Raw genomic sequence first — 72,089 nt, 5'->3', positions numbered from 1 at the left:
CTATTTTAAAATGAAGTTACAGGGTGAGCCCAAGTTCAGCAGCCTCTTCTCCCACCCAGTACCTTTGTAGAATAGCTTAATACAGTGGGAAGCTCACTTGTTTTTGGTGTCAGAGAAGCTGGGTTTCAATCTAGCATTGTCACTAATAGCATGCCTTTGGGAATCACATAATCTGACTGATCCTCAATTTCTCAATCTGAACAATGAGACATTTGAAGTATATGTCCCTTTTTAGCTCCTGATCCTATGATCAATAGTTCAATATTTTATGAATATGTAATTACCTCTATTTCAGGAAACCTTCATGACTTGAGATCAAAGGAAACGATGAGGATGAATTAAAGAAAATAAAGCAATGAAGGTTTATTTGTGATAATTCCATTTAACAAATGATATTGCAAAATGAAAATATAGGAAGAACATATAATTATCACATCATTTTATCACATCACATCACATCACTTTAAGCAATGCTGGCCTTGGCTTATTCAGCTACTGTATTGTTTATGAGTAAATAATACTTCTAAAATGCTTGGAGGGAGAAAAAAAAATCTTACCTAATCAAACTTAGTGCTTTAAGCAATTTTGTCATTTTAATGACAATTCTAGATTAGATGAGGGTGAATTATTTATATTTGTTTCCCCTTCTTCAACCTTCTTTCTGTATTTGAAGCTGTATGAATCAAGAACAAAGTAAGAAACAAAATAATTCACCAAAAATAGTCAATAACAATTTATTAAATACCTCTGAATTGTCAGGCATTGTGCTACTGACTAATAAAACTAGCACATTTTTATTAGAAGACTATAGTCTTCTATATTTTTTATATAATAGTCTTTCAATACTTTTTCTGTTGTAGTTATAATGGAGAGCTGATGAGCAAGCTTTAGCATGTCTACCTAAGCCCATTTAATAAGAGAAGAGATTGAGGAGTCTGCTTCCAGAGAATCATAATGGAGTTTGGAACATGGGCAGACATTCAATTAGTAGGTCTCATCTGGCAATGGCACAAAGAACTGTTTTGTTTTAGTTTGGTTTGAGATTTTCTATTTGCTTTAGTTTATTTGTTTTGTTGTTCTTTTGCTTCATAACTGGAACTGGGGTAATTCAAGACACTTGTTGATCCAGAATTCTCTGACTTCTTCCTGGAAGGTTTTTTCCACCTGGTGGTGTTGCAGAAAAAAGAAGAGAAAAAATCTTGTGAAAGTAGAGTTTTTAGAATATCTTGAACTATCCCTAGAAGAGTTTGACATATGGCCCATGGACACTAATTTGCATTCTTTGCTTTTCACATGTGTTCCTTTGTTATAAGTGAAAAGTGATTGGATTGGAGGCTATGAGCTTATGAATTTCAAAAAATCACAAGAACACAACCAGAGGTAGAGTCCATGCTAGAGTTTGTAACCAGTTACCCTAGCTTTGAGGTCACAAGGAATCAGACATTACCAATGAAAGTCATTCTATTAGTAACTGAGATGGGGACCCATCTAAGCAATGGTGTCACAGAAAGCCATGAAATGCTGTAGTGTCTTTACTGGATCTGTATCTCAAAGAGATCATAAAAAAGGGAAAAGGACCCATATGTGCAAAAAAGTTTGTAGCAGCTCTTTTTGTACTAGCAAGGAACTGGAAACCAACTGGATACCCATCATTGGAGAATGGCTGAATAAGTTATGGTATATGAATGTTATGGAATGTTTATTATTCTATAAGAAATGACCAGCAGGATGATTTCAGATAGACTTGGAGAGATTTGCATGCTGATGTTGAGTGAATGAATAGAACCAGGAAAACAGTACACAGCAACAAGATTATGTGATGATCAATTGTGAATGATGTGACTGTTTTCAATAGCAAGGTGATTCAGGCCAGTTCCAAAGAACTGATGGAGAGGGCCATCTGCACCCAGAGAGAGGACTGTGGAAATTGAATATGGATCACAACATAATATTTTCATTTTTTTTATAAGGTTTGCTTGCTTTTTGTTTTCTTTCTCTTTTTTTCCTTTTTGATCTGATTTTTCTTGTGCAGTATAATAATTGTGAATAGATATAGAAAAACTGCAAATTCTTAACATATATTGGATGACTTGTCATCTAAGGGAGTGGATGGGGAGAAGAGAGGGAGAAAAAATCTGGAACACAAGGTTTATGGAGGTGAATGTTGAAAACTATGCATATATTTTGAAAATAAAAAACTTTTTCAAAAATTAAAAAAGAAACGAACTGCTGGAATGAGTTCAAACTGGCTCATGAAAATGAATTGTTAAGTTTTTGTGTCAGTACTTATGCCTCAGAAACTGGTAAATATGAGTATAATGTGTATGCTGTTTTTTTTTTTTTTTTTTTTTTTCTTTTTTCTGTAGAGGCGGTAGTTAAATATTCACCAGCCTACTGCCACACAGAGGTCATTTTGTGCTATGGTGTTGTGTGTGTGTATATATATATATGTACAGTGTTAGTTTTTTTTTTTTTTTTTTTTTTTTTTTTAGGGGGGAGCACTTTTACATTTGTTATTACCGTATCTTCAAATGTTATAGTTGCAGAATATTTGTACTTGCTCTAAATCTCTTCAAGGACCTACCGTGACATGTCATCATAACTCTTCAGACGCAGGGTCTCTTGCCTCCTATAAATGGGAGATTCCCTTAGCCAAGTATTCTGATGCCTGCTCACCACTATGCTTCCTCTCCATTATATAGCCATTGCATAATAAAATGTCTTTTTAAACATTTGAATTTGTGCTATCCACTTTAGGCTACATTTTTTTTTAATGAACTTTCAGGAATTTTTTTTTTCTCCTCTCAGTTACTCCAAAATATTTGGTAAAGCAAGTAGAATCATGTCCACTACACAAATTGACTAATTACTAAATATTAATTTTATAACATGTTTCCTATCAATCCATATTATAGAAAGATTAGAAGTATCTATGATTTTGTTGATAAAGGATTCTCTGTATGAGTCCTCCCTTTATTAGTGAATGCAGGAGACAACTCAACAATGATTTGGTAGAGAGACTCCTGAAATTGGCCAAAGTTAAATGACTTGCTCAGAGGCACAAAGTTAATAAAAAGATATGATTTAGAATGCAGGCCTAAAATTTAACTAAGTCTATATAAATGTAATTTGTATATAAGTGTGGTCTTAATTTGGGACATTTCAGTTCCATAAATCTTTAGTTCCATAAAACCTACTTTGTGTAGGTATGGTTAAGCAAAGGCAAAATTAGCAAATCTTTCCACTAAATTATTTTTCTTAAAATTAACATATAAAACATTTAAGGTAAATATCAATGAATAAAGTGGACTCTTAAAAATCAAATTGTCTTTAAAGTATATATTTTATAAATTTCTTCATTAATCCTTAGCAGACATGACTTAATCTAAGTCTGCTTTTCTTTTTTAAGTTTATTGATGCTTTTTTTTTAACAACAAAGATAGCTCCCAATAATACCCTTCCTATTCCATTATGTTCTCAGAAATCTGCCTTTATCAAAAAAGGATATGCTAATAAACGTTCTCTCTCTCTCTCTCTTTCACACACACAAACACACACACACACATTTACACACAATTACACACATCCCAACCATTCATACCCAAGTTTCACCCCAACCGTTCATACCCAAGCTTCAGTATAATACTTATTTTTTTCAATTTATCTTGAAACATGAAACTGAAAATCAAAATCTTCCTGGGCCATTTACTTAATTAGGAGATAGAGTAATATGATTTTAAAACCCTGTTGGGTAACTTTTATACATTTTTAATTAAAGACCTCCATAAATAGTCTAGAATTCTCTAAAAATACTATTATATCTAAATAAGTGCTGTCTTTCCATTTTTCAATTTTCTTTGTTCCTGTTTTGCCTACACAAATATTTAAATATAACAGCAAGGATTTTGAACAGAAGTAGTATTTCCAACATAATTCATGATCATGATACTTGTAATAGTCAAAGAATTGATATAATCCATTTCATGTAATTCTATCAAATGCTTTCTCTTCTTTTTCCTAGGAATCTATTGTTTGGTGTATAAAGTACAAATGGATTTTAAAGAAACAATGGCTAAGGAGTAATTTTCCTATTTTTTTGACCTATGAACATGTCCCTAGGTTGTTAATGATATTATAATACCAGAGCATCTTCAAACGACATGTGTAGGAATAATAATGATTTCAGGGAAGCATCAAAATGTCTAAGAAGAAAAGAGTTAAATTAAAATGTTAGTCACTTATGAGAATCTGAGTGTCAGAAAGTACTTCAGTGATTACATACTTCAACCTTTATCAGACTATGAATTTCCTCTTCAACAGGTCTGATAGTTGATTTGCCACCCTTTATTTGAAGACTTCCAATTAGAGGAAACCTACCACCACCCACAGTAGACCATTCTATTCCTGGACAGATCTAAGCACCAATTCTCCACCCCACTCCCATTCCCTCTCAATCAAACTAAGACGTTTCTTTCTCTGCAACTATTACATATTGTTCTTGATTCTGCCTTTTGGCTCCAAGTACAAAAAGTCTAATTAATTCCTTTCCTATGTCATATGCTTTAGAGTGCTTGAATGTTTCCAGGTTTCAAATTTATATTATTATTTCAATTTATAGCTTTTTAAGACTAATATTTATTTGAGGAACACTATCATCATACAATGGAACAATTTAGTATCTAGGTAAACATAGCATTATTAAACACAATAAGATGGCAATTAATTGCAAAGTGTGAAATATCACATATTGGTCCGAAGCCGATTTGTACATGCAGCCATTGAACCAGATCATAATGTATGTTATTCTGTAGTAACTAGGAACTCATTTCTATTTATCCCTTGAAGAACAATGGTAATGAGCCTGGAAACTTGACAAATCCTCTACTCTCTTGAAGAAATAAGAGGATATTGATCTCTTTGGATTTTTTTATCTGAACTACACCAAAAAATGTGAGAAAGAAATTAGAAATTGTTAAACATCTACTATGCCCCAGACATATTCTAACTATCAAAGACAAAAAATAAATAGTATTTTTTATTAAATTGCTAATGAGACTAGATAGATTTTATCTTTGTATGTGTATATATATATATATATATATATATATATATATATATATATATATAAAACATTTAGGGATTAGGTTTAGAGATTGTTTGGGGCCTGTAATTTCATTGATTTGGGGTGCTTCTAATGCCATACTGTTTCTCTTGTGTAAAATTTGTATGCAAAATAAACACAAAAATGCAAGAAAATATGAGGGGAACAAGTGCTGTTTTCTGGAAGATCAGAAAAAGCTTCATTAAGAACATGATGCTTGAACCAAGCTTTTAGGAGAGTAGAGATTCTGAAAGGTGGATGTAAGAAGGGAAAGTATTTGAGGAATGGGGGGCCACTTGCACAAAATCATGAAGGCAAGAAATATGAATGCTGGTTGTGAGGAACAGCAAGAAGACCAACCTGGAAGGACCATAATAGATTATGTGAAGGGGAATTGGGTGCAATAAACCTAGAAAGGTAAAGTAGAGCCAGATTGTTAAAGTTTTTGGTTTTTTTTTAACCCCAAAAAAAGATTTTGTGTTTGAATCTACAAGTAACATCCGCAGTTAGGTGCTACTGTGGATAGTGCATATTTTCTTCAGTTCCTCAATTGATAGGGACATGCTAAAGAAGGAAATGGCAAACCACTTCATTATCTTTTTTTGTGATTTTTTTTTCTTTTTTTGCAAGGTAGTTGGGATTAAGTAACTTGCCCAGAGTTACTCAGCTAGTAAATATTAAGTGTTTAAGGCTGTATTTGAACTCAGATCCTCCTGACTTGAGCACTGGTACTCTGTCCACTGGGTTATCTAGCTGCCCCGCACTCTGGTGTCTTTGTCAAGAAAACTCTATGGACAAGTCCACTTGGTCTTGAAGAGTGGCACACTACTGAATGATTGACTGAACAATAATATAAACCTATACATTCATGCATATTTAAACATACATGACTATATAAAGAAACATTTAGCAGTCATATAATACAAATATTCAATGAGCAAAAACACAATATCCATAAAACACAATACAAATAAACAATACACATATACTATATATGGCATTATTGTGATACAAAGGGTTCATGACCTTGGATGATGAGAAAAATATATATATATATTTTCACTAACTTCTGATATTCATCATTTCCTTCAGCTGTATATTTTTAAAAATTTATTTATTTTTAATATATATTACTTTAGGAATCATGGTGGAAGAGAAAAATCAGAGTAAAGAGAAAAATTATGGGAGAGATTTAAAAAAACCAACAGGAAAAAGAAGTGAACATAACATATGTTGATTTACATTCAATCTCCATAGTATTTTTTTTTCTAGATACAGATGGCATTTTCTGTCTAAAGTCTATTGGGTTTGTTTTGAGAAGAAGCAAGTCTTTCATAGTTGATCATCAAACATTCTTGTTGTTATTGTGTACAATGTATTCCTGGTTCTGCTTGTTTCATTCAGCATCTGCTTGTGTAAATCTTTCCAGGTCTTTCTAAAATAAGTTTGCTCATAAATTTTTTTTTATAGAACAACAATATTCCATTGTCTTTGTATACCACAACTTGTTCAGCCATTCCCCAATTGATGCACATCAACTCATTTTCCAATTGTTTGCTATCACAAAAAAAGCTGTTACAAACATTTTTGCATATGTGGATTCTTTTCCCTCTTTTATGATATTTTTGGAATATAAATCTGGTAATGGCACTGCTAGGTTAAAGAGTGTGTATGGCTTGATAGTCCTTTTACAAATTGCTCTACAGAATAGTTGGATCATTTCACAACTCTATCAGTAATGCATTAATATTCCAGATTTCCTATAATCCCTCCAAAATTTATCATTATCTTTTCCTGTAATCTTAGCCAATCTAAGAGGTATGAGGTGGTACAGAGTTGTTTTCTCCTTTTTTTTTTTTTTTTTTTTCCTGAGGCAATTGGAGTTAAATGACTTGCCCATGGTCACATGGCTAGGAAGTGTTAAGTATCTAAGACCAGATCTGAACTGACTTCAGGGCCGTTGCTCTATCCACTGTGCCACTTAGCTGCTCCCCTCAGAGTTGTTTTAATTTGCATTTCTCTAATCAAAAGTGATTTAGAGCATTTTTCATATGACTATAGATGGCTTTAATTTCATCATCTAAAATTGTCTGTTCATATCCTTTGACCATTTATCAGTCAGGGAATGACTTATATTCTTATAAATTTGACACTTCTTTATATATTTTAGAAATGAGAACTTTATCAAAAACACTGGCTGTAAAAATTTTTTACCCAGATTTGTACTTCGCTTTTAATCTTGATTCTGTTGGTTTTGTTTGTGCAAAAACTTTTTTTTTAATTTAATGTAATCAGATTTGTCCATTTTGTCTTTCATAATGTTCTCTGGTTTTTATTTGGTCATAGATTCCTCCCTTCTCCAAAGATTTGATAGGTAAATTATCCCTTGCTCTCCTAATTTTTTTATCGTATCATCCTTTATGCCCAAATTATGTACCCATTTTGATCTTATTTTTGGTATGGGAGATGAGATGTAGGTCTATACCAAGTTTCTAACATTATTTTCCAATATTCCCACCTATTTTTGTGAAATAGCGAGTCATTCCAGAAGCTGGAGTTTGGGGGTTTATAAAATATTAGATTACTATAAGCCTTGATTATTGTGTTGTGTATATCTAATCTATTCCACTTATCCACCACTCTATTTCTTATATAGCACCAAAAGGTTTTGATGACTGCTGCTTTACAATATAGTCTTAGGTTTGATATTGCTAAGCCACTATCCTTTGTTTTTTTTCCCATTAATTCTCTTGATATTCTTGACCTTTTATTATTCCAGATGAATTTTATTATTTTTTCTAGTTCTATAAAGTAATTTCAGCTGTTTATTTTTTTAAACAGCACTACATATAAAAGGCTTCCATAGGCTTCACCAGACCATGATAGGAGTCCATTATACGCTCAAATATTAATTAATTAGCAAATATTTGATTCTGGAACATTGTGGTGTGGTGACTAGAGACTCAGATCTTTAAGTCAGGAAAACTTGGACTCATGCTTTACTTTTATTAACACGAGTTATAAGTGCTAGTCACCAGAGCATCTATGTGTCTTATATATCTAGCTTATCTCTCTCTATCATCTACCTGTCCCATCTATCTCAATTATCTATCCATCTATGTATTCCTTTGTCTATCATCTATCTCATCTATATTTATCTATGTCATCTCCCTGTTACTATAATACATCTATCTCATCTACCTATCTCATCTATCATCTATTAGTTTATCAATCTACCTATCAATCTCTCAACACACATATATATGTATATCTGTATATATATCTATATTTGTATATTATGTATATATGCATATATTTGTTTCTGCATTATATAGATATACATATGTATATGTAATATACATACATGTATTTATATGTGTATTTGTACATATGCATATATTTATGTTTCTATATTATATTGAATTATGTATATAAATATATATGTGTGTGCATATGCATGTGTATAATTTGAACCAAAAGGCCCTATCATCTTCCATTTGATTTTCTACGGCATGAAGCTGACAATCTTCCCTTAGCACACTTTACTTCAGCTTGCAGCCCATGATTCTGATGACAGCTCTATAATATCTTTGAAATTGTGAAGTATTAAAAAGACTTGTGAGCAAATTAATGCTTCAAATGCAGTCCTCAGTGCTAGATAACTTTGTAGACTTTAAGCAAAAAGTTTCCATTAATATCTATTTTCTTTCTATTTTCCTCAAGCACTTTCTGTACAAGCTGCTTCTGCTCACCTATAAGTACCACCTTAATTTCTAACAATTTTCTTAACTACTTCCAGATTTTTAGGTATATCAGAAAAAATGCTCTAAGTTTGAAAGTGCTTCCTAATCACACTAAATTATTACTGTTGTTGCTATTGTTGTTGTTACCCTTATTATTAGGAATTCACACGCTCAATTTGTTCTCAGACTTTCTACCTCTGACATGTCTCTTTTTACTCACATGGACTTGTGCTTGCACTTGTCACCTTGTATCTGGACTGTTGCATTAGGTTCCTAAATGCTTTACCTACTATAAGTCTTCCCTTTTCCAAATTATAATTGTGCCTAGCTACCTAAGTGCTTTTTTCCACTTAAGAACAGGATCGAACACCCATTTTCACTATTCAGAAAACTCTAGTGTCTTCCCATTACCAGTTGGGTCAAGCAGAAAAGCCTTTCTTTGAGATATAAAAATGTTCACAACCTGGCTCTACCCTACCTTTCTAGATTTATTATACTCAGTTCCTTTCAAACAATCTATAATCCATCCAAACTGGTCTTCTTACACTCTCATCTCTTGCCTTTGTGACTTTAGGCTGGCTATTCCTCCATTCCTGGAGTGCTCTCCCTTCTTACTGCCACTTATCACAGTCCCTGTTGTTGTTTTGAAAAGCTCAAGTCAAGCATTACCATCTTAATGATTCTCCAAAAACTAGTGCCTGCTCCCCTCGTATTTTCTTGTATTTTTGTTCTTATTTTACATACTTTTTGTGCAAGAGAAACAGCATTACATTAAGAGTACCCCAAACCAATGGAGTCATAAGTCTCAAAACATTCTCTAAATCTAATCCTTAAATTTTGTACATATATACATATATTCGATGTTAATATATGCATGTGTATATATGTGTGCACATATATGTGTATGATATATATATACATATATATATATATATATATATGTATATATATAGCCTCCCACACTTAAAGTGTAAGCTCATTGAGAAAAAGGACTGGTTATTTTTTGTCTTTGTAATCCCTACATTTAGACTATCCCTGGCATGTTGTAGATGCTTAACAAGTACTTGGTAATTTGATCACCTATAATCTCATTCTCACAATTTTGGATGTAGTTCAAATAGAAATAGCCCAAGGATAGGTCAATAGCCTATTATTCCTTTATATTGAATGATCGGTGTGATTTTATAGATAAGCAAAAATCACGTTTTTTCTAATGAAAGTTGTTATTTAGTCACTATCAGTCATGTCTAACTCTTGTTGTCTGCTCATTTTCCTAGTCTATTACTCAGCTTTTAACTCTTTGTTAAAGTAGGGATTTGTTTTTAGGGTGGAGGGTACACTGTCCCAAGCTTCAGTGGTTTTGTGCATCTGTTTTCAGAGACCCTTCTAGCACTCTTCTGCCTTGGAGCTGTTGGAATTGTCCCTACTCCAACAGTAGATTAAGATCCAGTGTGCTAAAAAGCCAGAGTACTGCTTTGCTAAAGCTGGGGAAGCTGGGGCTGGGATTGTGCTGGAGCAGCCTGCTTAGCGATTGCACACCAGACCCTCACCTTACTGGCACAGACTGCTGAACTTTCAAGTCTTCCCTGGTGTCCCCAGGCTAAGAGGTCCAGAAGCCTCCAGCACTGCTACTGATTCAGAGATCTTACCTCATTGATGCTGGGGTCCGGGCTGGGGCTAGGGGTGGACCCGGGGCTGTGCTGGCCTAGCCTGCACTGAAATTGTGAGAGCACAGACCTTTTCTGCTGAGCTTCTAAGTTCCTTCATCTAGAAAATATTCTATTCTGTCTTTTTGGGTGTCCTGATGCTCTAAAATTTGCTTAGAGGCATTATTTTTTTTTTTTTAATTGGAGCAATTTGGAGGAGGGGTTGGACAAATTCCTACCTTTACTCTGACATTTGGCTCAGCTCATGTCTCTTTGTGATCATATTTGAGGTGTCTTGGCAAAAATACTAGAGAGATTTGCTATTTTCTTCTCCAATTCATTTTATAGATGAGGAAACTGAAGAAAACGGGGTTATATGACATTAGTAGACTATCATTAATTAGACTGTGAACTGCATGAAAGCAGGAATGACATCTCATTTTCCTTTATATATCAGAGTAGAAGAATAAGGAGAGGTTATGATTTGTGACAACTGAAAAAATACCCACATTGATGAAATTTTGATGCATCAAATTATTAGCATTTCTCAGCACCTTACACATAATAGATGTACATATTTACTGAATTTGATTTAATCAACTGTTTAGAGGAGGGAAAGAAGAAGAGAAGATGAAATATAAGGAGTGCTAAGAGGGGGAGACCTTTGCTCAGTTCAATTTCCCCCATCTATAGATGATAGCTTTAAAGCCCTAAGGACTTTTAGAAACAATTTGATCCAATTCCTCATTCTTCAGGTGAGAAAACCAAAGCCAAAATACTTAAGGGATCTTCCTCATGATGAAAAAGGTAGGTGTTGAATAGTGGAAGAAGGGGTATAGTCTCTGACCACAAATTCAATACTCTTTCCATTGAAGACATTGTCTAAAGTCTATTCTTTTTAAAATTAATAAACCAAAAAAAATTTTGGTTTTTGGTCATCATATAGTATTGTTGTTGAAGTACATAATGATCTCCTGGCCCTGCTCATTTCACTCAGCATCAGTTCGTGTAAGTCTCTCCAGGCCTTTCTGAAATCATCCTGTTGGTCATTTCTTTCTTTTTTTTTTTTAATTTAATAGCCTTTTATTTACAGATTATATGTATGGGTAACTTTACAGCATTGACAATTGCCAAACCTCTTGTTCCAATTTTTCCCCTCTTTCCCCTTCCCCTCTCCCCCAGATGTCTGAATGACCAGTAGATGTTAAATATATTAAAATATAAATTAGATACACAATAAGTATATATGACCAAACCGTTATTTTGCTGTACAAAAAGAATCAGACTCTGAAATGTTGTACAATTAGCCTGTGAAGAAAATCAAAAATGCAGGTGGACAAAAATATAGGGATTGGGAATTCAATGTAATGGTTCTTAGTCATCTCCCAGAGTTCTTTCGCTGGGTGTAGCTGGTTCAGTTCATTACTGCTCCATTGGAAATGATTTGGTTCATCTCATTGCTGAAGATGCCCAGGTCCATCAGAATTGATCATCATATAGTATTGTTGTTGAAGTATATAATGATCTCCTGGTTCTGCTCATTTCACTCAGCATCAGTTCGTGTAAGTCTCTCCAGACCTTTCTGAAATCATCCTGTTGGTCATTTCTTACAGAACAATAATATTCCATAATATTCATATACCACAATTTATTCAGCCATTCTCCAATTGATGGGCATCCACTCAGTTTCCAGTTTCTGGCCACTACAAAGAGGGCTGCCACAAATATTCGTGCACATACAGATCCCTTTCCCACAGCTGGATCAAAGGGTATGCACAGTTTGAAAACTTGTTGAGCATAGTTCCAAATTGCTCTCCAGAATGGTTGGATGTATTCATAATTCCATCAACAATGTATTAGTGTCCCTGTTTTCCCACATCCCCTCCAACATTCTGCATTATCTTTCCTTGTCATTCTAGCCAGTCTGACAGGTGTGTAGTGGTATCTCAGAGTTGTCTTAATTTGCATTTCTCTGATTAGTAATGACTTGGAGCATCTTTTCATATGGCTAGAAATAGTTTCAATTTCTTTGAGAATTGTCTGTTCATATCCTTCAAAGAGCTCTTTTCAAAGTAAGTAATATATTTCACACTAAATGCTTATTACAGGACTAAAATAGTCACATATATGCTCAATAACTGAGTCTTAACAAGGAAGGGAAGTAAAAATGGCATAAATTGGCTTTTTAAAATATCAAGTGATTAATTAGGTCTGCAGATGTTAGGAGTACAAGAGAGTAAGCTGTTTTTAAAAATGATCATTATAATCATTCAAATGGTAAATTTCTGTTAAAATACATAATATTTAAAATGAACTTTGAATCTACAAATCTGATTTCATTCAATCTCGTACTTAGGCTTTTATTTTAAAGAAATGGAAGTTCTTAAATGACTTATTTAAAATAATGAGGTATATAATTCTACCCTGAGATTTCTTATAAACTTGAGGAACAGACAGACCACTCTCTCCCTTTTAGTCTAGCAGTCTGTGTTGCAGATCTGGTTTCTCAACAGATCTGATGCTTAGTCTTGGTATTCTAACATAAAAAATATGGCAGAATCGATTCATATGAAGTTTTATGATTTCCCCTCTTTCACTCTTGGGAAGGGTGGGAGTGAGGAAACTCTAGAAAGCTGATCTCTACAAGGATAGCTAGGAATTATATGCCTTTTCTCCAAGTATAACATCTTCAGTTTCTTCAACAGATTGTAATATGGCATAAACTTAAGGGCCTTCACCATTCTGATAGCCTGTTACTGGCTACTTTGCAACTTGCCAAAGTCTTTCTGTATTTCTTAACTTTATAGCTTCAAAAAGCAATGAAGAAAACCATAAACACAAGCAGATAGATCATTACAAATGAGTAACAGAAAAGAAGTGGCCAAAAAAAATCAATTAGAAATATATACCATGAATAGATGGTATAGATGGTATAGATGAATAGATGACCAATCTACAATTGGTCAGATAGCAAGTGTGAAGAATAACAAGGAGTCACATCCATTGGATTTCTTGGAATGTTAAAAGTTCAAGGAAGATCTTTATCACATAATTTATATATCTCTATGGGCAGGCATATTTAGATTTACTTAGATGTATATATATTTGGAGAAAATGCCCACATCAATTAGATCATGGATCTATGGAAGTGTTTATATGTAAAGGCAGTGTGAAATACTAAATGGATTGTTGAACTTATAGACAGGAAGACCTTAAGTTTGGCTCCATCTCTGGCATTTATTAGGACTGTGACATTTAATTCATGTCTCTAAGTCTCAGTTTCCCCATAAACAAAAATGAAAGAGATGGACTGATTGCTTCCAAGTCTAAAGTTATGATCACAGAATAATATATATATATATATATATATATACATACACATAGAAACACACAAAGCTCTGAGGAGATCTTAAGAGTCATTGAGCATAATTCCCTCATACACATTCCCATTTTATAGATTGGAGTAAATTGAGATCCAAAATGTTACTTAGTACATAGCAAGCACATAATTAAGTGTGTGTTGATTAATTGATTACCTTGAGTCATCTGTGTAACTTTCCCAAAGGTACACTGGCAAAACTAGAATTTAAATACAGATTTTCTTACTCCACTACTCTATATACACCTCTTCTATAACTTGAAGACAAGGAAAAGTCATTCATTACCTGCAGGGATAGAAATTTTGAAAACTATATTGACTATCTTTTATATTGAATATGTTGAGAGAACTCAAGGCACTCATGTGCCTCACTTAATGGTTTCATTGTAAAGAATCTGCATCACAAAAATCTCTTGATCAACATCAATGTTTGGAACATTCAATAACAGAGGTAATAAGAGTTCATAATACGTGAAGATGTGATTTTAAAAAAAAGGAGTTTTTTTTTTCCTTTCATATGCAGAAAACTTACAAGTAGTTAAAAGTATTGAGATAAATTTAAAATAGCTTAGAGATATGAATACCTAATACATAGTTTTTTTTTTCATCAAAAGGGGAAAATGAAACATATCACCTTTATAAAAGATTGTTTTCCTCTTATTCTAAAACTCTTATTCATTACATTGCAATTGTCTTTTCCATTAAAGTTAATATAACCTCTTTGAAAGAAGGAATTTGACACTGCCCAGTTGCCTAAAACATAATAGTATTAACACATGTTTAGTAGTTGATTGAAATACAATGCTGATGATTGATTAAAAATATGGTCAAGGTAAATTCTTTGAAGATCATATAAAATTAAATTGATGGAGCTCTAAGAATCCTTGATTAAATATTTAAAGATTGAAGGGAATTTAGAGTTGTCTAATAAAATCTTTCTTTTAACAAATGAGGAAATAGAAGTCTAAAGCCATGGAATGGAATGCCCCAAATCAAACAGACAATAAATAGTAAGTTTTGAAACTAGATGACCAAACTAGATTCCCTACCAAATTTCTTATTTATTTTATTCTGTTAAAAAATTCAGATTACAGAGAAATGAAAGGTGAGCGATAGACTAAAAGAGAATATGAAAGCAAAGATAAAAAAGAAGGTACTCAATATTCAGCAACATGCATCACAATTTTGGGTACTCTTCATCTGAATTTCTTAACTCCAAAGCTTTTAAAGAATTCCAAATATTACAGTATTTCAGGATGCATCTAATTTTATTATTTTGAGTACTAAGTCTGGAGTTAAAATCAAATAATTAACAAATCAGTGTTTCTGTTCTGTTATTCTTGACTTATAAAATAAGTGATATGGGCCCTGATCTGAATTATATCCTATGATGAGTGAGTAGTAGTATCTAGAAAGCAACCAAACAAGTAGAAAAAGCAATTGTGCTGCATGTTGGTTCTTTTTTTAATCTCATGTAGTCAATACCAAAAGGAAACTCTCAACTAGTTCCTCCATGTTCCATTGCACCCCTTTCTTCAAGATAACAATTTCCTCGTGGCTGATCCGATACTGAGACAATTTGGGGTTCATATCTTCATTGTCATGTATGGCAAGATATAGAATCTAGTCACTTCACTTCTTATCCCTTCATTTCCCTATGATACTTCTCTGCATTTGGGGGATTAAGAACCACCAGAGGATAAATCAATTAAAAATAACTGATGTATTCAGTCCTTTAAATGAAAAAAAAGTACATTTCATATGCATTATTTGATATAACAAGCTTGTGAGCAGAGTTTTTATGACAAAAATCTGTGAACACATATATCATTCTCTTACAAATGAGTAAGGTGAGTCTCTGAGGTGTTAAGTTCATATACATACATACATATATATATATATATATATATATGCATATCAATTTATATATGGAGAAATAATTTAAAAATTTACAAAAATCTTAATATATGTTATCACATTTGATTCTCATAACAACCTTGTAAAGAGAATCTTATCACTCTGGCCTATGAAGACTCTGAGATTTTGAGAATTTAAGTAACTTGTCTATAGTCACATAGTCAGCAAGTGCTGAGGTAAGTTTTGAAGTTATTTGAATTAAAGTCTAGAATTTTTATGCCCTATGCTTCCTCTCTAAAATATACCATTGTATGAAAGTTTACCCATTTGTGGCAGAAATGATGTTCATGGAATACTTTCATTTAGATATTCAGCTGTTCTGTTAGGCTAACTGATCTGGGCTTTCTACTAGTTGCTCTCATTTTAAAAATTGGGTCTGTTTTTCATCCATTTCAATGTTAATATTGTATTCTATGGATCCCACTTTGAAGTCAATGGGAGCCCCAGCATGTGGACAAGATGCCCTTGGGGGATAAAAGAATTGAAGTCCTTTCTAAATTAAACATACACAATTGGACACAGTCCAGCAACATGAGACAATGCTGGCATTCTCTATTAAATAAAAAGGAAAGCTTTTTTCTGCTAAAATAAACAGTTTAACATCTCTGCTAAAACCTATGAAACAAGTATTGTACATTCATTGTTGGTCATTATTAAAAGCAAACTTTGCTAGACATTGTTATTCAAAGATGGTGATGGGTAAAGTAAAATAAGGTGTATCATACCAGGATTTGAAGGTCTCTCCAGCTGTCTTTCCAGCTTCCCAGCAATAATTATTAATAAGGCTAAAGATCTATATTACATTTTTATAATACAACAAACTTAATTGAATAATGCTGACAGCAAAAGACAAATCATTTTCAGTGTATAAATGACATCAAAGTGATCTAGATTAGCAAAATGGTTAAGCTTCAAGTGACCTAGAGACCAAAGCATCATGTTATGCCAGGGAAAGATTAATATGAAATGGATTTTTTTAAAGTAGTGATAAGTCAAGATGATTTGTTAGTCAGTCAATATAAATTCATTAGGAACCTATTAAATACCAAGATCTGTATTAAGGGCTAGAGATAAAAAGAGAGGCAAAAGTCCATCCTTGGTATCAAAAAGCTTGTAGTGTAATGGTAGAGACATAAAGGAAACAATCATGTGCAAATAAGCTATACAGGGTGTCCCAAAGGACTCAGTGATATTTGCTACACTAAGACTTTTGGGACACCATATATACAGGATAAATTAGAGATAATCAGCAGAGGAAAAGCACTGATCAATAAAACTAAATTCCTATTTAGAAACATACACATTTGTGTATATATATATATATATATATATATGCACATATATACATATATGTGTGTGTACTTGTGCATGTGTGTATATATATGTACATATATATAGATATTTGTATGTATATTTTTGAGGGAGAGATGTTTGATTAGTGATTTCATCAGTAAAGAGAATTCCTAGTATGTAAATCCACTCTACTGGATTAGCAATTTATAAATCAGTCTTAGAAAATGTCTTTGGGCACTCAGCTGGTTAGTGATTTTCCATGATGAATAACTAAACCTATATTTCTTAGAAGATATCTCTAGGTTAGTTATTATGCAAAGACGAAAAGAAAACTGTTCATTTCCTTCAAGGAACTTATATGGTATCATGAGGAGAAAAAGAAAAAAAAAAACATTGTGAAATACATCCAAAGTAAATATAAGGTATAATTTTAGGGTATAATATATAAGATATATATTATATACCTTATATTATATATATTCTTACATATACTATATATATATATATATATATATATATATATATATATATATATATATATATAAAGTATAATATAATCCCCTTAAAATTATAGGGGAATGTGAGGAGCATTCAGGGGTATCAAGAAAGGCCTCATTTAGTGCTGGAAGTTGAGCTGAGTTTTGAAAATATCTACATACTTCTTTGGCAGTTTGGTGATTCTTTATGGAGCTCTTTAAAAAAATTGAAAATAACAAAATTTCAATGAAACATTATTGAAAATTAAAATGTATCTTTTCCCCATACAAGTTCACAGAACCCCTTGAATCTATCCACGTGGCTCTTGGTTCAGAGAAAACAAGAAAACACTATATTTCAGTCATGAGGGACAGTTTTTATAACTTCCTTGCAATGGAAGATAAAAGAGCAAGACAGTTTAATTGGACCAGATTAAATAAAGGACCAGAATAAATAAAGGACCAGATTAAATAAATAAATAAACATAAAATAAGCCTGAAAAGGTATATTAGAAACATGTTGTAAAAGTTTCTAAATATTGAAAAAAAGATTGTGTCTTATTCTAGAGGCATTAGGGAGCCATTTAAGCTTTAGTTCCTATGTGGAACAAGGTTTAGAGGGAAGAGTAGAAGCAAGGGGAAAAAAAATAGGAGAGACTTGAAATAGATCAGATGAAAAAGGATGAGGGCCTGAACAAAGATGATGATTATGAGAATGGAGAGAGGGGAACAAATTTTAAAAAAATACAGAAGTAGACTGAATCAGAATTGACAATATATTGAATATGAGAATGAGGAATAAAGCATGACTCTAAGGAATCACATTTGTGGGGATAGTTCTGTACACAAGAATAATAACAAAGTTAAGAACACAGTTGGGATCAGAAAGGACTATGTGGGAAAAGAAAAAAAAGAAAAAGAAAGTACTATGTAATTGGCAGGACTTGAATCCCAGTCTCACTGTCTCTAATGAAAGCTTTCTATGTCTTCAGCTGTGTTTCATCTCATGACAATTTTTATTATAGATGAAATGAAATATTTACATATGTATACATATGTAGAGAGAGATTTTCATTTTATTACAAATTACAAATATGAAATTATAAATCAACTTTTATGATGATTTGCCATTGAAGTCTCATTTTTTCAGATCAATTTTGAATACTATTTCAATTTTTAAAAATCAGATCATTCCCTTCTCAAAGAAGCATAAAATATGAAGGAAATCTGGCATGCTTTAAACAGCAAGGATCTCTCTGTTAAGTGCTAAGTCTCCTTTAAGCACTTTTTCTGTGCCAAGCTCACCATCTGGGCCCAATTACTTCGTATTTTGTAATGTCAACATCTGCTTATAAGAGAATATATGCCTGCATACATTAAGGCCTTACTTTCCAAACAAGAATGGGAAAGTTTTTTAGATCACTCCATACAAGATTCATTCAACCCTTCTCTAGCTAAAAATCAGTGAGTATCTTGGATTTTTACTCAATGTGAAAAGTATTAAGATCTCAACATAAGAATGAAAAACAGACAGAGAGACTTGTTGGACACAATCTCTGAAATATAGAGAAAAAACAGTGCAATGTATGAAATGTTTATACATTTCAACGTGTGCAGATTTAAGGTGTAATAAGTAACTTGATCAGTTGAAAAGGCAGAATATGGACAAATGCACATTCTTTTGTGAGCCTCTCATAAGCTTTTCATGATCTATAGTCATTTGTCATTGAGGACAAGAAATAGTGACATGATTCAAGAGCCAAAGATGATGCTTAAAGAAAATAAGTAATTTTACCTCCATAGACCATGGCTAGGCCTGGGATTTGACACCTACTTGTGTATTCTGCTGACTTGGACTATAGCCAATGGACAAAAAGACTTTAAGACCATTGGATATAAGAACAATTGGAGATTATTTCAGGGATTATAAGAAAGAAATAGAAAAGAAAGTTTGATTTCCTCTGGAAGCCCTTGAATAGGAACTAAGAATCTGAAGTAATCATAGAATCATTGGATTTTATCATAATGTACCTGATTCATTTACAGAACAGAAGTCCATAACTGAGGTCACTGAATTCTCAATATTTTTATGGAAATATTTTAGAAATTTTGCAGATTTGGATGGGAAAAATATTTTCATTATCCTTTTGTTTTCCTTTGTAATGCTATGTATTTTATTTTCTTAATTTAAAAATGTTATTCTGAGAAGGCTTATCTTTTACCAGGTTGCCAAAGGAACCTATCACACACCCACACCCACATATTCCCCCCCACCTTTCCTTAGGATAATAAGAATCTCTTATATAACAACCCTGAAATCCTTTTGTGGTAGTGAATTCACTACTCCCTGAAGCAGCCTATTCTTATTCTAGTGAGATCTAATTTTTAGGATTCTTCTCCCTGAATCTTTGAATTTCAGGTCTCTGGGTTTAAACAAAATAGGTGTGATCTCTCTTCTAGCCTTTAAATACTTAACAATTATCATGTCCTTTGAGTCTTCACTTTTCCAAACTGAAAACCATGACCACCATTACCCAATTGCTTCAGCTAATCATCATATGGCAAGGCTTTTCTTTTCTTTTCTTTTCTTTTCAATGCTAACCATCTTGATATCCTTCTCAGAACATATTCCTGATTGTCATAGAATCACCAAATTTGAGAGTTAGATGAGATCACAGTGGTCTCAGTGGCTCTTGCCCAGCCAACCACTGTTACATGGCTAACAAGTAGTCATCTAACTTCTGATGGAAGAATTCCAGAAGGAGGTGATCCATTCATTAAAAATGCATGGATCACTCTCAAGGCAACCCATTTCTCTTTGGTTGGGCCTCTTATAATCCCTGAAATAATCTCCAATTGTTCCAATATCCAATGGTTTTAAATGGTTCTCTTAAATGGTTAGGAATGTTTAACTCTCTGACATTAAGTGTAAATTTTACTTTTTGTTCCTTTTCTCTTGGTTCTTCCCTTGGGAATCAAAAAAAGCACATCTACTCACTCCACTTATTTGCTGAGAATTAACTTGTCTGCTAAGTGTTCTCTTATAGGCAAAAATTCTCACTTCCTTTAATCAATTCTTGTAGGAAATGAATTCAAGACTTCAATATTCTACTTGTTCTTTATAAGATACTCTTGAGCTTACCAAATATTCATAAATTCTGGTGCGCAGCATGAACACGATATTTCCTTTTTTTTTTTTTTTTTTTATTTAATAGCCTTTTATTTACAGGATATATGCATGGGTAACTTTACAGCATTAACAATTGCCAAACCTCTTTGAACACGATATTTCCAATGAAATCTGAGAAAGAATATTCTATAACCTCCTTGTCTATACCTCTCAATATTATACACTTCTTTCAAGACCCAGAATAAATACCATTGACTACTGAAACTGTGATGCCTAAGGCAGAATTGAAGTTACTACCAGGTAACCATGAGTCAGGGAATAACTCCCAAGTTTTCTATTCATCCTAATACTGCCAGAGAGCTATGTTACTTATCTTCCCAATCTAAGCAAGGCATGTAGAATCACATCCTTTACCCCAAAAACAGCCTGATCTCTAGTCTTTGCAGAGCTGAAGAACCTTGAAATGTCCCATTTCTCTAAGCAAATTATATACCAGAGACCTCATGTCTAAGAAAGCACTTTTTCTTCCCTGAAGCATCCCCATCTTTGGACTAGGAAAAGGAAGACCTTAAAGACTTTACTTAAAGAAAGTGGAAAGTGGTCCAGAACACTGCAACCCATCCTACAGTCATCCTTAGGCTACCATAGAGTTTCACTTTTTCTATCTTCAGAGCCAGAAAAAGAAGTATCTTTCCAGCAAATGCCATCCCTGGTCCCAGCCTGATTTTTATCCTAATAAAATTTGGGACATTAGGATGTCCCAAAGTTATCCTTTTCTCCATCATCCCCATATGTCAGCATTCTGGCCAAGCCCTGATAACTATCTCTGATTATCTCCTTGAAGCATCCTTTTCTATCCAACATCCAAAAAAGAAGAAATATGGTCTCTTCTTGTGGTTCCCTAGTACTGTGAACTTATTATGTTCTGTATTATATTTTTGCCTAATGATTTTTATTTTCCCTCTCAGACAATAAATAATTTTTGTAGGGCAATTTATTCATCATTGGAGAGACTTTAGTATTCAACCCTTAGGTCAGAATAGCTACTCAGTAAGTTTTTTTGGCACTCCCAAGGAAGAAGCTCCTTCCATCAGTGGAGGTTGGCATCCATTCTAGAGAGTTGCATGGGACATTGAGAGGTTAAATGACTTGTCTTTGCTCATACACTAACCATATGTTAGTGAAAGAAATTGAATCCAGGTTTTCTTGAATTTGAAGACAACTTTATTCACTACCCCACACTAACTCTGTAAGTATTAGAGAACTTTTAATTCTAGCCTATTGACGCAAAAGACTTAAGTGTTACTTCACTTTAAAGGTAGAATAAGGACAAACATTTAGATCCTAAATTCTTAAGAATTTACTGATGAAAGAAGGAAAAAAAAAACCCTACCCATCACTACATATATCATTACATGGAAGTCTGATTAAATTGACTTGACTTGTACTTTTATAATAACATAAAGATGTACTGAAGCATATAATTTTAGTCAAACATAAAAGCCTGAAAGTTAGGGGAAAGTGGACAAGAAAGCAGCAATTAAAAATATTGAATTTAAAAAAAAAACAGTCCAAAATTTGGAGTTCAATGCTAAAGAATCGAGTTTTTATTTCAGATCTTCATTCTTCAATTATCTCCTCTGAGAAAACACATCTTCATCATAATAGGTTTTAATTTTCATGGCAAACTCCAAATGTATGAAATGAAGAAAACTCATAAAAGAGCAGGATAGCTCAAACTCTGGTAAACAAGGTATTTTAACTTAGTTCAGATTTTTTATATTAGTCCTTTCTTTTGGTCATTATATAAAAATTCAGATATACTCATAAAGATGAGTAGAATTAACTGTCAATAAGCAAGAATTTATTTAATCCCAAATTTGTTTCAAATACTATGCAAAAACCCTGAGGATACAAGGAAAAGTAAAAATAGTCTTTATTTTCAATAAGTTCACATTCTAATTGGAAAAACAAATCCAATTGCAATAGATAGAGGCCTTATCTTGGAGTCAGGAAGATTTATATTCCCAAGTTCATATTTGGCCTCAGACTCTCATTAGCTATGTGACCCTGTTCAGGAGACATAAACATGTTTGCCTCAGTTTCTTCATCTGTAAAATGAGCTGGAGAAGGAAATGAAAAATATTACAGTATCCTTGCCAAGAAAAACCCCAAATGGGTTCATGAAGAGTCAGACATGCATGAAAATAATTGAACAGCATATGCAAGATCTCTATTATGGAAATGAGTGATAATTTCAGAGAAAAGACGGTAGTTACTAAAGAAATCAGTAAAGATGTCTTGGATAAGGGGAGATTTAGCTGACAAAGGAAGCCAAAGAATTAAGGGTGACAGAGTCAGAGAGAGAGAGAAAATTCTGGGCATGGATTATAGATGGTCAGAAGGAGGAGAAAGTAAGAATGGAATGCCATACGCAAGTAAAAAAATCAGTATCACTGAAATGTAGGTATGTGGTGGGAATTATCATGTAATAAAATGTAAAAGTACATCCTAGAAAATATATTTAGTTCTAGAGGCAATAGGGTCTACTAAAGTTTTTTGAGTATGAATGTGATGTCAGATTTGAACTTTAGAAAGATCACTTCAGTAACTTAATGGAGAATAGTTCACTGGGGAGAGAATTAAGGAAGTAAAAAATTCCAGGGTTTGTCTAGTATCAGAATTATAATATGTATTTGCTATAATAAGTAAGTTTTATAAAAATCAAGATATCCCTTTTAGGTCTTATAAACTTCACACACTCATTGTAACCAATAAATATATAATGGAAACAACACAAAATTGGGACTCAAAGTGCATTTGAGGAGTAAAAGAAATAAAATTAGAATTCAATGGGGGGGGGGAAGAGAATTTCTAAATCGAAAAGGTAAGAGGTTTAGTTGGTCTTTGAAAGAGAAGTAGAAATTCAAATTGGAGAAATCAGTGATGAGGTTGAAATGAGCAGGAAAGATGATAGGAGGGAGAATTTCAAACTTTAGGGGCAAAGGTGAGCAAAGTTACAGACATGAAAAATGAATTTTCCCTAGTAATAAAGAAGTGGCAAGATTTTGATACTTTGCATTTTTAAATAATATTTGGAATATTGTGTTCAGTTTTGAATACTATATTTAAGAAAGGATATTGATCAGTTAAAGAAGATGTCAATAGTGCAGGCTCTCATATTTCATGCCATAGCTTAAATCCCTTGATTAGTCAACAATCCTTCATTTACTAAACCCATTCTATGTGGCAGACACTAAATTGAATTTCCACACAAACACACGTGCGCACACACATGTAAAGCAGTTTCTGTCCTCAACAAGCTCGCATTACAATGGGGAAAATAGCAGATACATATAAAGATATATGCAAAATAAATTAAGGTAATTTTAAAGGGGAAACTACTGGGACCTGGGGACATCAGGAAAGCTTCATATAGATAATTCCATTTGAGGTGATCTTTGCTGGAAACAAGACTTTAAGAGTCAGAAATGAGGAAAGAAATCTATCATGAGGAAAGTCTGTTTAAAGTAACAAAGATGAAAGATGGAAAATGGGATGGCATGTATATAACAGTAAGGTCAGTTTGGATAGACTGAAGAGTTAGTGAAAGGGAGTAGTAATGTATATCAAAGCTGGAAAGGTCATTTGTGGCCAATTTATGAATGTTTTTAAATGACAAATACAGAATTTAATATCTGACTTTAAAGCTAATAGGGAGCCACTAGAGCTTACTGAGCAAGGGATGATAAGATTTGTATTTTAGTAAAATGCATTTGACTTCAGTGCAAGACAGAAGAGACTAAAGGTGAGGAAATCAATGATGGGCTCCTCTTATCATCCAGGAAAGAGATAATGAAGGACTGAATGAAAAAAAATGAGTTTATGAATAGAAAAAAGTTGACTAGTAAAAGAGGTATTAGGGGAGTAGAAGTCAAAATACTTTGCAATCTATCTGATAAGTACATGGTGGATTGAAGATGACATTAAACTTATGAACCTTGAATAGGTTACTGGAAGAATAATGGTAGTGTGTTGGTTAGAAATGGGAAAATTCAGAAAAAGACTTAATCTGGGAAATATATAAATATATAACATACATATATATATAGGCAAAAGAAATAAATATTGCCTCCCTGATTACTTAATTCAGTTTTTATTTCTGTAAAGATTTTTGGTTTTGTTTAATGGTTGGAATCATCAATTTCCTTTTTGTGTCTTCTTAAGTACAGTCTCAGATTTTTTTATACATTTTTTAGTTATCTTTAAAGAAGTTTCTTTTTCTAAATGGTTCTAGGTTATTGTTTGTTGTTTTTTTATATTATTTGTTTAAGGGGAATACATAGGAAGACCAACAATTTTTACAGGCTGAGGTTTTATTCTTTTGCTTCTCTGAAGACATTGTTTCAATTAATTTTAGTTGAAACACTAAGGCTTTCTAAGTAAATTATCATATGATTTAAAATGCAATACTTTCCCTTCTGCCTAACATCATTCTCTCCATTTCTTTTTTCCTATTACTATAGTTGGCATCCCTAGAAATACACCTAATAGGCATTGTAACAATGGGTATGACAGTGGATACCTTTGTTTTGCCCCTTGATTTTACTGGAAAAGTATCCCATATATATATATGTATGTATGTATGTATGTATGTATCTACATATATATGACATATAGTTATTTTAAGGAATAGATCGTTTATTTTATGAGCTTTAATATTTTTAATTTTGTCAAGATAAAAGCATATTATTTGGTCAAAAGTTTTTTTTTTTTTTGTGAATGCTTGCTTTATTCAATATTTTACATTGCCATTCATTATATATGAGCTATTCCTGCTATAATTCCTTCCTTAATTTCCTTCTCTTTCTTTGTGTATCAGGGCCATATTTTTCTCAAAGAAGAAGCTTGGTAGGATCTCTCTTCCCAAATTCTTATAATTTTTTACATTTTATGTTTATATTACATTATAATTAATTATTCTTTGAGTGATAGAGTCTACCAATAAATTGGTCTATTCCTGCTATTGAAAGGTACAAGATGTGAGTGTATTGTCCTTCCATGCCTTCATACTGGGTAACCTCTGAGGGATTTCTTTGTTCTCTATGTCTCTGTGCCAAACTTCAGGTCATTGACTGGTTTCTTCCTATCCTGTCTGTCCCAAATCAAGATAGCAGGAAGCTTTTGGTAGTCTTTATGTACAATCCTGGATCACATATTACAATTTAATTTTTTTATTATTATTTCTTTGGATTATTTTTAATATTTTTCTGAATTTTGTGTAGGAAATCTGGGAACCTCTCTAAGACTTTTTATATTAGTATCTTAAGTGAAATTCTTAGCTAGCAATATTTCATTGTATCTGGAGAACTAGTTGAAATAAGGTTTGAAGTCTTTTAGAGCCAGATTGATGGAAGGTCTTGTCGAAGCATTTTGATTCCTATAGAATCATAGACTTTCTAAATATTTCTTTCAGTTTTTTTTTCTTCCAAAGTGTACCAGGGTAGACAATAAATCAAATAGTTGAAAACTATATTCTCATTTTGTAATATATACAGAATTATGAGTGGAGCACAGTATTGAATAAAAAAATTAATTTTTTTCCAAATTCTGTTTTCCATTTTCATGATTTATTCCTTTTCATATTAAAAGATTTAGTGGGATTTGATTTCATGGAATGCATGGCACATTGTCCTAATTTTATTTTTGTCAGATTTTTTTTTTGCTACAATAATACTTCAAATTCATTCTAAAGTAATATGAAAAATCTACAGTTAGGAAATTAAGAGTCATTTCTGATGTACAAGTAGTTATACTAATGATCCAGAGAATGTACTAAGAATTTGATCAGTTTTAATTTCTAATACATTTTCATCAAAGAAAATAGTATATCATTACAGAGCATATGTGAAAGTATGAGGAGACCATTTGAAGTAAAATAAAACTTAGGAAAGAAGCTTGTATATGTAACACAATAGACTTCTGTTTGCATTTAGAAAAAAAAAGTACATTTGTGAATCCTAACCTTTGCCTACCCATACGAATTACTTCTGAGAGGGGGAAAAAATCTAAAATAAATTATCAAGCCATTACAACTAATTAAACAGTCATTGTTTCTGAATTCATTAGCTAGAATTTATGAACATTTGTCCTAACTTTGGCAAGACTTCCATCTCATTTTGAAATAAATGATCAGCTACTTAAGAATAGATATTAAGGAAATTTGATTTTACCCGCAAAATTATGGTATGGAATAGGATGTAATAGAGAGAAGAAAGAAATTGAAGAGAGAAGAAATAGTTTTCAGTTCTAGCCCCAAGATTTATGATCCTGATACTGTCCATAATAGAAGCAAAAAAAAAAGCAGAACGAACTGCCTTTGTCCCAGGCATTAGCACTTGGCTAGAGGTGGTGATGGAAGTGGAGAGTGCTTCATCCCTGAAAAGGAGTTTTCCTTCATCACTGTGGTCTACAGAACATTTCCCATATTTCCAAATTTTTCACTGACCAATTCATTCAGTGTGGTTGGTGGGAAATACAGGCTCCTAGAGAGGATGAACATGTGGGGTAATTGGCAGTGGAGTTAAGGGGAAAAGGAAGAAGGGGATAGTTCATACTTCTTTCTCCATAATTCTGCTCATGTTTATACTATTTCAACAAGATTCAGCTGACCTTATTCATCTATCCTCCCAAGCCTCCTGAGAAAATATATTGGGCTCTCCAGACAAAGGGGTAGCCTCATAGCAATTAAATTAGCTTCAGCTTCTAGGGTTTCTAATTTAAGAGCTTATGAGAGGGAATTTTAAGGCTTCCCTCCACCTTCTCACAAAGAGCATCTCATTTTTAAGATTCTTAATGAATTTACACATTAGCATTACTTATATTATCATTATGGCACATGTTATATCCTCCTATTAAATCCCAGTTATTCCTTCTATATTGCAGGGGTTGGGGTGTTGTGCTTCTACAATTTTAAAAATTGGTGTAAAAATTTTTGGTTCTTCCTCTGTACCAGAGAAGCATGATTTTTTTCTTTTTATTTTATAGGGTGTTTACAATATCTCATTATATAAAATTAGGTTAAGGTTTTGGTCATAGGCTCTGGGTCATCTGCTGGGAATTTTCATCTGCAACCTCTGCAAATCTCCCCCCAAATTCCCATTTAATTTCAATGAATATATGATAACCTGTGATATAGTGAAAGTGATAGGGAAAGTTAAGATGTGGAAATGATATCTCTGAAAGCTCCCTGAGTAAAGTATCTTTTCTTACCTAAACTTTATCTTCCTACCTAGTACAACACATAGTGCTTAACAACAACATAGTGCTTAAACATCTGATTTTTAACTGACTTGTGTCTCTGCCAGTCAAGACTGTAAAGATCCTAAAATATAATATATGAAAACTTTGAACCCTAAAGGCAATTGTACTTGAACGTTGCTTTTGATACTTAGATTTAACATTGACATAGAAGAATAAAAGGGAAGTGGGAGTTTGAGTCATAAGACCTGACTGGTTCTGCTCCTTACTATCTTGAAAGCTTTGTTCAAGTCCCTTAAGTCCTTGAATATAGTCCCCTTGTCTTTAAAATGTAGTAGTGGAACAAGGTGATATTAAATATCTTTTATAAGTCTAGTTCAGATCATCTTAAATTTTACTCATAAAAATGTTCTTGGACTGATTGCCCTTCTATAACCAGAAGAACAACTCCAGCAAACTCATGTGTATTTTGGGCAAATCACTGAAATTCTCTGGGCCTGTTCCCAAATAGACAAAATAAGAGAAGTGAATCTGATAATCTCTGATTTATCTTCTAGTTTTAGATCCATGATCCACTAATTAAAATGCTAACTTTTAGACTATATCATTGCTAATACTTTGTGGATTAGCAGAACTTTACTTACCAGTGCAAATCTCAATCAGACCTACAACAAATTCAACCACTTTGATTCAATTGTTTTTAAAAGCAACTTCACCTACATTTGGACACAGTTGAACTTTAAAAAAAGCAAATGAAAGTAAATTAAGAACTCAAAACAAAAAGTGAGATAATGGGGACAATATATCACTGTTTACTACAAAGGATATAATGACCTCATACAAAATATAAGAAAGGATGATTAGTAAATATATAGATTATTTTTGAAGTATTCATTTTAATAACAACTAATTTAAGTAAATCCTTTTCTTTTGATCAGATATTTTATCATAGTCACAATGATCTTTTTATGCATTGTTTCAGTCATGTTACTTCTTTGCTCAAAAAATATTTAATGGTTACTTGTGCTCTGCCAATTAAAGTTCAAATCCTTTTGCCAATCATTCAAGTACTGCTAAAATTTGGTGTCATTCTACCTTTTTAATTTTATTACTCACCTCCATGAAATATATTATAAAATCATTTGACTCATGTTCCCTTTCCTCAGAGTCAGGAATGGTTATGCTTTATTCTACTAAATATTCTCTGGCATCCTGAAGGAGTTGGAGAACTCTTCTTCTCTATCATTAGTTTAATCCTCCCACCAGCTGTATTCTTCCCACTTTTAGTCCCCAGTACCTTAACATTAACACTTAATCAGTTAACAATGAATTAACTTTTATATGGGGATAGTTACATAAAATAAAAAATGAACAATCATATAAACATTTCCTTTAATATTGAGATGATAATCTCCTTTTATGCCACAGAGTTCTCTGGGAAATGAGGATTACAATCATATATTGGTATTGGTTCTAGCAAATGGAGAAGTTTTGAATACTATGGATGAGTTCACTTACCTTGCTAGTGTAGAAATGTCCACATTGATAAGGAAATTGAAATATACATAGCCAGTGTTTGGGAGACGCTGAAAAAAAGTGTGGGAGAAAAGTGATATTAGACTGACTACCAAACTGAAGATCTAAAGAACGATTGTGCTAACCTCATTTTTGTATGCCTATGAAACCCGGACAAGAGGTATGTCAGGAAACTGAATCACTTCCATTTGAATTGTCTTAGGAAGATTCTGAAGATCACTTGTCAGGATAAAATACCAAACACTGGACCTTTCTCAAACTAAACTGTCAAGCATCCCAACTCTACTCTAGAGAACACAACTCTGTTGGACTGGCCATGTTGTTCAAATACAAAACATATGTTTGCCAAAAAGATTATTTTATGGAGAATTCACACAGGATAAGTGCTCTTGAAAAAGTGATACAATGACACTCTTAAGGTCTCTCTTAAGAACTTTAAAATTGATTGCATTATTCTAATTAGGGGGATGAAAAGTGCCATCCTCATCCCAAGGGAGAACTATAGAGACTGAATGAGAATCAAAGAATAGAATATTTACTTTTTGCTGTTGTTTTTCTTATTTGTTTACTTCTTTCTTTCTTATGTTTTATTTTTCCTTTTGATCTCATTTTTCTTGTGCAGCATGATAAATATGGAAATGTTTAGAAGAATCGCATACATTTAATTTATAGTGGATTACTTGCTGTTTTGGGGAGGAGAGAAGGAAAGAGAGTAGGAGAAAAATTCGGAACACAAGGTTTCACAAGGATAAATGATGAAAATTATCTTTGCACATATTTGGAAAAATAAAATACTATTAGAACTGATTGTATGAAGTCATTCCCCAGTTGATAAATGGTCAAGGAATATGAATAGATAATTTTCAGATAATGAAATCAAACCATCTATTATTGTGTGAAAAATGCTCTAAATCAATATTGAAAATTAAAACAAATTAAATTAATTAAAACATTAAATTAAAACATCTCTGAGGTACCACCTCATACCTCTCAGATTGACTAAGATGACAGGAAAAGATCATAAATGTTGGAGAGTATGTGGGAAAACTGGGACACCATCTACTAAAGATCACTAATAGAAAGTTGTTGATGATGAAGTATGACACTTATCAGAGTGAATAACACTGTTATATCAAAAATGGAAGAAGTAACATCACCTACTTCCCAAGACTGTTGTGAAGATCAACTATGATAAAAACATGTAAACCTTCCTGCTTACCTTAGAGTACTAAAGGTTTTATATTGTTGTTATGATTCTAAAATTATCCTTTGATCCTAACAGCAACTTACTGCTAGTATTAATCTCATCTTATTACCTACCTGAGAAACTGGGGCTCAGAGATTCCAGCAGATATCTTTAAGGTAACAAATATGACTAGTGTCTCATGTGGGATTCTAGGCGAGGTGTTCCCCACTCCAAGTCCAGAATCATTCAATATTTCTTGTTAATTCTTCTTCATAGTTGTAAAGTTGGAAGGAATATCAGAGGCTGTTTAATTCAACCCTGTCATTGTGCAAATAAGAAATAGAAACACAGGAAAGTAAAATTATTTGCCCATGGTCACTTTAGCATATCATAGTCATTTTGGCACAGCTAAAATATAAACCAATATCCTTCCAGAAATGACCTATTTCAGACCCATAAAAAGTAAACTCAAATTTTTATGTACATGCTTACCTGGTTTAGCAACATAGATGATGGATAAGTGAAACTAATGATAAATCTCCCTAAAATTATACGTCTTCAAATTACTGTACCAGAAGTAATAAGAAAAATCAATTTTACACAGTTCAAAATAGAATGTTCTAGGCATTTTTCCAAGTCTAAGAGAAATGTTTATTGCTGTTGAACTGTTGAACATACCTAAGGTTAATATTCATAAAAACAAGTACTAGGTAAGGCAGTGTTGCCAATATTACCTCTATTTGAATCTATATTGAATCATGATCAATATTGTAATATTAATAATAATAGGATTTGTATTAGTTTATCACTTTAAGTTTTGCCAAATGCTTAATAAATATCCCAGCTGCTTCTCACAATAGACCTTAAAGATAAGTGCTATTATTATCCCCATTTATAAATGAGGAAATTAAGAAGTTAGGCAGAGGTTAAATAACTTGCTCATGTATATGTGTGTGTGTATGTGTGTATAACTAGTAAATGTCTAGAGTTCAATTTGAATGTAGGTTTTCTTGATCCAAATCTATTCATTCTATCTATCTATCCAATCTAGCTGCCACTATCATTCCTAAATTGTATTTAAGTGAGGCAGAGCTGCACATTGATATCATTCTTCCAGAGTCATTGAAGTCTAGTTAAAGACAATTGGTAATGAATTAAGATACAGTGGATGATCTTGGCATTTTTTTATGTCTGATGAGTTTCTAAGTTTACCTAGCACTTGCCACCTTCATGAACACTGGAACAATTTATCTCATGTGCTCATTTCACCAGGATGAGTCTTCATGTGCTTGGGTTGACATTCCCCTAACTCACTGATGGGTTTGAAGCCTGTCAGTTATTCAAGTTAATTCAGCCTATCTGCTGAGACCATTGCACATGCTTCTTGGATCAACCATTGAGAGTAGGGTGACAGGTAGACACCAAAGGTGGATAAGCAGCCCTAAAAAGAGCTCAGGAAACTCTGGAAGAAATCCATAAACCCCCATAAAAAAGAATAGTACTCATAGAACTGTATAGGAAATCTGCCATAATAAACTTTTCTAAACAGCTAACTATAGATTAGTGCCAGATAAGGTTTCATTTTTTTTTCCTGAGAGCATAGACATAAATATAGATAATTTTGTGATGTTGGAATTGTTAGGTTTTCTTTGAGTAGATTGTGGGGCTTAAAACAAAAGGAAGAGAAGATAAAACTGAACCTGATAATTGATGACCACGTATTTTTAAATCAGCCGAAGTCAGGAATTCAGGTTAAGGGAAAATCTTCAATCTTTATTCTCAGTAGAGGTGAAGAAGGATCAGAGGTGAAGGGGATCGGAGGTGAAGGGGGGAATCATGATCGCAATGTGTGCAGCTGCAACATTCCAGCCAGCCATCTCTCCCCGCCTCTCTTCCTGCTCCTCTGCCTCCACCCACCAAAATTGTCATTTCCTACACAACACATCAGGATTTGCACAAAGAATGGGCAGGGGCCATTCTTTCTCCAAGCATATATATTAATAGAGTATGGTCCAATTATTATTTAGCCTCATGTGCTTGGGACCTCAGTGCATCAACTAGCTTCAGCCCATTACAGCCCCATACCAAAATAAAGTCAAAATAGGTATATGATTTAGATATAAAGGGTGATACTATAAGAAAATTAGGAGAGCAAGGGTAATTTACCTTGCTAAGGACTTTGCCTAGGTGAAGGGGCAGGTTAATTCTCCAAGAGCCTCCACAGCTGTGAATCATAATACTTGAAGGAGTTGCAAAGCAGCCTTTACTTATATAGACATTCCTTTGGATTGGGAATGGAATAAATTGGAGGGAAGAGGGTAGAGGTCAGACAATGCAACTGCCTCTCAGTCTCCTTGTATCATCATCATCATCATCCTCTCACATGAAGAAGATCCATTCTACAGGTCTGAGTTAGATTCCCAGCGGCCACTGGCAGATGGCTCCCATATCACAACATGTGGTGCCCAACATGGGGTGCTAGAAAGCAGAACACTATGAGTCCTTGGTCTTAGTGGCGGCATGATGAAGGTAGGAGACCTACCAGGCTGGTCAAAGATGGAGTCCTTATTTCAAATCCTCTCAGCCCTTAAATACCTTAGTATGATTATATCATTACAGCACATTAAGCATGTGCCAATTAGAGAACCATTATATCATCACATCATACTGAGCAAGTGCTAACTATAATAGCATTACATCACCACAGCATACTATTCATGTGCTAAGTATAAGCACCCTGCTATTGATATGTAAATACCTCTCTTTACTGTAAGTATCCCTTGCTTCGAGTATAACCCAGGTAGTCACACCCTCCTTGACTTCTCAGGAAGGGTGAGAGCACCAAAGGGGAGTGGGGAGCCAAATCAGACATTGTCAGCAAGTTCCCTTGGGGCTGAAGGGTCTTATACCTAACCCAGAATTCCCCCACTATCTGTGACCCTCTACATTACCTGTCAGATCTTTGAAGAAGGGAGGAATTTATGGACAAACAAGAAATAGAGAACATTATGAAATGCAAAATGGATACTTTTGATTACATTAAATTTAAAAGTTTTTCCACAAACAATAGTAAGAGAGCCAAGAATAGAAAAGAAGCAGAAAGCTGAGAAACAATTTTCAGATGAAGTTAAATTCATCTATAATTTTATGAAAAAAAATGTTTTAAATTCTTATTGATTAGAGAAATGCAAATTAAAACAATTCTGCACCTCTAAGATTGACTAAGATAACAGGAAAAGAAAATGATAAATCTAAGAGTGTATGTGGAAAAACTGGGGTACTGATGCATTGTTGGTGGAATTGTAATTGATCCAATCATTCTGGAAAGCAATGTGAAACTATGCATATCCTTTATGGTTATTTAAAGGGCTATTAAACTGTGCATATCCTTTAATCCTGCAGTATCACTGTTGAGTCTGTATCCCAAAGAGATCATAAAAGAGATGAAAGGACCCACATGTACAAAAATATGTACATATTCTTAGAAATTTGACTTAGTTCTCCATATATTTTAGAAATGAGGCCTTTATCAGAAACACTGACTGTAAAAAACTGTTTCTCAGCTTTCTGCTTCCTTTCTATTATTGGCTGTCAGTGTTGTTTGTGCAAAAATTTTTAAATTTAATGTAATTAAAAGTATCCATTTTGCATTTCATAATGTTCTCTATTCTCTAAAGATCCAACAGGTGAATTATCCCTTGCTCTCCTACTTTTCTTAAAGTATCACCCTTTATATCTAAATTATATACTCATTTTGACTTTATCTTGGTATCAGGTAAGGGATGTTTTTAAATTCTCAGGTTCAGTTTTATCTTCTCTTCCTTTGTTTGTAGTAGCACTTTTTATGGTAGTAAAAAATTAGGAATTGAGTGAACAACTATCAAATGAGGAATGGCTGACTAAATTATGCCATATGAATGCAATTGAATACTACTGTACTTTAAGAAATGATGGGGCATGTGGAGTGGGGGTGTTGGAGCCAACATGGCAGACAGGACTTTGCCTGAGCTCTTTCTAGCATCCCTCAGAATTAAGGCTAGATCAAGCCTCTGAACAGATTTTGGAGTGACAGAAGTTACAATATTTAGAGTGAAACAAATTTGCAGCATAAGAAACTTGGAAGGACTTCAGGAAAGATCTGTCTCAATGGAATGGGAGAATGCAGCCTAATATAGGCACAGTATGGAGAGGGCCAGAGCAGAGAGGCCCTTCTTATGGGGACTATACTGGGAGGCTCTTAGCCAAATTATATCAATATTTGTTACTGCCTCCTGGCTCATAAGGCTGGTGGATCAGCAGACTAGCTGTGCGATCTCCAATGCAACTACCAAAGGTCAATAGTAAGCCCCTGAATCACAACATAATAGGTAGGAGTTGGCCAAACTCAACCAGTGCAGAGGCAAAGTCCGCAGCACCACCAGCCCCAGGAGAGTGAGAAGCTCCTGTTGCCCTGTAGAGGAAACTTGGGACAATTTTCTCTGTGCCCTAGAAGCAGATCTCAATCTTAAAAATGAGCAAAAGACCAAAAAGAACTCTTACCATAAACAGCTATTAAGGAAAGAGGGAAGAACAGAACCCAAACCCTGAGGACATTTAAGACAAAATGCCTTAGAGGGGAAATGAACTGGTCTCTAACTCAAAAGGCTCTCTTGAAAAAATTTAAAAAGGATCTTAAAAGAGAGTTAGAAGAAAAATGGGGAAAGAAAATAAGAGCTTTGCTAGAGAGGTTAGAAAAGGAAACAGAAATTAATTAATTGAAGAAAACAATTAAAAACAGAATTGGTGAAATGGAGAAATGATGAACAGGCTGATTTTAAAGAAGCCTGGAAAAATAGCATGAACTGATACTGAATGAAGTAAGCAGAACCAAAAAAACAAAAAACAAAAGCCTCTATTGTACATCGCAACAGCAAGATTATATGATGATCAACTATGACAGACTCTTCTCAGAAATAAGACATTTCAATATGCTTGGGATGGAAAATGTCATCTGCATCCAGATGAAAATCAAAACAAAATAAGCAACAACAACAACAAAAAATCCCTAAGACCTTGCAAAATCATTCAGGTGAAGGCAGACAAAAGAATTGTAAGGACATAGTTTCTGGCTTTAAGAGCCCTATAATTTCCCTAAAGTGTTTTTGACAAACTTAAGTGTACCCCTTAAAAATCACTTACGAATATATGATTCTATGAATTCTTTAAATCATTATTTTGATTGGTGCTAAACATTGGTCTGGAAAGCAATGTGGAACATCAGTCAGAGGTTCTTCACCTGGGTGAGTGTGAATAGAATTCAGGGGAATCAGTGAACTTGGATGATAAAAAAAAAAATACATCTTAATCTTCACTAATTTTTAACTAAAATTTTGTTTTTTCTTTAATTATTTAAAATATTATTCTGAGAAAGCATTCAGAAAGAAACAATGAATTGCTAAAGGGAACCATGATATAACCTAAGATTAAGAAGTCATGGTCTTTGGCATATCCTTAGAGTATATGATTGAATATAGGTACATAATGAATCCTTCAAACCCACTAGAAGAGGGGGAATTGGTTTATTACCAAATATTCTGTTGGCAAATCCTGCATGCATTCCCATCCTGTACTTTTGTCAATATAATCCCACAAATTTCCCACTAAAGATTATTGAATGTCTTAAAGATTGTCCTTTGTTTATTTTGTTTGTATGTTTGCTTATTTTTCAACCTACAGCATAAATAATAGTGTAATATTAAGATTGTTCTTATGTTATCCAATAATCTTGTACTATAACTAGACTTGGTTTCAAAGGACACTGATTATTTTTAAATATAATTTTAAATATATAGGTATATACACATTTGGCTATCTATTGTAAATATAAATTATATATATATGCACATATATACATGTATACATTATGTGTATATAGATATAAATAGACACAGGCATATATTCCTAGTACCTAGATTATAAATTCCTGTATATTCTCTTAAAATCTGGAGATAGAAGAGACTAGACATCATCCAGTACAATTCTTTCTATTTCTTCTTTTTTCCTTTTTTTTCCTGACTGGATCGGGATGTCACTAAGTACAGAAATCAGAATATGCAGATGGACATTTGTACTATAATTGGTAGTTTTATGATTTGGCTGTTAACATTGAAAGATTTAGTGCCTAGAGTCACCTAGTCTTCATGTTTCAGGTACAGGACTCAAATCCAAGATTTTGATGGTTTTAATGGTAACTTTCTATCTACTACCTCAGTGCTTATTCCAACAGAAATAAAAATCCCTAGTAAAGAATCTATTATTCTTCATTCAATCTTGGATACAACTAGAGTTCTAACACTTGAGGGTATTTTATGTCTGTGGATAAAACTGCTGGGTGTTTATTTTTGAAACATGGTTTTAGTCTATATATAAATTTAAAATTATTCAAAAGGTGTTTTGAAAGGCACACAGAAGAAAAAAAAGTCAGTCAGTAAAAGAAACCAGACGGAGATTATGCTAACATTTTCAAGATTGAGGAGGAACAGGGGGAGAGGGATATAGGAGTTCTATTGAAAACAGGGCAGGGCAGCTTTGCTAGAAGCTACTATTGGTTGCCAAGGTAACAGTTGGTCCCTATGCCAGATTGGCAGGGAAACACTAAAGGGTCAAACCAGACCAGAAAGGAAGAAGACCTCTCCCCCCTCCTTTTTTTTTTTTTTTTTTTTTTCTGTTCTGACTATTAAAAAAAAGAGAGTGAGAAAATAGGAGGGGGATGCCATTGGAAAAGAGTTCTCTTTAAATCTTGCCAGCGATTGGCAAGGATAAAGGTGATGCATGAAGTATTAGAATAAACATTTAGTTAAGGACTTGATGCCCAGAAGGAAGCAAAATTAGGGAGGAGAGGCTATTCAGCAAAGATATAATCAACTCAAAAATACCTATAATTTCAAACCTCCAAAACGGCAGATTGAGGATATTATTGTACTAAAGCTGATAGTGGTTACAGAGTGGTTATAAGGTCTCCAAATCCCTTCACATGGAAGGCTTCCTGAATTCCAATGAAGAAAAGTTAGTTAAAATGAAAACAAGTGAGGGGTCCACCAGGACATAAATTATAAGAAGCCCTGCAGAGTTAAAATTAGCTCTCCCAGAAAGTATGATTAGCTGCCATGTCTGGATTTAATGGGAAGCCTTCATTAGAAAGAGATAAAGAATTTTTTTTTTCTAATTAAGATAAACTCTACCCTGCTACATAACTAGAAAGTCAAAATTTTCCAGCCCAGCTGCTGGCTAAGGATCAATATAACTGAAATTCTAAGGAAAGATATAGGGTTAATATTATTGTTTTTTGATTATCAGTTATAAAATTAGGGAAATGAAATTTCTACATTAATAAATGAGCCTTGATTGGAATTAGATTCTCCCACTCTATGATGGAAAAGAGTAATATAATAGCTTAAATTTAAATACATTATCTCATTTGATTCTCTAAAATGCTTTAGGAAATGCCTTGCTCATATCCATTTTATCCATCAGAAAACTAAGTAGGAGATTTGATGTGACTTGCCTAGGATCACACAGTTTGTAGGTATATGAGGGAAGATATAAAAACAAATATTCCTTACTTGAAGACAAAATTTATTGTCTTCACTCATCAAAGAGCTTTAAAGCAATGTTCTCTAAACTTTATTACCTGTACACATTATTCATGGGGAAAAAAAATAGTAATGGGCATATTTCCCATATGTGTTTATTTAATTTTTTTAAGAGGATGATTGTAAGAGGAAATAATATTTGATCATAGAGTCACTGATGTTGGTTGTGTAGTTTCATTAGAAGCTCCTTATTTTCAAATATCATCCTATTTATCTTTTTAAGTGCTGCCAATAACACTATTTTTGTCCCTTGAATTTGTCAGTCACCTTTCCAACATGAAAAACATAATTAGCCCAAGTTTTGTTCAATCACTCACTAAAGGTTAGGAAAAAACTCAGAAGCTAGCTCATCTTGTAGTTCACCCCAGAGCACTTGGTTTCCCTTCACCAATCTGATTTGGTTTTTCATTTCTCCAGCCAGTTTGCCTGTTAAATCATTTTCTTTGAATGCCCTTCTTCTCTTTCCCAGTTTTTTTCATGAAAGTTGCTTAAAGAAGTTTTCGTTTTTCAATTTCTCTTTTTTACTATCTTAGTCTAAAGATTTTTGTTTCATAAATCTTTTCCCCCTCTTATATGCTCTCTGGAGGTGATTTCTTTATTCTGGTTTGACCATCTCTCTTCCCTCTGACCCATTCTGATTGGGTACCCTTTTCTGATTTTTTAAAATAGTATTACATGGTTTCTCTTTAGTTATTTCATCCTCACTTTTCTCTGTGTGCACACAATAGCTTCCACATTTAAGATCTTGCTTGTTAAGTCTTATCTTTTTTTTTTTTTTTTTTTTGGAAGGGTTCTTTCATATCAATATATAACCTGCTTCACTTTCTGATATCTTCAAATGGGAACAGAATATTCCTTCTCAAATGAGTTATCTCAAGTTCTACCTATTCTACAATTCTCTACAAAACAACCATTTTAGGCACAAGTAGGAAGTTCACACAAAATCTGTATTCTTTATCTTTGAATTACTACAAACATTTCCCATGGACTTGTTGAACATTAAAATCATTATCATTGTGTCCACTACCTAATCTTCTATTGAATAGCTGCTATTATTTTACATGAAAATTATACTCAGAATATTTTTTTCTTGAAGATTTTTAAATTTAATTTTCTTATCACATTCATACTCTTGAGTCTTTCTTTGCTCTCTGTTAGTCATCCTTTCTTGCCTTCTCTCTTTGTTATAGTCTCCTCTGTAAACTTTAAAAAAAAAAATAGGCCAGGAGTACAGAATTTTCTGTCTTTGATATGATTCTCCTCTTGTATCTTCTTGTAAGCTTCCTTCCTCACATACCTGCCTCAAATCTCCAGCTTTTCCAATTGATTTTTCTCTTTTTCCAAAGAACAGATGCCCAAATGATGTGCTTATTTTGACCTTATTTAGGTGTGAAGTGTGAAATGCTGAGTTTCTGACATTTATTTTCCAGTTTTCCCAGCAATTTTTGTCAAATAATTAGTTTTTAATCCAGAAGCTGGAGTTTAATGTTTATCAAATACTAGATTACTATAGGTCTTGATTATTGTGTTGTATATATCTGATCTATTCTTCTGATCTACCACTCTATTTCTTAGAGTGCTGCTTTGTAATAAAGTTTTAGATTTGGTACTGCTAAGCCACCATACTTTGTATTTTTTTTTTTCATTAATTTCCTTAATATTCTTGACCTTTTGTTCTTCCAGATGAATTTTTGTTATTATTTTTTCTAGTTCTATAAAATAATGTTTTGGCAGTTTGATTGTGGCACTGAAAAAGGAGATCAATTTAGGCAAAAATGTCATTTTTATTATATTAGCTCAGCCTACCATGAGCAATTGATATTTTTCCAATATCAATTTACATTGGACTTTATTTGTGTGAGAAATGTTTTATAATTGTGTTCATATAGTTCTTGGGTTTGTCTTGGCAGGTAGACCCCCAAGCATTTTATTTTGTCTACAGTAATTTTAAATGGAATTTCTTTTTTTTAGAAATGCTAATGGTTTGTGTGGGTTTATTTTATATCCTGCAACTTTGCTAAAGCTGTGAATCATTTCCAGTAGGTTTTTGGATGATTTTCTAGGATTCTTTAAGTATATTATCATACTATCTGCAAAGAGTGATAGTTTTATTTCCTCATTGCCTGTTCTACTTTCATTAATTTCTTTTTCTTTTTTTATTGTTAAAGTTTGAATAATAGTGGTGATAATGGACATCCTTGTTTCACCCATGATCCTATTACGAATTCATTCAGCTTTTCTCCATTACAATAATGCTTGCTGTTGGTTTTAGATAGATACTGCTTGTTATTTTAAGGAAAGCTCTCTTTATCCCTATGCTTGCTAGGTGATATTTTTAGTAGAAATAGGTGTTGTTAATTTGTCAAAAACTATTTCTGCATCTATTGAGATTATCATATGATTTCTGTTGGTTTTGTTATTGATATGGTAATTATGGTAATAGTTTTCCTGTTATAGTGTTAAGGACCATGCCTAAGTGAAGGGGCATGTCAATTCTCTGAGAGCCCCCACATCTGTGAATCATAACACTTGAAGGAGTTGCAAAGCAGCCTTTACTTACACAGATGTTCCTTGTGGATATGGAATGAAATAAATTGGAGGGAAGAGGGAAGAGGAGAGAGATCAGACAATGCAAAGGCCTCTCAGTGGAGAGGTCAGAGAACAGCAACTGCCTGAGATCTTAGGATCCTTGTATCATCCTCCTCCTCCCACATGAAGAGATCCATTCTACAAGTCTGAGTTAGACCTCCAACAGCCACTGGCAGTTGGCTCCTGTATCAAAACATATAGTACCCAAACATGGGGCATAAGAAACACAAGAAAAAAGAAGCAGCAGTGCCTGAGAGCTGTTTGTGACTAGGATTCTCCCAGAGTTCCTTTGGTAACCTGTGTAGGAGAAGAGACCCGGTAAGACTTTTTCAGTTGGGGCAGTTAAATGGGCCAACACATCAAAGGGCCGAGCCAGGAAACTGATGAGAGACTTATGAAAAATGCTTGTTCTCACTAAAGTCCTCTTCTCTGTTTGATGACATCTCACAAGATTTAATACCTCTTATAGTATCTCACCCTATAACCATCCAGAGGTGATAGTGTTGTTTGCTTTCCTGTTATAAATCTCATTTGGTCATAGTGTATTATCCTGCTGATAAATTGCTGTAATCTTTTTACTAATATTTTATTTAAAAATTTTGCATCAGTATTCATTACAGAGATTTCAGTTAGCTTTTGTATCTCTTTTTCCATTTGTTAATTCTACTTTTTAGAGTAGTTTTCTTCAGACAATTTTTCCCTTTCTTTTCCATGACTCTCTCATGCATATCTCTTATTTCCTTTTTCATTTTCTCTTTTACCTCTCTAATTTGCCTTTTGAAGTCTTTTATGAGCATTTCCAAAAAGTCTGGGCTTGAGACCAATTTATCTCACTCTTTGAGATTTCTTCTGTGCAAATTTTGTCCTTGTCTGAGTTTGTATTTTGGTCTGTCCTGTCACCACAGTAGCTTTCTATGGTCAAGATTTTCTTCTGCTTCTTGCTCATTTTCTTTCCTTATCTTTTGGTATTTCCTCTTTTTTTTTTTTTTTTTTTTTTTTTTTTTTTAGCTTTTAAGGTGGAGCTTTGCTCCTGGTATACAGGGGGCATTGTCCCAAGTTTCCTGTGCAGTTCTGAGCCTTGGCTTTGAGCACAGGGGTTCCTTGTGTTTGCAGAGGGGAAGCTTTGCCTGCTCTGTACAATAAACAGCCTGATTTCCCAGAGTTTGTCTTCCAAGCTGGGACTAGAAGATGCCCCACTGATTTGCTCTTCTACTAAGTTCTGACTGAGGGTCTTAGTTGCAGATTTGCTGTGATTAAGACCCTCTCAGGGGCTTTCCCAGAGTCTATCTGACCTGGGCTGATCACCCTTTTCACCACAGTAAGGCTGACCTTTTTTGAAATCCTTTCAATCCATCTTAAGCTGGATCATGGTTTCATTCCATCAAACTGTGTTCGGAGCCTTGGTTTTATGTGATTTTTGAGGGAAACTGGGAGATCTCAAGCAGCTTCCTGACTTTACTTCGCCATCTTGGCTCCACCCCCAGAAGTCTCCAAGAATTCCTTTTTAATTGAATTTTGCACCACTGCTCTATAATACTCCCCACAATATGTGTTCCAAGTTCTTATTTTCTCTTCAAACCACACACACACACACACACACACACAAACCATACTCTCATTTACTCTAAAAAAAAGTATATCATCATATACTTTACCAAGAAAGCAGAAACTATTAACCATGAACTTTCTCTTCTCCCCTATTCTACATTTCCCACATCCATTTTTTTTTTCCCTTATTATCTACTCCTTTAATCCCATTAATGCTGGCACTGGTCTTAACTAGTACTTTCTTTTATTTAGCAAAAAGAGCAAGTATTTAGGGGCAAAGGTGGTGTCAAAACTCATTGTGGCTATTAAGTTACCCTGTTTAAATTTCTATTTGAATTTGTGAGACCATGTCAATGTCTATTTCTCTATCCTTTTCCCAGGATCCCATATCTATTGACTGTTTGAAGAAGTATTCGGACTCAGGTTTCTCTGACTCCAAGCTCTGTATTCTCTCCACTATACCATCAAATATAACAAATAAATTGATAATTATAGATATTGCCTAAATTATGATTATTAATATTCCTCCCACCCTTTTTATCATTTATCCACTTCTTATTAAGAAGGCTGAACTCAGATAAGTGTTATTTTTCCATGAGATAGAAATATTAGTTGCATTTAATTGGGTTGCAAAAGCCATCTTTAAGTTCCACAAGAGAAAGCCCCAGCAAATGGTCAGTTATCTTAAGCAGTCTTGCCTGTTTCCAAGAAGCAAACTAACTTTTGTTGTTATTCAGTCATTTTTTAGTCTTATCCAACTCTTCATGACCTCATTTGGAATTTTCTTGGCAGAGATACTGAAGACTTTTGCCATCTTTTTTTTTTTTTTTTTTTTTTTTTTTTTGGTCAGCTTTCTCCAGTTTGTTTTTACAGATGAGAAAACTGAGGCAAAGGGTTAAATGACTTGCTCCAGCATATGTATATGAGGCCAGATTTGAACTTAGAAAGATGTCTTCTTGACTCCAGACCCAGTACTTATCCATTGTGCTACCTAGTTATTGTTAATCAACTTTTACCTTCTCTCATAATCTATCCAATATCTGTAACACATTCAATTTCTTTATCCCTTCATCTAGTTATCAAACTATTTATTCCTTCATCCTAGTTATAAAACTAAAAAAAACTCAATTCAATTAAAATGAAATAATTAATAAACCATGAAGTGGCACAATGGGGAAAAAAAATGTTGGAATTAAACTCAGAGGATGTGTTACTTGCCTTCCTTGGGCATCAGTTTTGTCATGTAAAAAGTGAGGAATGTTGGACTACCTGCCCATTGAGATCCTATCAGTTCTATACCCAATATGCTATATATTTCCTATCCATTTTCTATCAATCAATTAAATAAACAACAAATATTTATGTGTCAGGTACTCTGGCATACAAGTACAGAGAATGAAATAATTTCTATTGTCAAGTAAGATCTTGAGCAAAAATAGACTTTGATTCTCTTTAACCCTCTCTGAAGAGGGTGCCAGAAAGGGGAAAGAAGACACCAAAAAACATAATTTTATACTATAAGAGAGAAAAAGAGAAACCTAAGTAAATAAATGTACAATACTGAAATTGCTATGTTCTTCAATACAAATAATAGAATTAAAACACTCTTTAGAGTTTATTTTACTATTTATCTATATAATATTTTTATGGTGTTGAATTTTAAGGCATCCATGAGAGACCCATATGCTGTTTCTCAACAGTAATTTCAGCAGAATTGTCTACTAATATTTTTTAATCCATTTATCCATTAGGTTTATCTATTGAGAAGCCTTCATAAAATGCTAACTTGGAAAAGAGCCCTTTTATGATCTCTTTTATTAGAGACTATTAGCTATCACATTAGCACAGTGCATTTATCTTCTCCCCAGCTGATTGATACTTCTAAGTAATAATGATTGAATCCCATTGTTTATCTTCAAGAGCATTTAATATTCTAGTGAGTTAAATCCCAAATTTCTCCATAGATAAAAATGAATTACCAATTTCACCACCAGATAAAAGAGCTGTCATTTTTCTGTTCCATCTATTACCATAAACATCATGTCTGAAATACTTAACTGAATTCAAGTTGTGCTTTCATTCTTTACAAATCCAAGATGGGATTTAAGCTCTTACATCTTGCATGCTTATCATTCTTTAAAGTATACCTTTCTCAAGCTAGAACAATTTTTTTAAAATGTTGGATAGTATTTTCAAGGTGCTTGCAGCAGTCTTTTATTAGATAGTAATTATCTCAATGATTGATTTAATAGAAACACCTTAATAATAGGTTAGAAATTAGGAAAAATTATTTGTGTTTAAGTACATTTTCTAACAGTTTGAGAAATTGTCATTGACAACCTCATGCATGTGTTGCTTTTAAATTGTTTTGTCTTATAAAATAAGCAAGTCTTCACTTTTTTCAAATTCCCTCTTCATTTCTGATGATAGCACTATCCACCTCATTATTTCATAGTTCTTTCTGACTTCTCTCCTTTACTCCATACATGCAATTTATCCCTATGTTACAATAATTACTGTACTTTACAATGATGTCAGTGAATTAGGCAAGGAAATTCACCAGAAATGACCAATTCTTCCTTTTTGATACCTTGTTAATCAGCATCCTTTATACTGTGCTTTCTTTATTTGTCTGAATAATTCCTCAATCTCTTTTGTCTGCTTATCTTCCCCTTCCTACCCAAATGTGGGTACAGATCCATTTTATTATTATTCAAATTGAAATGGGCATAAATAATAATTCGACAAAATATAATAGTAAGATCATCCATCAAAGACTCAGAACTTGTGTGATAAGAGTAATTTCAGCCTGTCTGTTTTCTTTTGGAAATTACTACCATTATCCCTCTGACATTCCTTTACTATATATACAACATCAATTTCTCCCTGGAGTTCTAGATTCTCCTTTAAAACTTCCCACTGGAAGTCTCAACTTTGATTTCCTACTAACACCTCAAACTTAATATGTCCCCATACTTAATCCATTATCTTCAAAAAACTGTTTCACTCTCAAATTTTCTTATTCAATTGTGTTTTAAGTGTACAAGTCATCCAGGATTCCAAATTTGGAACCATATTTAACTTTAACAAATGAGAGTAGAATATGTAGACTAAAGGTCAGAGAATATAACTTGGATTCTGGATATTCTTATAAAAGATATTAACAAGGAGAACTGGATACTGAAAATCTTAAAATGGAAATAATAATAAAGATTGAGTATGACTGCATCAAGAGCAAGTTAGGATGAACTGAAATAATTTCCTTTTTGACAGAGTTCCTTATTTAGTAAATGAGGGAAATGCTATAGATGTAGTTTGCTTAGATTACAACAAAATTTTATAATCTGTCATGGTAGACAACCTTTGAATGATATAATAATTAGCTTTTATTAGCGACTACCATATGTTAAGTACTTTTAAAATATCTTGCTTGATCTTCACAAAAATGGTGGGAAGTAAATGCTTTATTATTATTGCCACCATTTTATTGTTGAGGAATCTTAAACAAAGAATTTTAACATTTTCCCAAAATCACAGGCTGAGGCTGGATTTAAAATTATATCTCCCCAATTTCAGGCCTAATCTACCATACACTGCAAGATTAGCTTTATCCAAGAAAATAAGTACTAGGAGCTATGGTAGAATCTTCAGGGGATAAATTTTGGCTAGATATATGGAGAAACAAAACAAAACAAAAACTAAACTTCCATTTGGATATGATGGCACAGATTTATAATCCCTATTGCTGGAAGAAGGGTTCAAAGATCCCTTAATTTGGGGAGTTCCAAGCTGCTTAGTTCTAAAGCCTCTAAAGTGTATGCAATGTTTTGGCACCAATTTGTTGAACTCCTAAGAACAAAAGATCATTAGATTACCTAAGAAGGAGTGAACCAATCAAGATTGGAAAAAAACAAAGCACATTAAAATTCAGCAGTAGAATTAAACACATGAATGCCTGCTTCACTTTCAGCATATGCAATATCATCATCATCATCATCATTCTCCTAAGTGATTTCTCTGAATTTATTATTTTTTCTTTCTATCACTTTTTTTAGGTTTGGATATTTCATTTTAATATATAATATATTTTTTTTAATTTTCAAAATACATGTAAATAGAGTTTTCAACATTCACCTTTGCAAAGCATTATGTTTCAAATTTTTTCCCTCCCTTCTCCTCACCCCTATCCCCTAGACAGCAAGAAATCCATTATAGGTTAAATGTGTGCAGTTTTTCTAAATGTGGATAAATTTCCACATTTATCATGCTGCACAAGAAAAATCAGATCAAATAGAAAAAAAGTGAGAAAAAAAATAAAAAGACAACAACAAAACAAGATGAAGATACTATTTTGTGATCCACATTCAGTCCCCATAGTCCTCTTTCTGGATGCAGGTGGCTTTCTCCATCACAAGTCTATTGGAATTAGCCTGAATCACCTCATTGTTGAAAAGATTCATGTTCATCAGAAAATCATGACATAATATTGTTGCTGTGTACAATGTTCTCTTGGTTTATTCACTTCACTTAGCATCAGTTCATGCAAGTCTCTCCAGGCATTTCTGAAATCATCCTGCTGGTCATTTTTTTAATGGAACAATAATATTCCATTACATTCATATACCATAACTTATTTAGCCATTCTGCAACTGATGGGCATCTACTCAGTTTCCAATACCTTGCCACTACAAAAAGGGCTGCTATAAACATTTTTATATATGTAGATCCTTTTTTTCTTTTTTCTTTTTTTTTTAAATAATCTCTTGTTTTTTAATGACAGCAGTAGAACCTACTATATCAAAGGGTATGCACAGTTTGATAACCCTTTGGGCATAGTTCCAAATTACTCTCCAGAATGGTTGGATCAGTTCATAATACTATCAATAATACATTAGTGTCCCAGTTTTCCCATATCCCCTCCAACATTTATCATTATCTTTTCCTGTCATATTAACCAATCTGAGAGGTGTGTAGTGGTACCTCAGAGTTTGCCTTAATTTGCATTTCTTAAAACAGTAGTGAGTTAGAGCATTTTTTCATCTGACTAGAAATGGGTTTAATTTCTTCATATTAAAATTGTCTGTTCATATGTTTTGATAATTTACTAATTGCATATGGCTTAAATTCTTATAAATTTGAGTCAATTCTCTATATAATTTACAAATGAGACCTTTATCAGAGTCATTGAATGTAAATCTTTTTCCCATTTTACTGCTTCCCTTCTAATCTTGGCTGCATTGGTTTTGTTTGTGTAAAAAGCTTTTTCATTTAATATAATAAAAATTATTCATTTTGCATTTCATAAGTTTTTTTTTTCCAGTTCTTCTTTGGCTATCCTGACTCAGAATCCAACACTCTATTCATAATACCCTGTTACTTCATCTTCAAATTCACAATAGCTAAAGCATTCCTTATTTTAAAAAAAAAATCATTTTGTTGGACATTGAACATTGTTGGACCTTTGTTGGATATAATTAAGAGAAAAAATATTCTAGATTGCAAAGGTGGAAGAGGATCATACCTTGATTTGAAGGAATTGATGAGGAATTAAAGAAAGAGAGAATCTTTTTTCCTTATGATTTTTAGTCTGTATATATGACAGTTTCCAATTACGCGATATGTGTATAACAAGTTTTATCTGAACAAAATTTGAGGACATATAGAGAAATCAAGTAGTGGTTGACTTCTTTCAAGAAGGGTCTGAGATCTATTTTCCTTGTAAAAAGAGGCACTTCGATAGTGATCTGCATTGGTTGGTTGGTTATTGGTTATTGAACTTCATTCTTGAAGATCAAAATAACAACACTGTTAGAGTCAGATTAGTATGTCTGGCTGATCAGACCAATATAAGCTTGGAAAGCTCTGCCATAGATCAAACACAATTGGTTCCTATGAACATTTGGGGTGGCTTCTGTAACTTTAAGCATTTCTTCTGGGCTAATTCAATTCTGCTTTGCTCTTATATCCAGCACCTTCTCTGATGAGGGTTAGGGTTAGGGTTAGTGTCAGTGTCTTCTATGTCATAAAGTCAATTTTAAAGTTCTTAAGAGACCCCTTAAGAGTATCCTTGTATCACTTTCTGATTGCCTTATGAGTGCTTGACTTATGTGAATTCTCTATAAAATAGTCTTTTTGGCAGGAGTAGAGTTGGCATTTGAATAATATGGTCAGTTCAACAGAGTTGCATGCTCTGAAGTAGAGTTGGAATGCTTAGCAGTTTTATTTGAGAAAGGACTCAGTATCTGGTATCTTATCCTGCCAAGTGATTTTCAGAATCTTAGTGACTGCATGCAATGAGGAGTAAGATATTTATATTGTTTTCTAACCCATTGTTTCCATGCCTTAGCTTTTTCACTGCCTGAGGACTTCTTCATTCTAGAAGTCCTGTGACTTTCTCACTCTGCATTATCCCTTTGCCATGGTGACCCCACCTCTTATTGATGAGTTACTCCAAAGGTCTTCATTTTGAAAAAAGAGCTAAATCCAATCATCTATACTCCTCCATGCCCTGATTTATCAGAATTTGACCACATGCATTTCACCCATTGATACTTGGGTCCCACTCTACCTCTGTTTTTTAGCTCCCTCTCTATGAATCTCTTCAAAGTAAGATGCTAACTTTCCTCTCTGGGGACATTTCTAAACTTGGCAGATTCCAGGTATTATTGGTCAAGTGGGCTTCCCTTCTTTGAAAATGGGAATTATTTTTCTTTTTTCTTGCATTTATATCTCTAGCACTTACCATGTGTCTGATACAATAAATGTGTCTGAAATAAATTATTTCAATTGCATCAGACTTTCTGTAACTCCATTTGCGGATTTTCTTGGCAAATATATCATGTCATTCTCCAGTCAACTAGAGAGAAAACTAAGACAAATACGGTTAAGTGACTTGCCCATAGTCACAAAACTAGTATATCTCTGAGGCTGGATTTGAATTCATGAAGATGAGTCCTCTTAATTCTATGCTGCATGTTGTACCTACCATACCACCAAGTTGCCTCACCTGACACATAGCATTTGCTTAATAGCTTAATAAACGCTTGTTACTTTTCTTTGCTTAGTCTAGAAGATTTCAAATGATATAGTCATATGTTTCACATAGTGACTTTCTGTAATATTCTTCTCTAAAATTTAATGTTCTCTGGAAGCAGGTTTCTTGGGGGGCTTTGGGAGGCAGTCTTAGTTTCACTTCAGTAAGTACCCCAAATGCAGCCAGGAGTTAAAGTTCAAATCCTTTATTTCCTTCAAAGTCTTGTCTCTTTCCTGGGGTCCAATTAGCTTTCTTAGAGGCCTATCTCCTTAGTTCTGAGAGCTCCTGCTGCTAGTCCTTTGCCTCTGCCATCTTCAGCGTCTAGCCAGCACAAAGGTGGAAGATGGAATGAATCTGTTTCCTTCTCTGAGAGCTTCTAGTGGACTTGTGTATCTGGCCCTGAGAGCTTCTTCTTTATATGCTGTACACTAAGTACACACCAATTATTATATCACTAGGAAATCATTATTTGTTGTAGGATTAAATCAATGCTAAACTAGATTTAATCACTGTCTCTAATTCCATTTAGTACCTTGTTTCAGATTCTGGTCCATAACATCTCCTTGTAGGATCAGATCAATCATACTGAACCATGCTAAATTAGATAATTGTCTCTATCAATTGCACTGACTTAGTACCTTCTAAGAATCTTAACAACTTTCCTCATCATGATTTGAATATGTTATGGATTAGCATAAGAAATTAAATGGGAATTTTGGGGGAGTTTTGCAAAAACCACATGGAGGCCTGTAAATGACATAAAGTTTAGAAACTTAGAAATACATAAAATATGTGTGTATGGATATCTATGGATATACATGTATATACACATATATTTGTACAATATGTACATTACAATGTATGCATTTCATTTATTCATTTGAAATCTGACAATAGATTTTTAATGTGCATTTTTGATAAAACTTTTGGGAAAACAAGAAGGTTGGTCTTCAAAAAAAAGATGTCCTGTCTGGTGCCAGGCTCTTGCTTGAACTCTTTCTTTCTATCTTGTCAAGACTAGCCAATGTATGTGTTACATTTTCCAAAAACCAGGTCAGTTCCCAGTGTCAGGGTCACAATAAGACAATAAGTGATACAAAAGGAAAAGATTGGGATTGGATTAGATCATAGAATCAGGATAAAAAAAAGTAATGAATGGCGGATCAAATCTAATATGATAATATTGGACCAAATCTAATATGATTAATATTTAATGACTTCATGTAAAATCATAGATCTAGAAATCAGAAAGAACTTTAGATTCTATTTAACTCTTTTTGTTTTCTTGTTCTGGAGTAAGGAGGCCCCAGGTGCTGAGGTAGCTTAATCATGGAACCACTAGGTTAGAGAAAAAAAAATAATCATCTCATTCTTTCCCTTTGCATGCAGTTAGTTACTAAAAACATGCCTCTTGGTTTTTCAGCTTTTCCATCCGTCAACAAGCATTTATTAAGTGTTTACTGTGCTGGCACAGAAAACCAAATGGTGCAACAGATAGAGATCTAGGCCTATGTTCAAATCTGTCATCAGATGCTTGTTAGCTGTATGACACTAGGCAAGTTATTTAAGCACTGTCTGTCTCAGTTTCCTCAATTGTAAAATAAGAATATTGACAGTACCTACTTCACAGGTTTGTTGGGACGAGTCGGTGGTTTAATATTTGTAAAATGCTTAGCATAGTTTTTGGGATGTAATTCCCTTCCACCAACAAGTAAGCAGGGAGGGTAAAGATGGACAATGCAGGTACATGATCAAAAGATGAAGTACCTTGTGTGAGGAAGACCAGACAGACTAATATGGGTATAGGGAAGGGAAGTAAACAGACTGGTAAGGTAGGTAGGAGCCATGAGGTAATTTAGACCAAGGTCTTAGTCTTGGGTTTCAAACAGACAATTTTACAACAATGTTAAATGTAATGTTAAATGTAAACTGACCTCTAGCATTTCCTACAAGGAGAACAGAATAAGCTAGTTTAGAATTCATATCATAGGCTCATTATGAACTTAGTTACAGAATGATCAATTTATTGATCACTGTAGCTCTTAAAGAATCTATCAAGGAATAGAATGCTTCAATCTAAGTTATTTTGTGCCAAGGATCCTTATTAATGAAATCATGATTCTTGGAGTTATGGAAGAATATGTATGAGTCAACAAATAACTTGGAGTAATAGTCTTTTTTTCATCTAAAGAAAATCTCAGCCCTCAAGTGTTTTTCCCCAACCAGAAAGAGAAAATTTCCTATTACTGGTTAATTAATTTGTTAAATAATGTTTATAGATTTGAATAAGTAACTTTTGGAAGTCTTTCCATTGTTCAATCAAGATTTCTTTGTTTTGATTCTCATTCTGAAGCTCTAGATTCTTCAACTGCTTGTTCTTATACCTTTTGTTTTGATTTTAGTCCTTCCCAGTTTTCTAACTAATGCTTAAGATGGGAAGCATTTAAAAAAAAAAAAAAAAAAAGACTAATTTTAATTAGATTAAAAAGAGAAAGTGAAAAATCTTTCAATACAGATGATAAGGCCTTTACTGGGTGATGATTTTCCTTTATCCTTCTGACACTACCAACAGATTGGAAGACAGTGGATATCATAGGTATTGTGTTTTACTCATTCTGTACCATTAGTAAAATGGAAATTATATTCTAGATACAGCCTACACATTTCACACTTTTGTTGCACAAACTGTAAGGTATTTCTGTCCTACTCCACCCTTGCTATATTCTCCTTTCATTACCTCCCACTCCCCATTTTTTTAAAATCGGAAACTGTTTCAACTTGTTGCTTAACCACTCTCTGGGTTACCCCTTCTCCTGTTGCTGTTTTTGTTCCCTCTTCTTTTCTCAGTTTATACCTTGAAAGGTATTTGCATCTGAGCCATCAACCAGTAGCTGCATTTTTTCAGTCCCAATTTTAATTCAATTAATCCTTTAAGTGATACTTTACAATGTTATCTACACTCCCCTCCCTAAAGGAAATGTGCAGAGCTGTTCAAAAGCTAATTTACAAGAGTAATTATCAGTGTGGCAAAGACAGTACAACTTTGTCTTTGGTACAGGATTTTGTTAAGCATGTGTGGGAACTCTGTAAAAGCAGATCAGCTGTAATTGTTTATGACTTGGTCCCTGCCTAATTAAAAATGTCAACTGTCATGGATGTATGGTTCTCTAATAAAATGCATACTGAGATTGTTTTTTAATGTAAAATGTTAAACATTTTTCTATAACAGGAATTACTAGGTAAAATGATTTTTAAAAATTTGGTAGGGTAATTTTTTAAGTGTTCTTTTTTTTTTCTCTTTCTAATTTGCAAAGTATACTTAAGGGATGATTAGGGTTTCAAAAAGAAAGGTAAAGCACAAAAATGAAATTTCCTGTACGTTAATGGAGACACCATTTTTAAACTAAAACCGAACCAAATGCATTTTAGTGTTACCACACCTAACAAAATATTATACTGCCAATAAAAAAATTGTATTATGAGTAATGCACCGGTAATTAATCTTGTAAACTTAGATTTTGAACAGTGCTTGTAAAGTCTAGTTTTTGACATTTAATAGATAACAAAAGAATTTATGGCTGGGTAGAATCTGTAAATGAGAATGTTAGTACTTGGAAAGAATCAGACTTTTTTTGATTTGTGTATCATTAAAACACACCTCCAATGTGATATAAAAAACACAAAATAACTTTTTGTATAGCATGTAAAATCCCAGGCTGAAGCATCATCCTTATGGCCTTAATATTACAGAGCTGAACCAAAGTTATTACATTAGAATGCATGTAGATCTGATGTTCTATCAAGCAATTGAATTGTCAGAATTGATATTGCTAACGAAGTAATAATGTGGAGAGATATAGTTATTATATTTCTGAAACCAATATCAATACCAGCAACCAAATAGGTAATTTTAATATATACTTTTATATAACATATAATTTTAATATTTAATATTCCCTCTATAATATACTTCTCAAATGACCTACAAAAAATGAAATACGCTAGAACAAATAGAACCTTCCAATTGAGAGAAATGATTATTATTAACAAATTGGAAACTGCTGTGATATGGGAGCCACCTGCCAGTGACTGTTAGAGGTCTAACTCAGACATGTAGAATGGTTCTCTTCATGTGAGAGGATGATGATGATAAAAGGAGACTGAGAGTTGTGTTCTCTGATCTAACTGAGAGGCAGTTGTGTTGTTTGACCTCTCTCCTCTTCCCACTGCCTTTTATTCATTTAATTCCCACAAGCAACACCTGTGTCAGTAAAGACTGCTTTGCAACTCCTTCAGATGTGATGATCCACAGCTGTGGGAGGTTCTTGGAGAATTGAACTGCCCCTTCACCTAGACATGGTCCTTAACAGGGAACATCCAGACTTCCCCATTTTCTGAAGTCTTTATTTCAAATGCTTAGTCTCTCAAGGCTGAACTTTCTCTCATGATCATTCAGATACCACAAAACCTTAGTAGGAATATAATCTAAGGTGAATTCCTGCCCTTTGTGTTCCATTCACCCAAGTTTGGCAGGAGATAGATCCATTGTCTAGATTGCCCAAGGCTGGGAGTGGTCTAGGTGCAATTTTTAACATTTATTTCAAATTTTATTGGAATGGGCAGAATTTTGTTTATTATCTTTTTAATTAAAGCTTTTTATTTTTCAAAACAGTGGACAATTCTTCAACATTAGGCCTTGTAAAACTCTGTGTTCCAATTTCTCCCCTCTCTCCCACATCCTTTCCTAGATGGCAAATAGTACAATATGTTAAATATGGTAGAAATATATGTTAAATCCAATACATGTATACATATTTATCATGCCGTGCAACTAAAAAAGAGAAGCAAAGTAAAATGCAAGCAAACAACAAAAAGAGTGAAAAAGCTATATTGTGAACCACACTCAGTTTCTCTGGGTATATATAGCTTTCTTTGTAATGCCAAAGAAACTGAGCAATACAAAGATTAGAGACCAAATCAATAATTTATTAAATGGAGAGAAATACTGGGACCAATGCATTCATGTTGATTCCAGGGCTAGACATGACTATCATCTCAAAGAGTCTAGCCCTGAGTATTGGGGCAGTGAGCCTTTTATGCAATAACAAGAACAATGACATAATGGAGGGACCTAGATGGGGATAACCTAATAGAGGGAGGTTACTGATATTCTAATGACATTAAGGAATGTCTATAAAACCTTTATCTCAACCATTAAGAGGGGATGGTTATAACCTAAGGCAGAATTACAAAACAGGACAATTGGAGGAACTGGTCACCCCATTAAAAGGGAATTTTGGCATAATATCTTCATCACTGTACAATTGAAACTGGTTTGAATAATCTCATTGTTCAAAAGAGCCATGTTCATCAGAATTGATCCTCATATAGTCTTGTTCTTGCCATGTATAATGATCTCCTGATCTGCTTATTTTACTTAGTATTAGTTCATATAAGTCTGGTCATTTCTTATAGAACAATAATATTCCATAACATTCATATACCATAACTTATTTAGCCATTCTAACTGATGAGGATCCACTCAGTTTCCAGTTTCTTGCCACTACAAAAAGGGCTACCACAAACATTTTTACAAATGTGGTTCCCTTTCCCTCCTTTAAGATCTCTGGAATATAAGCCCAGTAGTAACACTGCTGGATAAAAGGGTATACACGGTTTGATAACTTTTTGAGCATAGCTCCAAATTGCTGAGATAGTTTCTTTATCCCAAAGTGACAGACACAAAGTTGCTCAGCCTCTCACTGGAGTGAGTCCACTTCTCACTGTAAAATTCAGTCTTTCCATCAGTTTATTACCACTCTTATGAATAACCATTCTTCAAAATATAAACTATGAATCCACCATCATAAGGGACATTTGGCATTCAAGAGTGCCACTGACTTTTTATTTAAAAAAATGCTAGCATTATTAATAATATGATTAATTCAGAAATTAAATCTCTCTGATCTTTTAAATGTCATACAATGTAGAATGCCTTCATACCAGGTGACTCATGATTTGAATATATTTCCTACACATATCTGATAGCTACATGGTCTAGCATGGAAAACCTGAGTTCAAACCCTGCTTCAGTCACTTAGAAAGAGTGTGACCCTGGGCAAGTAACTTAACTCTGTTTGCCTCAGTTTTCTCAATTGTAAAATGATTTGGCAAAACACTCGAATATACCTGCAAAACAAACAAACAAAACCAATTGAGATTATTTAAGAATTGGACACAACTAAACAACAACTATACATTTACTTTCTGGAATCTCTACCATCTTTCAAACTCCACTCAAATACTATTTTCAACATTTACCTGATTATTCCTATTATTCAGTGGTGTCTCTCTCCCAATGTTATCTTGAATTTATTTTATATATTATCATATGTATACAAGTCATCTCTCTCTAAAGATTGTAAACTTATTGATAGCTTTTTATTTTGGGGTTCTAGATCCCCAAAGTCTAACAAAACTTGACTCAATAAATATTTGTGGGCATACACAAACATGCAGGCTTAATCTAATTGTAAACTTATTGATGATAGGACCCAGGCTAAGTTCAGAAAAGCCTGGGTATGAAGTGAGAAGAACCAAGAGAAGATTATATATAGTAACAAGATTAAGTGATAATTGGCTATGATGAATGTGATTCTTTTCTACAATGAGGTGATTCAAGTCAATTCCAATAGACTTGTGATGGAGAGAGCCATCCACATTCAGAAAAAGAATTATGAAGTTTGAATGTGAATCAAAGCACAGTATTTTTTTTTTTACCTTTTTTTGTTGTTTGGTTGCTTTTTTTCTTTCTTACTTCCCCCTACCTTTGATCTATTTTTTCTTGAGCAGCATGACAAATGTAGAAATAGGTTTTAAAAAATTGCATATGTTCAACCTATATTGGATTACTTTCTGTGTAGGGGAGGGAAAAGGGAAAAAAAAAATAGGAAAACAAGATCTTACAAAAGTGAATACTGAAAACTATTTTTGCATGTTTTTTAAAATTTCTCATTTTATTTTTTTAATGGCTAATATGGAAATCTGTTTTGCATGATTTTTCACATGTATAATTGATACCATATTTCTTTTTCTTTTTTAATATTTTTTATTAAAGCTTTTTATTTACAAAACATATGCATGGGAAATTTTTCAACATTGACCCTTGCAAAATCTTGTATTCCAAATTTTCCCCTCTTTCCCCCCATACCCTTCCTTAGATGGCAAGTAATCCAATTACATGTTAAATATGTTAAAGTATATGCTAAGTCCAATATAGGTATACGTATTTATACAGTTAACTTTCTGCAGAATAAAAATCAAATAAAGAAAGAAAAAACTGGGAAAGAAAATAAAATGCAAGCAAACAACAACAGAGAGTGAAAATGCTTTGTTATAGTTCGCACTCAGTTCCCATAATCCTCTCTGTGTGTGAGATGACTCTTAGTTAAAAGATTATTAGAACTGCTCTGAATCATCTCATTACTGGAAAAAGCCATGTCCATCAAAATTGATCATTCTTCTTGCTTATCTCCTGATTCTGCTCATTTCACTTAGCATCAGTTGGCAGTAAATCTCCCCAGGCCTCTCTAAAATCATTCTTTTGCATGTATTTTGAAAAAGAAAAGCTTTTTACAACAACAAAAAAAAAAATTAAAAAGAAAGAAAAGGAGTCTTTCTGATTCTAAATCCTATCCTTTAAATACTGTGTGTTAGCTAGCTATCTTAGGAATACAAAGCAAAAATAAACAAAATAAACAAAAAAGAAGTTTTGCCTTCAATAAGCTTATAATGTATGGGGGAGGCATACAACATGTATAAAAATAAATAGATAAGGGACAGCTAGTTAGTGCAGTGGATAGAGCATCAGCCCTGAAGTTGGAAGGACCTGAGTTCAAATCTGGTCTCAGACACTTAACACTTCCTAGCTGTGTGAACCTGGGGAAGTCACTTAACCCCCATTTGCTTCAGCAAATAATAAATAAATAAATGAACAAACAAACAAATAAATAAATAGATAAATGGTAATTTGAAAGGAAAAGACCATTATCAAGTGTAGGAATTAGGAAAAGCTTCTTGTTGGATGCATAATAGAAAAAAAATTACTGAATTTAGAATCAGGATAACTAGTTTCAATTCACTTTTTTGATACATATGTGTGGGGAGGGTGCTAGACCCTCTTATCCAAATTAAGTAATCAGAGACATCTTCAGGTACAAAGAGAAAGCATTTATTTAGTCCCTGCAAGGAGAGGCACAAGCACAATTAGGAAGCATCTCAGCTCCCAACATGTGCCTGACCTGGCAAGCCAGAAACAGGAAAATTGGTTAAATAGCACAAGACCCAAGCCTTTTGATTGCATAGACTAAAAGCAAGTATTTGCTTATTGACCAATGGTCACCAATGTTATTTGCTTCTGGTGGGTCACATCACTTCCTTTTACTTCCTGAAGCTGACCTAAAGTCTGACATTTAGAGACCTCTAGGCCTTGAGATCATGTGATTTTTCTATAACCTGCAGATCTTTGGGAATAGAAATCATGTGATTTAGGCCTAAGGTCTGATCTATTCCATCTCCTAGACTTTTTGAGAAAATTTCACATGGTCTCACATGCTATCCATTTAATGGGAGAAACTTTTCTTAGTTTATTTGCCTTCAAATCTCAAAGTGAGCAAATAACCCAGTAGAATGCTTACTTTTGTATATTGCCAGAATTCGGAATCTATGATTTATTGGCTTGAAATTATAGTTTAGAGATTTCCTTTAATAAAAACTTTCTTTAGTATGTTGTTTGGAATCAGGGAGAGGGATTCAAATTCTATCTCAGCTACTAGGCTTTAGTTCTTGCTGATTTTGCATAATTACCTCATCTCTCCATGTTTTGATTGGCCTTAGAATAAAATGAGGGCTTTGGCCCAAAAGAGCAAGTTTTTTTTTTGTTTGTTTGTTTGTTTGTTTTTTTTTTTAGATATGAATCTTATGATATTGTCTTATAAATGTTTTCACTTTTTTTTTTTTAATTCTGGTTCTTAAAATGTATCAAAAATTGCTTGAAAACAGTCATTAGATTAAAAAAAAAATTGTTTTGAAACTCATGGAATTGCCCAGTTCAGTACATATAGCATAAATACCATTGCCTTGAGTACATTAAAAGAACAGAAATAAGTATTTATTTTGTAAAGTTATATGGAAATTAAATCTGTGTTGTATTTACACACTCATGCTAGATTATTGTCATAGTTCCTTACCTTGAATGCTCTTCCTCCTTATCTTACCTATCTTTCTCTTAAAAGCTTAGTTCTTTTTCATGATAAGCTCAAGGGCTATGTCTTACATTAAGACTTCTTTGATTGACTCATTTTTGCCTGCTCTATTGTCTACCTGACAAAATGATTTTGTATTTATTTCATGGGAGTTATATTTACTTTATATCATTGGTTTTGGCCATTTCCAAACCATACTACCTATTCACTGACTGTCTGTCTTCTCTTGTTAACACAATTTAGAATACATTTCCTGGCATTCTGAGTTCTGAAAAGTGTGTTTTCACCCCATCTTGCCTTCAGTCACTCCAACTATGCTACTACTGTTCATGTTTCCCTTTGTTCCCCACTTTTCCAATTCTAGCTAGCCTTTATGTGTCATTTTAATAATTTTCCATGTAAGCTTTGTGGACAGGGACTGGTCTTATATTTTTATATCTTCAGAGTGGGAAAATATTGCTGGCACAAAGTAAATGGTTAAGAAAGGCATTTTCATTTATTCATTCTTTCATTCATTTCATTACTTAATGCCATTTAGTCTCTCCAATAGAATCTAAGCAAAAGCTTTAAATATATATATATGTGTATATATGTTATATACATGTGTGGGTGTATATATATGTGCGCACGCGTGTGCGCGTGTACATACACATGGAGAGAAGACTATTTAGAGATAATAGCAGGGAAGCCCTAGAACTAACGTGGAGATATAGAAAGGCTTATTCTAAAAGACAGTATTTTTAGCTGAGATTTGAAGAAGGTTAGACAAGTCAGAAGGCAAAGAGTTAGAGCATTTTGGTGGACAGTCAATGTAAATGCATGGAATTGGAAGATAGAATGTCTAGTGGGAAGAATTTTTTAATATTAAAAAAATTAGTAAATGAATGAGTAAAACAAAAATTTTTACACTGTGATAGTCAGTTTAAACCTGGGCATTCAAATACAAAGCAAAATGAAACAAAACAACAAACAAACAAAAACCACCACAATCTCTTTCCTCATATATCTGGCATTCCTTTCCTAGGTATTCTTAACTTGAGACTAAAGAATACAAATAGATGGATAGATAGATAGGTAAGTAGGTAGGTAGATAGAAAAGTATATTTCAACCTAATTGATTTCTTTATAACCGTCTGTGCTTTTAGATTATTTAAATTTTTTTTCCTATGAAGTATTCCATAATCTTTATATCTTTTATCAGATTGTTGAGAGTTGGAAAAAAAAAAAAATTAATAATAATAAGAAGAAGAATTCCTAAAATTATCATAAGAAACACACCTGGAGGAATAATGATCAGGAGAAGGAATTTTGTTATGAGTGATGGTTAGTTGATCTATTGGGCAGCCACATCCTGGGTAAAAGGGAGGAAAGAACAGATGACACAATGACTGGGCTGCATGGCTGTATGGGATATGAAGTGTTACCTGGTCTGGGGTTGATGAGATTAATCTATTTGAGTCTGCATCCTCTTACTCATCAATTGAAATAACTCAGCCTCTAGATGATATTTCCAAAGGTGAGTTGGTTAACTCCCCAGGGCTTAGGAATGTAATCTCTGGAGGTCTGGACTAAAGGATACTATCCTAGTAGGGAGAAATAAGGCAGTAGAAGTACAAATGACCCAGTAAGATATCCCAAAGAAATGGGAGAGAAAGTAAGATGCAATTGGGCATCTTTCAGTTATTATTATTATTATTTGCTGAGGCAATTGGTGTTGTGACTTGCCCAGGGTCACACAGCTAGGAAGTGTTAAGTGTCTGAAAGCAGATTTGAATTCAGATCTGACTTCAGGCCTGGTGCTCTATTCACTGTGCCACTTAGCTGTCACTGCTCTCAGTTACTTTTAATTAAAATTTCCCAGTTTCAATAGCTATGGAAATAGTGACACCAAATTTTTATTTTGTTGCTTTTTCATTTATTCATTCTTTCATTCATTTTATTACTTAGTACCTTTTAGTCTAGTATATATTTCACTGAGTTGATTTTTTTTTTTTTAACACTCTGATGGTTCTTAGAATTTTGGAACTTGACTAATATGAAAAGTCTTGTAGATTGTCTCTCATAAATCATCTGCGACTTCAGAGATAGTATGATAGAAGTAGCAAAGGCCATTTTCTTAGACAGGAGGAATCTGAGCTCAGTTGCTGTCTCTATCTCAAACTGACTGAATATTTTAATTTTCCAATGCTTCAAGCAACTTTTTAAGACTACAAGCGTCAGAGGTAATTTCTTCATGTGGGAGAGAATCATAGGCACACTATCTAGTCTATCTATCAATGATCCTTTATATAAATAATACATCTCTGTCTCTCTGTCTCTGTTTCTCTGTCTCTCTGTCTTTCTGTCTCTCCATCTCTCTCTGTGCAGAATAAGGAACTTCCAAGGAAATGGATAAAGGAATGGAAAAAAAATTAAGCTCTTATTAATAACTGTGATAAATCTAGGAATATGAATACAAAAGAAAACATAGTCCCTATTCAAAAGGAACTTAGTCTGGAAACAAACCTTTTTCTTGACTTCCTGATTTAAGATCTTAAGATTTTCTCTGCTTCCTCTCATTCTGCCAACAATAAAATAATACAGTAGTTGAAGAGCTTGACTTGAAATAATTAAGATCTGCAAATTCTGCCTTAGACATATTATATCTGTATGAATCTGGAAAAGTCATTTAACCTATCTTAGTTTCCTCATCAGTTAAATGGGGAAAATACTAATATTTACCTTGCAGAATTGTTATTTTATCTTTGTCTGCCTCTATTTTTTTTTCTTTCATAAAATGGGGATAATAATACATGGTTATTTTTAAGGCAAAGATGATAATATATGTAAAGCACTTTATAATATTTGAAGGCTACATAAATGCTAGAAGCATCAGAAGCAGTTATGGCAGAAACAGCAACAGTAGCAGCAGCAGTATCAGTGTCATTATTATTATTATATCTTTGGAAAATATAAAATACCTCTTCTCTTCATGCCTGACATTTTCCCCTCTCCCACTTTGCTTTTTCTTTTCAATTTCAGAAGGTATTACTGCACTCCTCCCATCTGCCTAGGCAGTCTGTTCAGTTGAAGTTTACTGAGGCTATTTATCAACCCTGTTAGTTGACTTCCCTTAGCAACCTTCTTAGCAACTGGCTATATTACAAATTGCCTCAGGAAATTTAGAGCATCTATCTCTTATGACCAAACAGAACATTTTGAACTGAATTTAAGCATAAATAAAATTCATTATCATATGCTACATCACTAATTTTTAAGTTCCAATGTGTACCTTATTTTTCCATGTTTCATGTTTACATAAATCACCAAAGTAATTCAGAGTTGACTATGTCCTGTGGAAATGTTTCTGTTACTTTAATGTTAAAAGATTACAGCCATGATCATTATTGGATTTTTTTTTTGACCTCATAAAAAATTACTCTCTAAAGAATTTCTTTTCCACTTTATATAATTATAATTTTTTAAATGCCTCTTCCATAATTTGTTCTTGAACAAGTAGAATTTCTTCAGATACTCCAAGAGCAAAAAAATTTATATAAGTGTCATGTCAACTTTTTTAAAGCAGTCAGCAGTTTTTATTTAAATGGAGCAATGCTGTCAGGACTTTAGCAATGTACTTATCACTGGAATCTCTGTATTTGTCATTAAAATATGAGAATAAAATGTACGTGACTAGATCAATACCTAAAAGATGAGATATAGCAAAAGAAATAATAATAAATTTAAAACTCAGAAACTCTAGGTTCAGAAAATAATTGCTGCTTCTTAAAATATATATTCACATATATTATTGCTTATTCTTTATTTTTAACTCAGTATAGTCATTGCAAGATGGGCATAGTACAAATGTACTTGATAAGAAGTAACAAAATCTACTAAACTCCAGAAGCTCTCCTATTATTTCCAGAAGTAAATCTAAATTTCTTTATTTGCCACAGACTGCCCCTATCCTGCCTTTCCAGTGTTATGACATATTTCTCCATGGATTCATTTTGTGGTACTCATGCACATATTGCTATACACATATGTATATTAATATATACATATTAATTTATATACATGGAGTATATTTGTGTAATGAGAAGTTGAGATGCTAGTGATTTCTTTTTTTCTTGAAAGTCTTGAATCTTTTGGTTTCATTAATGAAACAGAAGTATACTTAGCAAACTCTCATGTATATACATGTAGATAATATATTTACATGTACATATATTTATATACATGTATAAGGATTGCATAGATATATTTCCCTATATACATATGCACATATATACAGAACTATGTAGATGTTTGTATATAGGCATATGAACACATACATGTGTATTGGATATGTTACCCAAACCTTTCTCCAAAGAAAGGAAAAATTTATGTTTTCATATGTGTTCTCTGAAGAAATGCTTTATCATTATAATTAAACAAAATTCTATTTTACAAAATTCTATTGTGCTTTCCATTTATATTATCATTATATCATAGATCTACTTATTATACTGTATGTATGTGCATATCCATTCATCCATATAGATATAGATATAGATAGATATAGATATAGATAATTACACACAAAATTTCTTCAGTAAAGACTATGCCTATAGCAGGGCCTAATTTATTTGTTGACTACTTTTTTGTTGTTTTGTCCTAGCAAAATGCCTGGCCCATACTTGGCACACGAAAAAAGGACTTGCTTACTAAGTAGAACCTGATCTATGGAATGCTATCTAAGAGTTCAGTGGAACTCTTATATTTGGGAAAATCTTGGAAAGAGAATAGAAAACTTCGCCTCAATCTTGAAATCTAAGTAGAGTTTCAAAAGATAGAGATATGGGACTATTATCTCCATTTGATATAATAGTGTTTATTCCCTTTGCTTAGTTCAAGTCATAAGATTAATTCCTTTTATTTGTTGATAATTATTGCACAATATAATCTTAAGTCATCTATAATACTTTAAAACTTGTTACATTTTCCAAAGGCATCTCTCTTAACTTATACCTTAAATTATATGTTTCATTTTTCTTAAAAGTGACTCACTCCTATATAGCACTGAATAAATATTTTAAAGGATTAGAGAGTGTCATTCTGGTTGATTAATGGGCCTCAAAGATTCAAAGCTTTTAATAGCAATATCCAGCATTTCAACTGATTTGAACTTTTTTACTTTGTCTTCTTGATGCTTTATCTTTTATCTTGTTTTATGAAAAATTTATTTTTCCTCTTTTCTCTTTTGAGAGAATCTTGCTCTTATTCCAGGATCTAACATGTTTGAAAATATACACATATAAGCCACTTGAGGGTAGGGATTATTTTATTATTATCTTTGTATCTCCATTGTTTAGCAAAGTGACTAGAACATGCTACTTGCTTAATAATTGCATTTTGATTTATTAAAAAAAAAAGTGACACTTTTTTCCTAATTTTTTTTAAAATTATGATTCCTCTGGAAAATAAGAAGTCCTCTTACATTTACATGAACTAATAGCAAATATAGTAAATAGACTTACAATATACATCGATGTATTGTAAAGAATAACAAGATGAAACATAATGACAAAGTATGGCCCTCAAGAAGACATGAGAAAATGTACTTCTTTCCCATCTTTGGAGAAGTAGGTTACTGTGGGTGTGGAGCTTTGTATATGTGACAAGACAATTAACATATGTGAGATAATTTTGTGAAATTGCTTCCCTCCCTTCCTTTTTGCTTTATTTTTATTCTTTACTATAAGGAATGACTATAAAGAGTGGAGAAAGGAGCACATATAGAAATGATGGTGATAGAAACATAAAAAAAATAAATTATTAAAATTCTTCTATATAAGTATGTATGTGTGTATACTGCTGAGCATGGTGATAGCAAAAACTGTAACAATACTAATAAAAGCTTATATTTGTATATATTTTTTTTATCATTCTCATTTTTCACATATGGAAACTGAGGCTCAAGGGATTAGGCGATTTCCCCCAAAATCATAAAAAGGAAAAGTGATAAAGATAAGATTTCAATATTCTTACTCCAAGTCTAAGACTCTTGCTACTATACAACACTATAATAGATTGGAAATTTGAACTCTGTGGCCCAGCCTAGTTAAGTTCCAATGGCTTTACAATGTGATTTAAAAACAGGTGGTTAATTGGGGGGAAAAGCAGAGGGAGGAAGGGGGCTTAGAATCTCCTAAAAGAGTATTAATACAAAACAATTTCAGTCTGCATTGATGAAACAATGGACATATGGATGAAATTCCAGATCCTCTGAGTATTAAATGATCTCAAAGATGCCTCTTTCCCAATAGTGACTTTGCCGGGAACTGTGTTTGGTGCTGAGAATACAGAAGAGATCAAGTGTCAAGCTGTTTGAACTTGACAGCTTCAAAAGGGAGGATATACAGTGATTAGAGAACTGGCTTTCATGGAAGAAAGATATGGCTTCAAGTCCTGCCCTGTACATGCACAACTATTTGACCTTATATGATGTGCTTTGTCTCTCAGTTCTCCCTAGTAATTGCCTAAAATTATTAGTTGAAGAATTGTAGCTTTAATAATTTTTCCACTAGAAATTCTCCATACCAATGAAATCACAAAACAAAATTAAAAAAAAAAAAATTCCAACTTGAGAAAAATCCAAGCAAGAAGCAGAGAAAAAGGAATACTTTTCTCTTGTATACTAATTTTTTTAACTTGTAGAAATAGAAGTAATGGGGAAACCCAGGAATTTCAGAAGGCTGCTTGGTTCACTTATGATTCTATATGCATCCTAGCCCTGCCCATGCTTTCCCTAGCGCCTCAAACAAGCCTCTAGGTCAGAGAGATGTAGTGACTCATCCATAAATCAGCAGATATATATTAAGCACCTTCTATGTGTCAGTACCTTAGGAAGGTATTGGGTCTTTAAAGATGAAAAAAAGTAAGCTTCCCATGAATAGAGCATCTATTCTCTCTGTATAAATGAGAAAATAGAACTTTCTATTGAATCTTCTTTTGAAATGGAGATCTTGGTCTTCAAGGCTTGAAAGGAAAGGAGATAAAACTAGGCAAAGGAAAATAAGGAAAACTGAGCAAAATAGAATCAAGGAATCATTGAGATAAAGATGATAAAATTTTTACAGCATGATAACATTTATAAAATGCTCTACATATTTTATCTTTTGATCCTCATAACCCTATGAATTAGGTGCTGATTATTACTATACCAAATGATTTGCCAGGGTCACTCAGCTAATAAGTGTCTGAAGGATTCAGGTTCAACTTCAAGTTTAGAAAAACTGATTTCTATTTTAATATCAATCTTATTTTTTTTTTCTAGTTTTACTTTGTCTGGACAACATATTTCACAATAAGTTCCCAATATTGAAACTCCACCCATATAGAAAAGAGATATCAAACATATGCAGCTTACATGTGACCCTTTAATATTCCCAAATGTGGTTCAAACTAGATTAAAATGTATCTGATTTTAGTGTCTGGAAGTATTTTCTTTAATCATTAATGTGTAGTTTTCTAAATCAGAATGTGGCCTGCACAAATCTTTATGTACAGTTTGAATTGGGCATCACTTGTTTATATATAAGTAACTTAGAGGTCAGTTGTAGTTTTAAGAGAATTAATTTCAACAAGTCAATTAATTAAAAGTAAGTGACTTGCCAGTGGCCAAAAAGGCAAAATCTATAAAGGGCAAGACTTGATTTTAGGTCTTCCTGAATCAAAGGGCAACCCCATTCACTATAACAAATTGCCCTTAGTAATTTTTTGGTTCAGATTTGTGACTTATTCAGGGCAAAGAATACTATAAGGAAACTTCCTTGTTGTAATAACTCAACCAACTTTCTACAACTTTTACTTATTTTTAAATGGTCAAATGAATTCCATAGATCTAGTATATGTCAGAGATAGGGCCTGAAGCCTTTGATCCAGCAGGAGAAGCCTTTGCTTCTCCTGGGCCTGTATGCCAAAGATCATAAAAAAAGAAAAAGGATCCACATGTGCAAAAATGTTTGTAGCAGCCCTTTTTTCATTGGCAAGGAACTGGAAACTGAAGGCATGCCCTTCAGCTGAAGAATGGCTGGATAAGTTATAGTATATGAATGTTATGGAATATTATTGTTCTATAAAAAATGATCAGCAGGATGATTTTTTTAGAGAGACCTAGAGAGACTTACATGAACTGATGCTGAGTAAAGTGAGTAAGAATCAAGAGAACATTATACACAGCAACAACAAAATTATATGATGATCAATTTTGATGGATGTGACTCTTTTCAATAATGAGGTGCTTCAGGCCTCCAATAGTCTTGTGATTAAGAGAGCCATCTACATCCAGAGAGAGGACTGTGGGAACTGAGTGTAAATCATAACACAGCATTTTCACTTTTTTTTTTTTTGTTGTTGTTTGCTTGCATTATATTTCTTTATTTTTTTTTCCCTTTTTGAACTGATTCTTCTTGTGTAGCATGATAATTGTGGAAATATGTACAGAAGAACTGCCCATGTTTAACCTATATTGGATTACTTGTTGTGTAGATGAGAGAGTGGGGGAGAAAGGAAGGGAGAAAAAAAAATGGAATACAGGGTATTGCAAGGATGAATGTTGAAAATTATTTATGCATGTGTTTTGAAAATAAAAAGCTTTATTTTTTTAATTTTTTTATTTAATAGCCTTTTATTTACAGGATATATGCATGGGTAACTTTACAGCATTAACAATTGCCAAACCTCTTGTTCCAATTTTTCACCTCTTGCCCCCCCCACCCCCTCCCCTAGATGGCAGGATGACCAGCAGATGTTAAATACATTAAAATATAAATTAGATACACAATAAGTATACCTGACCAAAACATTATTTTGCTGTATAAAAAGAATCAGACTCTGAAATATTGTACAATTAGCTTGTGAAGGAAATAAAAAAATGCAGGTGGGCATAAATATAGGGATTGGGAATTCAATGTAATGGTTTTTAGTTATCTCCCAAAGTTCTTTCTCTGGGCATAGTTGGTTCAGTTCATTACTGCTCCATTGGAAATGATTTGGTTGATCTCGTTGCTGAGGATGGCTAGGTCCATCAGAACTGGTCATCATATAGTATTGTTGTTGAAGTATATAATGATCTCTTGGTCCTGCTCATTTCACTCAGCATCAGTTCGTGTAAGTCTCTCCAGGCCTTTCTGAAATCATCCTGTTAGTCATTTCTTACAGAACAGTAATATTCCATAATATTCATATACCACAATTTATTCAGCCATTCTCCAACTGATGGACATCCATTCAGTTTCCAGTTTCTAGTCACTACAAAAAGGGCTGCAAATAAAAAGCTTTAAAAATAATAATAATAAAAGAGATAAGGCTTAAACTCAGATGTTTCCAGCATCAAGGCAGGGTTTACCTCCTAATCTTCAGTAAAATGGCACTACTTCTCCAAAATGGATTTGCATGAGCTTTCCCAGTTCAATGAAGAGGATAGTACAAAAGCGTGGACAAATTCTAGGTGGGGAAAATCATAGAGATGAATAGATATAGACAAATATATACACATATATGTATATAATTACATACATATATACATATATATACACAAACACCTATACATATACACATATATGTGTGTATATAACAATGCAAATAATTAATTCTATTCTGCTAGAGAAATACCATGAGTTGGAAAATATTGATTGTTTATAAGGGAGTAAAATCAGAGCTGAGTCAGTCTTCAAAGAACACACATTACTATGCTTACAAAATTCACAAAAGCTGCTTGTATCGTTCAGCAACCTCCACCTAACTTGATTTTGCAAGATGGGCCTGATTAATGCATCCAGTCACTTACTCTTAAGTCAACAGAGTATCTCAATAATGAAGAAATAAATTTTTTATGGCTATTGTCATTGGAGAGCTCTGTGGGATCCTTCAGGCCAATGACTCAAAAGAAGAGTAGGGAAGATTCTCTGGCAAAAAGAAGATGATAATTGTCTCATATGGTTAGTAAACTATTTTCACAATATGTGCACCTGATGTACAATGAAAGAGATTTCTTCATTTGACAAGTGGGTGCAAATAAATGTTTCACCAAGGTGTAGACTTTTTAATTAAGGACTCAGTTATAGGCATGAACTTTGGCAGTAGATAGTACAATCATAGCTCCCAAGAAAGTCATTAGCTTTCAGTCAACAAGGTTTCTGACTCATCTCCTTTTTTTCAGTTTTTTAAGCTATACTACCTATTACCTTGGATTATCTTATATTATCATATTTTATTATCATATAAAATACTTTGTTATAATGTTATGTTGCTATAATATAGGTCATTGTGTGATATAATATATATTATATCATATTTTGTTTATAATGTGCTATATTATGTTATTTAACATATTGCATAATATCATGGGATTTCATCTTATATTATGTTACATTATATTATAGCATCATGTTATGCCAAATGATATTAGGAAACTTCTGGAGAGTAATATGGTACAGGTTAAAACATTCTGGCTCTGGCAAATCATGACGAGGGGTAAAATCTGTCTCTTGATACTTATTATCTGTATATGTTAATTAGACTATACCTTCTTATTGGACTCTACATTTATATTATTATATGCTGAAACTATATATGTGAAACCACCCTGGAAGATAAAGGGACTAAATTGGAGTCACACAGTTGTATATTTCAGAAGCAGATATTGAACTTACATTTTCCTGAGCCCAAGACTGGTTTTCCATACATGTTGCCTCTCAAAACATTCCAAGTATAGTTATTATTAAGAATGTGATATAATTTAATACATCAGGAAAAAAAAACATATCTAATTATCTAACCAAAACTTGATTTTTCATGACTTCCACCCTTCTTAAAAAAAAATTAGAGAATCAGTTCAAAAATACATTCCTTCTGAGATCAAAGCATTTGCTTGCTAACAGCATGAAAAAAATTGATAATGGAAAGTTTTTTTTTCATTTTCTGTTTGTTTTGGTGTCATGGAAACAAAGTTTTATAGGTTGAAATCACCTACAAATATAAGCATAAAGCACATGCTCATAGACTTTCAGACACAAAGGATTAGAATTACAAGGGACTTTTGGGTTTATTGAAACAAACCCACATCATCTTATAAAGAGGGAAATTGAAATCCAAGATTATGTAGTCAATAAGTTTCAGAGTTGCCAGAATGCAGAAGCATGGGTAGACAATAATACAAATGTAGATCTAGAAGACTTTAAAGACCACTAAACCTTCCCTTCATTTACACATGGGAATCTGAGGTCCTTAGAGGTTGAGTGTCTTTCTCAAGATCACAAGGCAATATGTGATAGAGCTGGGATTAAAGCGTTTGACTTCAAATCCTATGTACTCTATAAAGCTATCATATTGTAGACATAGTATTGCTCTTTTTTTGTGTGTGTCTATGTAAATATGTCTTCTATAATAGAGTCTTCCTCCAATTCTGCATAATGATGGGTAGGTGACAATTTGTTCTTAATGGCTATACAACATTGGAACATGAGACCTGCAGGGTCCTACTAGGGGATAAAGATTTCAAGAGCAAGCCTGTGGACAAAGTACATATCTTTACTGGAGACCACTCTATCTAAGTATAGAGAAGATTATCACAGAAGTTAGCCAAAGGAGGATGATTTCTAATCCAATCCAGCCCAATAAAGCATCTACAACATGAAACAGGAAAGGGATCATGATAGCACACCAGAGGAATCTCCAGAGAGTTAAATCTAAGCAGGGCAATAAAGGCAAAGGGAAGTGATCAAAGGTCAGTTTCTATTTTCTATAAAAAAAAAAGGCATTTGAAGGAATTTGGTAATCTATCTTCTGATCAGAGGGGAGAGGAGGGTGAAAGAAGTAATCAATCAAGGCTTGATGGTGAGTTAGAAACATAATGGTGAATGATCACAAATGGGGTCATGAAGACAACTGAACAAAATTATATATATATATATATATATATATATATATATATACACACTTAAACTACACACACACATATATACATTTTATATATACATGCACACATACATGCATATACATTTATAACTGTGTACACAAATGTATTTGTGTATGAATATATGTTTGTAGATAGATGATAGAATGATAGACTGAAAAAATAATAGAGAGATAGAAATACAGGCAGAAAAATAGAAAGATTAGATAGGTAAGTAGATAAAATTATACAAAAATAGATAGATAGATAAATAGATAGGTAGGTAGGTAGATAGATAGGTAGATGAGGGACTCTCAGTGGATAGAGCACCAGCCTTGAAGTTAGAAGGACCTGAGTTCAAATTCGGCCCCAGACACTTAATACTTCCTAGCTGTGTGATCCTTAGCAAGTTACTTAACCCCAATTGCCTCAGAAAAAAAAAAAAAAAAAGATAGATGAGATGATAGAATATCTATGACTTATCTAATAACTGTTCCTACTGTGTGTATCCCAATAAGTTGTGACTTTTCTATGTTCATACTCTTGATATGTATCAGAGGTAGAACCTGAATTCTCCATCTTGACTCTTCTCTCGACTTTTCCCCACTGTCAGGCTCTTATTTCTCTCCCTTAGAGAAAAAATAGTGACGAATAAAGAACTGAAATACATATTGTGGCTTATACACATTGAAAACCACAAATACTTCTGATTTACAGTGTAGTAGTAGTCTAAAAATCAACTTTTTTTTTTTTTAATTAAAAGCAATTTGGAATATGACTTCCTATAGGCTTAAATCAAAACCTACAGTTTTAACTAATAGTGCTGTGTTTTGTAAGTCTTTCTGAAATAACTAGATAGAAGTAATGAAAAAGGGCCCCATATGGGTCTGAATTTCATTATATGAGTCCTTTTCCTAAAGACAAACCTTTAAGAATGCCCTGGAACATTTCTATAGAGAGGTGCTCCTAAATGAAATCTTCCATCTCACTGTCTACCCTTCTGAATGGATGGAATTATAATGAAAAAAAAACTTTTGTAATGAATTCCACAATTCTTCTGGAATTGAATTCTCTGGTAAGTGTCTTTCCAAAATAGACTCAGAATAGTTTTGTGCATCGTGGTTACCATGTTGGCTAGAACTCTCACTGTAATTACGCCATGGACAATCTCCTGAGGTTGAAATGCCCTGAAAGGAAAGGTTAAAAAATAGTGAGATAGAATGGGAATTCAATAAGGTAAGAATGACTCTGAAGAAAATTATGAAATAGATGAAGCTTGTAAAAGGTGTCTTGATGCTTATGGTTCTGCTCTCTTTTTCTCTTGGTGATTCATCTTCCTCCAGCCCTTCATGAGATCAATGCCTTCTAAACCTTAGAATTTCATCCTATGAAAAAACTGAATTAGAAGTGTGTTCACTCTCATCCAGTAAAATTATCA

Source organism: Sarcophilus harrisii, chromosome 5 (genome assembly GCF_902635505.1).
Source record: "Sarcophilus harrisii chromosome 5, mSarHar1.11, whole genome shotgun sequence".
Taxonomy (NCBI): Eukaryota; Metazoa; Chordata; class Mammalia; order Dasyuromorphia; family Dasyuridae; genus Sarcophilus; species Sarcophilus harrisii.
The sequence above is the reverse complement of the archived record's forward strand: the minus strand, read 5'-3'. Positions refer to the sequence as shown.